The sequence below is a fragment of the Pelophylax lessonae genome, assembly GCF_965119305.1.
Source record: "Pelophylax lessonae genome assembly, chromosome: 2".
Classification (NCBI taxonomy): Eukaryota; Metazoa; Chordata; class Amphibia; order Anura; family Ranidae; genus Pelophylax; species Pelophylax lessonae.
The window spans coordinates 609027568-609099656 of record NC_138769.1 but is presented as its reverse complement, the minus strand read 5'-3'; the positions used below and the strand labels follow the sequence as shown (position 1 = coordinate 609099656).

General features: G+C 41.9%; 2 protein-coding genes across 2 annotated transcripts; both read right to left on the bottom strand.

The window, feature by feature from the left end:
* Nucleotides 1-22030: 22030 nt before the first annotated feature.
* Nucleotides 22031-36068, bottom strand: LOC309545305 (keratin, type II cytoskeletal cochleal-like; the record flags this gene model as incomplete). Its single annotated transcript, XM_082244447.1, has 9 exons — nt 22031-22191; nt 22679-22707; nt 23215-23435; nt 23819-23944; nt 32324-32488; nt 32581-32676; nt 32754-32814; nt 34688-34896; nt 35652-36068. The coding sequence occupies 9 exons, from the start codon at nt 36066-36068 to the stop codon at nt 22031-22033; spliced, it is 1485 nt and encodes a 494-aa protein (XP_082100573.1).
* Nucleotides 36069-42279: 6211 nt separating this feature from the next.
* LOC309545304 (keratin, type II cytoskeletal cochleal-like) lies at nt 42280-56655 on the bottom strand (the record flags this gene model as incomplete). Its single annotated transcript, XM_082244446.1, has 9 exons — nt 42280-42440; nt 42928-42956; nt 43463-43683; nt 44076-44201; nt 52925-53089; nt 53182-53277; nt 53355-53415; nt 55283-55491; nt 56239-56655. The coding sequence occupies 9 exons, from the start codon at nt 56653-56655 to the stop codon at nt 42280-42282; spliced, it is 1485 nt and encodes a 494-aa protein (XP_082100572.1).
* Between the last annotated feature and the right edge of the window lie 15434 nt (nt 56656-72089).

Genomic DNA, 72089 nt, shown 5'->3' with positions numbered 1-72089 from the left:
GGCTGACTTTTGCTCTTGTAGAAAAGACCATTTGGTCTCCAACAAAATCATTTCTTATTCGTATAGAAATGGGAAAACATACAGTAAAATACAAAAAGTCATATTGGATTGGCATAAGCATTTTTTTAGAATCTTTTCTGTTCTTTGACTTGGACAGTGTAATTTAATATACAAATGTATTTTTCCATAAATAACACGGATCACTAGAATGAACTGCATATCACTCATGTGGAAATTGGTTAATTTAGGAGGCTGAAAACCTTATGCTTTCGTACTTTAATTTAAAGTCAATGAGGCTGATTTACTTAAGGAATTTAAAATCGGCACTCAAAATGTGTGTGAATATTTACTTCAATTATTCAATACTGTGTGAATAGCAAATACCTGTTAATAATGAATATACAACCACGTGCAGGTACTTTTCACATGTTTGAATAATTGAGGTGAATATTCACACAACTTATGAATTATAATTCTCTAACCCTTTAGTAAACCAGCCCTATTGTATTCATAGTCACTCTACTAAGGGCAGCATATTTCAGAGACCTCCTGTGTATGACATTTTAAGTAAAGTATATACTGGGAAATAATGTTAAGTCATTTTCAGAAACCTGCAGATCATTATGACGACAGTCATACACAATAACATCAATCTGCACTGGATGTTCATGCAAAATAAATAGTATATTTAGGGACACAACTTTAGTACTTTAACTAAACACAACATAACACATGTGCTTTGATATTGTGTTCCTTTTTTACCTTAAAAATATTGTCGGCCACTTAATCATATGTAGAAGAGGGGTTTTTTTTTTGGAACTTTAAGTGAGGTACATGGATAAACCATGTGCCTCCATCCCTGACTATATGGAAGAAGAAGTTGGGACTTTATATGAGGAGCGCAACTAATAATGGGTAAGATGAAACCTGTGGTCACACAGATTCATAAGCAACAAAAAGGAGTAGTAGAAAAACAGGTATTTATTCAATAGCCTCCACAGCAAGTAGTGTTAATGCATAATGCTTGTATTTGTATAATGTACATGATGAAACAGATACATCACATTTGGTAAAATTGTGTCACATAAACATCAAACTGGATAACAAGAGCTGGTTACATGCAAGATCTGATGACTGTAAATGGTTATTAAAAACAACAATTCATGTACAGACCAATACAGTCAGGTCCATAAATATTGGGACATCAACACAATTCTAATCTTTTTGGCTCTATACACCACCACAATGGATTTGAAAAGAAAGAAACACGATGTGCTTTAACTGCAGACTTTCAGCTTTAATTTGAGGGTATTTACATCCAAATCAGGTGAACAGTGTAGGAATTACAGCAGTTTGTTTATGTGCCTCCCACTTTTTAAGGGACCAAAAGTAATGAGACAGATTAACAATCATAAATCAAACTTTCACTTTTTAACACTTGGTTGCAAATCCTTTGCAGTCAATTACAGCCTGAAGTCTGGAACGCATAGACATCACCAGACGCTGGGTTTCATCCCTGGGGATGCTCTGCCAGGCCTCTAAGGCAACTGTCTTTTCCTGCTTGTTCTTGGGGCATTTTCCCTTCAGTTTTGCAAATATTTTTTAAAAAAATCAAGATATTACATTTTAGGAAATACAACTATATTCATATTAACCACTTAAGCCCCGGGAAGATTTTACCCCCTTCCTGACCAGGGCCTATTTTGCGATTCGGCACTGCATGACTTTAACAGACAATTGCGCGGTCGTGCGACGCTGTATCCAAACGAATTTGACGTCCTTTTTTTTCCCACAAACAGAGCTTTCTTTTGGTGGTATTTGATCACCTGTGCGATTTTTTAATCATGCACTATAAACACAAAAATAGCGTCAATTTTGCAAAAATAACAACATTTCTATACATATGCACTGTTACTGTAAAATTACACTGACAGTGAAGGGGTTAATTTTTTTGAGAGGGAGGGGCTATGTGTGTCCCTCAGGGGCGTGATTCTAACTGTGATTGGCTGTGGCTTGAGATGTATGAACAGTGATCAACGGTTCTACATAGTAGAACCGTATGATCACCATTCATACACCGGGGAGAATGACAGGTGGCTTGTTTACATTAGCCGCCTGTCTTTCTCCCTCTCCACCGACGATCGCGAGTGACCGGCGGACGGTGAGGGGCTGACCGCCGCAGTAAATAGTCTTGCGCCAGTCGGCAAGTGGTTAAGGTTATTTATGCTATTTCTCCCTGCAAAGGACTTGCAGTATTTTACAGCTTTTATGGTATACTCATCTAGTCTATTTTAGAATCATTTACAAAAGCCATTGGAGTTGATTTACTAAAATTGGAGAGTGCAAAATCTGGTGCAGCTCTAAATAGTAACCAAACAGCTTCTAACTTCAGCTTGTCCAATTAAGTTTTGACCAGAAAACCTGGAAGCTGATTGGTTTCTATGCAGAGCTGCACACGATTTTGCACACTCTAGTTTTATTTTAGTAAATTGACCACATTGTGTCTGCAAATTTTTACTGTTGCAGGTCAGCCTATCTTTAAATCAGGAAATGGTTTAAAATAAAAATTGAAAGGGCAACAATGCACAATTTCTAAATTGACAACAGCATAATACAATGTGCACAATCAATAGTTATAATATCAAAAAAACCAAACAGCTTCTAACTTCAGCTTGTTCAATTACCCACTTAAGGACCGCCCGCCACAGATTTGCTGGCTGTCCTGCTCTACGTCGGTCGTGTGCCTGCAGCTAGGGGACTCCGATGCACGGGGCCAGCAGTTCTGATTGACACCGTGGACCCGCAATCGCTGAGAGAGAAGGACGGTCAGCTGTTGTAAACACAGCCGACTGTTCTTCTCTCTGGATTGATCACAGAGTGCCTGTGATCCTTCTATATAGGATCACAGGTCTCTGTGATCATTTCAAAAGCCCAACCCCCATACAGTTAGAAACAATCCCCCTTACCTGCCAATGTCATTATTACAGTAACAGTGCATATTTTTAGCACTGATTATTGTAGTAATGTCACTGGTCCCCCTAAAAGTGTAAAAAATGTCAGTTAGCAGTCTGATCTGTCCGCCGCAATGTCACAATCCCCCTAAAAATCATAGATCGCCGCTATTACTAGTAAAAAAAAAAAACAATAAAAATGACATTAATCTTTCTCGCAGTTAGTAGACGCGGTATCTTTTGCGCAAACCAATCAAAATACGCTTATTGCGATATGTAGCAGAAAACAAATTGGCCTAAAATGTTAAAAAACTTTGATTTTTTTATTTATTTTTTGGGAATGTTATATAGCAGAATGTGAAAAATATTGTTTTTTTTTTTTTTTTCAGAATTGTCGCTCTTTTTTTGTTTATATCGCAAAAAATAAAAATCCCAGAGGTGATCAAAAACCACCAAAAGAAAGCCCTATTTGTGGGAAAAAAAGGACATCAATTTTATTTAGGCACGACCGCACAATTGTTCCTTAACTCCCTTAGCGGTATCCCCGAGCATGACTCGGGTGGATTTTTCATGCTACTATCGGTATCCCCGAGTCACGCTTGGGGTAGATGTGCAGAGCGTGCAGCGGGTTCCTTACCTTCTCCTAACGATCCAGCGATGATCTCCCATTGCTGTGATCGCCGCCGGGATCCCCGACGCTCGTCCGTCGGTATGATGACTTTCTGGTTCCGTTCCCTACTGCAGCAATGCTGCATGGGAGCGGAATTGGGAGGGAAATTCAAAGTTGCACCAAACACAAACACATAAAAAGGAGGTGATACAGTGTAATCTGAGAGGATTACACTGTATCACCTTAGTAAAAGACACAGTGCCCTTTCAGTGCCCCTTGCCATTGTCATTTGTGAGAAATAAAATCATTTGAAAATGGCATCAAAAAAGCGCTGTCCTACATATGCGCTTTTGGATCAGCTGAGCGACAGCGGCAGCGACACGGAGCTGCTCGCAGAACAGAGCGACAGTGAGTCGTGGGGAGATTTGTCATCTGAATCTGACACCAACACTGATCCAGAAAGTGAAAACAGCGATGCGGACCAGGCAGCTCCCCCGAGATTTTGATTCACTGGATCTCCTGGGATGAAGGTTGATGTGGAGAGTGACAACCCTCTGGCGTACCTGAAATGATTTCTTACTGAGGAGGTAATTCTAAAAATCGTCACAGAAACCAACTGCTACCATGAGCAGCAATCCGCTACGCTGCGTGCCAGATTTTCCAGATCCAGAAAATGGGAACCGGTCAGTAAAGAGGACATCTGGAAGTTTCTGAGACTCATCATCCTTCAGGGGGTGGTGGGGAAACCGCTCCAGAAATGGTATTGGACCACCAATAAGATGCTGGCCACTCCATTTTTTGGCACAGTGATGTCCGAATATCGTTTTTCACTGATCATGAAAAATTTACACTTCGCCAACAACGAAGAGTTTGATGAGGCCACGCATCCTGCGCCCAAACTCAAAAAAATCTGGGAGGTGTGCCAAATGATTGTCACCAACTTCCAGCGGACCTATGTGCCAGAAAGGGATGTCAGTGTGGACGAAAGTCTGATGGCCTACAAGGGACGCCTGAGCTGGATACAATTTATTGCATCCAAAAGAGCGCGGTTTGGCATAAAATTTTATATGCTCTGTGAATCATCCACCGGATATATCTGGAATGCTATCATTTACACCGGGAAAGGTACCAAGTTCAATCCCAGGTACAGCGGCTATGGGATGGCCACATCCTCTGTCCTTTCACTGCTGGACCCATTGCTGAACCAGGGATATTGCGTGACAACGGACAATTTTTACACCTCTCCGGAACTTTATGAGGTTTTGCTCCTAAACAACAACTGATGGGTATGGTACTGTTAGGCAAAACCAGCGTGACATGCCATCAATGTTTAGCAGGAAAAAACTAAAAAAAGGAGAGATGGTTGCCTTTCAAAAGGGTAAAATTATGGCAATGCGGTGGCGAGACAAAAAGGACGTGTGTCTCATGAGCACTGTGCACAGCACCTCCACTGCCATTGTCCGCACAAAACACCGAACAGATGTGCTGAAGCCGTAAGTCGTGATTGACTATAATCACACAATGGGAGGTGTCGGCCGAGCCGATCAGGCAATGACATTTTACCTGGCGATGCGGAAGCAACAGAAAAAGTATTACAAAAAGATTTTCAGGCATCTCCTTGAACAATGCCTTTGGAACGCCTATATCCTTTATAAAGCAAACACTACCATACCTCTTGTTCATTCTGACTTTATGATGTGCGTCGTTTGCTGTTCCAAGAAGGATGGAAATGGAAAAAAAGTCAGAAAGGAAACAAGGTACTATTGTCCTGATTGCAACGTCGGACTTTGTCTAGTTCCATGCTTCAAACTGTTTCACACTCAGGATGTGTATTGAATTTCTTTGTTTGACAAATTTCACTATTTTTCATTGCATTATTGAATAAAATTATATTATTGATTAGATTATAATTCATGTGTTTGTGTTTCAAATGTATCACATCTGGGATGTCTACTAGAGTCTTATTTTGGTAAGTTTTAAGTAAGTATTTACTAAGAATTGTAGGCCTTCAATACATAACACCAAATTTCCATGCAAAAAATTGTACCGCTTTTGGTACATAATTCCTGACATAATCATACCGCCTGGGAGGTTAAAGTAACACAGTCCCGAATCGCAAAAAAAGGCCTGGTCATTAAGGGGGCAAATCCTTCTGGTCCAGAAGTGGTTAACCACTTTACCGCTGAGTACCGTAGTACTACTGCGGCAAAGTGGCTCTTGTAGGTCTGACGACGTAGACCTACGTCGCCAGACTCCTCCCCCTGTAGGCGGCGCTCGCGCGCCACCGGAGGCGCACTCCTGCTGTTTTCATTCACAGCGGTAGTCGGGCCAGGGGAGGAGCAGCGGTGATCGCCGCTGCTCTGCCCCAATCGTCGGGGAATCCAGTTTGGAGATCCGCCCGCCTGTGTAAACAGAGCGGGCGGATCTCCTCAGTGACAGGGAGTGACAGATCGGAGTGTTCAGCATAGCTGGACATCCGATCTGTCCCTGTCTCACACAGTCACCTCCCCCCCCACACGTCAGTAAGCACCAGGCATACATTAACCCCTCCCTCTCCAATAAAATGAACCCCTTCCCTGCCAGTGTCATTTTTACAGTAACAGTGCATATTTATAGCACTGATTACTGCAGTAATGTCACTGGTACCCCCAAAAGTGTCAAAAATGTCAGTCAAGGGTCCGATCTGTCCGCCGCAATGTCGCAGTCCCGCAAAAAAAATCGCAGATCGCCGCCATTACTCGTTAAAAAAAAATCACCAAAAATGACATAAATCTTTCCCTTTGTTAGTAAACGCAATAACTTTTGCGCAAACCAATCAAAATACGCTTATTGCGATTTTTTTTACCAAACATGGGTAGCAGAAAACAAATTGGCCAAAAAATTAAAAAAAAATTGGTTTTTACATCTTTTTTGGGGGGAATTTCATATAAAAAATGTTAAAAATATTGTTATTTTTTCAAAATAAACGCTCTCTTTTTGTTTATAGCGAAAAAAGTAAAAATCGCACAGGTGATCAAATGCCACCAAAAGAAAGCTCTGTTTGTGGGGAAAAATTTAGTTTGGGTACGGCATCGCATGACCGCGCAATTGTCAGTTAAATTTGCACAGCGCCGAATCGCAAAAAGTGGCCCAGACGTAAGACAGCAAAATGCTCTAGTGGTAAAGTGGTTAAGCTATGACCAGAAAACCTGGACGCGGATTCGTTTCTATGCAGAGCTGCACAAAATTTTACACACTCAAGTTTTATTTTAGTAAATCGACCCCATTGTGTCCCCAAATTTTTACTATTGCAGGTCAGCTTATCCTTAAATCAGGAAATGGTTAATTAAAGTGTAACTCCACTTTTGTTGAGAAAAAAACATTCCCCTCTGGGTGATCTCTGTATATTGCAGGGATTTTAACAAATTTTGTTGCAGATTCCTACCATTTGTTAATCTGAAGAAATCATTGTTTGTTCCTCTGTGCCTCTGTGCTGAGTGGGTCAAATAGGAGTGGTTTCATAGTCATCTATCAGCTGTGGCAGCTGCAGAGCACAACTGAGGGAAGCTGCTGGGTCTGCATTCCTTTAGACGTTCCTATAGATGTTCCTATTGGGAGTATCTCACCAAAAATGACATTTTTGTTGCAGGGGATGCCAGAAATCTGACTTGTATCTTAGGCAGACTTCTGGGAAAGACGGTGAGCCAATCACACGAGCAGTAAATTATGTTTCTGGGGTGTGGTCAGTACACATTCTGTGCACAGATCACTCCAGGTAGCCATATTGCATTGCATTTTCAGAAAATTACAACAGCTGCAGATTAAAAAGGAAAGGTATCTTCCGGTTCCAGCGCCGCATGGAGTAGTCGCTCTCTACTCTAGCTCCCGCACCCGGCCGAGATAACCCGCTATACGCCCGCACATACCATACCAACGGCACTCCTGCGGACTGCTTGATCCCCCGCCAGCATCATGGATCGTTTTCTGCCCCCGGAGCCATCCCCCGCTCCACCTGGGCCTTCTCCGCAGCCCGCGGCGGAGGCCTCCGAGCCGGCAATGGAGGTGAATGCTCCCCCCTCCTCCCCCCCCTCCACCGCTGGATCCAGGCTTCACCGAGCGGATCGCTCAGGCGGTAGCCACCCTGCTCTCCCCCACTATACAGAGCACAGTTGAGAAGGCTGTTCAGGCAGGAATGCTGCTGATCAGGAGGGATTTGGATGAATACGCCACTAGGCTCAATGAGGCAGAGCAGCCCATATCGAGCCTGGAAGATGAACTATATCATTTACAGGCACAAGAACAACAGCAGGACAAAATCAATGCCTTTCTTTCACAAAAGCTGGAGGACTTGGAAAACCGCGCTCGGCGCAGTAACCTTCGGTTCGTGGGGGCCCCAGAGTCCCTTCCTGCTATGGAGCTCATTGACTTTTGTTCCCACCGAGTCCCAGAGGCCCTTGGCATTCCTGGTGTAAGTGTGGTTGAAAGGGCTCATTGCATAGGGGCTCATTCTAGCGACCACACAACCCTTAGACCCATCATTGCAAATTTTTTAAATTATGCTGACAAGAATCTGATCCTGCAGAAATACAGGCAGACCAAATCTCTCCAGGGGTTAAGGTCCTATTGTTTGCTGACTATTCCATTGATGTATCTAAGAAACGGAAAGCTTTTCAGCAGATCTGCTCGCAGCTATTCCAGTTGCAGATCAAATTCACGTTGGCCTATCCTGCCATCCTCCGCCTGAAATCCACCACAGGTGAATAGCTGTCATTTCAGGACCCCTCTGAGGCAGAAGCGTACCTCCGCTCCATTCATCCTGATGCTCCCCATTAAACTTCAACTTCAAGACAGCCAGCTTTCTCAAGATCCCTGAACCAACGGAGTCCCCGGAAGGATTCACCAAAGCGCCAAAGCCTCATTGGTCCATCTCATCGCAACAGACTCCGCTGAACTTTCTCATCCGTCCTGCCTCACCTCCAGGTTATGGTATAATTTCATGTTCTCACACAAAAAAAAAAAATTTCTTAGGGCACCTGACTTGCTCCTAAAGTTGACTCTCATGCTTTTATTTGTTGGGAGCCCCGCTACCGTAGGCTTTGCCTATCAGACCTAACTGGGACGTTTTTACTTTTATTTTTTCTCTGCCCCAGTACTAGCTTGTGCTATTACATATATTTTCCTGGTGTGCGTTTAGGTTGTTATATTGCTTCCTTACACATGCACTGTTTCCTTTTCTCCCGGGAGTCACGGGTTCCGCCGCTCACTGCATCCTGCCTGGGCGCACGATTCCTCCCACCTGGCGTTGGTCAAGTGTCCACCGATACACCTGGGGCACCCCTGTGCACACCTGCGTAGGCCGTTGTGAGTGGAGGGCCTTATATGACTGGGACCCCATGCGGAAAAAAGAGAAGTTTTTTCTGCACTTGTTTTGTTGATTTTCTGTGCTTCCCTTTACCCCATCACCCCCCTCACCTCCTCTCCCTACCACTCCCTACAATGCTGCAAGACAGTGCTCTTTTGAGGTACATTTTACCTCTCTCTCTCTTGCTCATCCTCTGGCGACCCTTATCTGCATGACGAGCTCCTCCGATATCTTAACTGTCCCACACCTTATCATTACGCCCCGTCCCGCCACACCTATCTATGCAAATAGTCTCATGGAATGTGAAGGGACTTAGATCCCCTCTCAAACGCATGAAAGTCCTGCGTCATCTCCGCTGGCTGAGAACTGACATAGCCCTTTTACAAGAGACGCACCTCTCCTCCTCGGACTTCCACTGTCTCCGGAAGCTTTGGGTAGGAGAGGTCCTAGGCTCGTCTGCCGTAGGCCGCAAAGCAGGGGTTTTAATACTTTTCCGGAAAAATCTCTCTTATCAAGTAATATCCACCTCCACTGATGCTCAAGGCAGGATCTGTTCTGTGCATATCCGTCTGGGCTCCAAAGAGCTAATATTGACCAATATCTATGCCCCTAATTCCCCCACTAAATCCTTTTATGATACTCTCATGTCCCATATCCTACTGGTCCCTCAGCTTCCCCATCTCCTAGGTGGAGATTTCAACAGCGTTATGCACCCAGTAGATGACCGCTCCTCTTCACGCCTAACCACCTCCCCTCCCTTGTACACTATCCGATCTCCATTGGCATCCGCCATTGATTCCTTACATCTCACATTTGGACATTTGGAGGCTCCACCACCCGGTGGACAGAGAATTTACCTTCTTCTCCCCTCCCCATAATGTATTCACGAGAATTGACTACTTATTTTGCTCTGACGACCTTGCCCCCTTTCTGACCTCCCCCACTATACATGATATCGTTATTTCAGACCACGCACCACTGTCAGTCTCCATGGACCTTCCCGACTCTCCTACTGCCCGAACATTTGGAGATTCCTGGCCTTCCTTGCCAATAATAAAGATTTTCATACATTCCTAGTGGAGCCTGGCAGGCCTTGCAGGAATATACTGTGGCCAATTCCCCCTCTACTGACGACCCCCACTTGTTCTGGGAGGCAGGTAAGGCTTTCCTCGGAGGCAAAATTATTTAATATGCCAGCTCCTTAAAGAGGCAATATCAGTGTCGCTTTCGAACAGCTAGTAAGCGTTTGACTGAGGCTCAGAGATCGCTCCTTGCTCAGGCCACTCCATCCGCTAAACAGGAATGGCAGGAAGCCAAACAAGCCTATGATTCATGGGCCACTACCTTAGAATTGATCAAATACAACTAATTTGCAGCCCATCTACACAAATTTGGTAATAAAGCCGGTAAACTCTTATCTCGCCTATGCAAACCCCCATACCGCCCCACCCACATTATTGCCTTACGAAACTCCCAGGGACAGACAGAACACTCCCCACAATGGATTAGTGAAGTGATGCTGGAGTACTATTCCACCCTTTATGCTAAAGACCCCATGGACTTACCCACGGCCCACACCTTTCTGAAAAATAACACGCTACCCAGACTTACCACCCCCAACTTGTAGAGTTAAACGCCCCCATTACAGCGGAGGAACTACGTTCCACTATCACTCACCTAGCCTCTAACAAGGCCCCGGCCCTGATGCTGATGGGTTCTCCTTCCCACTCTCCTTCAGGTCTATACCCATATCTGGGAGGGCGGTGACTACCTCCCGACTGGAAATAAGGCCCTGATCAAGCTTTTAGCAAAAAAAGAGAAAGACCCCCTATACCCTGGGGCCTACCGCCCGATTTCCCTCCTCAATTTGGATGTGAAGATACTATCTAAACTGGTAGCCGTCCGGCTAGCGCGACTCATGCCCTCCCTCATCCACCCTGCCCAATCAGGTTTTTAAAAGGTAGAACAGCCATGCTCAATATTCGCAAAGTTCTTCTCGTGCTAGAACAGGCGCGCCTCCGCCCTGGGGGGGACCTTGCCATCATCACCCTGGACGTGTTGGCTTTCCCTGGTTGTCCATGGTTCTGGCCGAAATGGGCTTCTCTGGAGCCTTCTCCCATTTCATTACCGGCAAGTATAAGTTTCCCTCGGCCAGACTGGTGGTGGCAGGTCTCCTCACGGGGGAGTTCCGCCTTCACAAAGGGACCAGACAGGGGTGTCCGTTGTCTCCCTTATTGTTTAACCTAGCGTTGGAACCCCTGTTGCGCCACTTAGCCGAACATGCTCCCCTACATGGTGTCAAGGTTGGTACTCATGACCTTCGCACGGCGCTATTTGCCGACGACGTCCTTATTTTCACTTTCAACCCCTCATCTGACATGCCCCTTATAAAATCCACGTTTGAGGACTTTAAAAAGTGTTTCGGATTGTGCATTAATTTTCAAAAAAACAAAATACTTCCACTCTCGGCTACCTCCTCTCGTGCATGGCTATCCTCCTCCATCTTTCAAGTGGCTAAATCTCACATCAAATACCTTGGTATAAAAATAGGCAAATCCCTCTCCTCTCTCTACTCCCTAAACTATCCCCCCCTTGATCTCTAAGATAGTACAGGAACTGGGCAGCTGGGTGAATCTGCCTCTCTCTCTCCTTGGGAGGTGCCATCTTGTAAAAATGGTTAGCTTCGCCAAATTGTTGCATCCAATGCAAACTCTCCCTTTATTGTTGAAACACGCTGGTGTTAAATTACTGAATGCCTCTATTTGCAAATTTCTCTGGAGGGGTAAGCGTTCAAGAATCTCCCTTCAAAAGCTGCATCTCCCCAGGAGAGAGGGAGGCATAGGTCTTCCTAATAAAAGATTGTACAACCTAACATGTCTGTTAGGTATTTGCATTGACTGGCTCTCCCAATCCCAACGCTATTCTTCATACCCTCTGGAGGCCTCCATGGTGGCTCCTTTTTCACTACCGGCACCGCTTCACAGCCACTGGAAATCTGTCCCGCAGGCACTACAGCACAACATCTTGTTTCATGACACCGCAATTGCCTGAAGGGAAATCAGGAAACTATTACATCTCCCCACATCCATCTCTTCCCATCTACCTATACGGGGCAACCCTATTTTCCAAATGGGCCTCGACTCAAGCCACTTCACTATATGGACGCAACGTGGCCTTACAAAATTTGCTGACATGTGCGATACGAATACGGGCACCCCTCTGTCCTTCTCATCTATTGCCAACACCTACTCTCTGCCACCGTCTCATTTTTTCAGTTGCGGCAATGTGTGCACTTTATCCGTAAATCCTGCGGAGATAAGATGAGGAGGTTCGCTTCCTCTATGCTGGATACATTTCTTGCTGACGGTATGAACTCCTTTTCGAACATGTACAAACCATTACTACTGAAATCTACCCCCCCCCCGGCTGAATCCTCGGTCGCAAATTGGGGCAAGTTTTTCCCCCACCCGGACCTACTGACAAGACAAAGGGTGGGCCTCAACACTACTCTCCGCTTAACCACCAATGACACAAATGCGCATATTTCATCGTGCATACTTTCTGTTTACCACGGACCCCGACAACTCACAAGGAGCAGTTTGTCCCATATGCAAGCTGGCCCTGGCTCACCGCTTCTGGCAATGTGCTTCTATCTCCTCCTACTGGGATCAGGTTCTCACCTTTATCCATGGTATTACTCAGCTATCTATTCCTAAGGATCCCTTCCTATTTCTCTTCGGATATTGGGACTCCCAGATTCTGTCCAGACCTCCGGAAGCCAAACCTCCTCATAAGGACTGGATTCTGTTGTGCCTATTAACGGTCAGGAGATGTATTCTGAAAAATTGGATTTCCCCCCTATGCCCTAAAATTCCTTAACTTAAACAAGCCTTGCTGTTACTTTTATACAATGAGAGACTTAACGTGGACTCAGGAAATCAAAAAGCTTTTGCTCGTTTTATGTCCCGCTGGAATGTTTTCATCCATTCGGTGATGTCGCCTCAGGAACAATTGGAACTGCATGGCCGCCCTGTCTATCATACCGGATATCTGTCCAAACTTCAGAGGTCGGACCCACCTTTATCTTCTACCACATAAAGTGACCTACCCCTTTCATCCTGCTGCCCAACTATGGTTTTAATCTAGGTCAGCATTGATGTATCTCCTTTTCATCTCCATTCCCCCCCCCCCTCACTTTGCTCATGCTATTTTCGGGCTATACTGATGGTGGTTTCATTGCTTGTCAGTTTTTTTCTGTTTATATTGTTGTAATATGCCATTTGGTAGCCAAGTTTATTTCTATTTTGTACTTTATTGTGAAAATTCTCAATAAAATTTATTAAAAAAAAAAAAGGAAAGGTAATTTTTAATAACATTCAATTACAGTATGATTAGTGTCGCGATTGTATACACTATATTGTTTTTTCTTTATTTGCTAATGTTTTTTCCCCACACAAGTGGAGTTACCCTTTAATGAAAAATTGCAAGAGAAACAAAAAAAGCAATGCACAATTTCTAGAGTGACAACAGCATAATACAGTGTGCATAAGCAATAACAATAATTTCAAAAAAGCTATAAATTGTTAGGCATCCAAACTTTACAGTGTACCTGTAGGAATGATGTGCACACTGAAAGAAGCATATCACACAAAGGAAAGAATAATACATACACACACACACACACACACATATATATATATATATATTTACCTTTCCATCCTGAGCCATCTCTCCCATTTGTTTTATCCAGTCTACGTGATTGGGAAGTTCCGCTAAATTCCAAAGCAGCATTATTAATCTGCCAGCCTGGAACAAATCCCTAGCTTTGACTTTCCTGCACAGACCTTGGCCTGGGAGGTCACTAATGATACAGATTAAGCATTTTTTGAGGTCCTACCTAACAATGGTTTGAAATACCCAATCCAATGTATATGCATTTTAGGACATCTCCACAGCAACTGAATCAGGTCTCCATTTTTCATTTTACATCTATTACATAGTGGTTCAGTCAGTACGTCTATTTTATTTAACTTCAAAGGTGTATAATGGACTTGGAGGAGAATGTACACCTAAGATAATTTTTGTGTTACAATAAGTGAAGAGCTTTGTACTGCCTGCATACCGTCTTCCCACCTGTCTCCTCTAAAGTAACAACATCATTTTTCCAAAGAATCTCCACATTAAAGGGATAATGTGCAAGATTGGAAGGCAGCAGCATTCCATAGCACTAGGAAATAAGCCCTTTTGTTGGGCCCATACATTTGAATAACATAAAAAAGTGGGGCTGGGGAGAGCTGCAGTTTGGCCACCTTCTGTTGTGCTTTAACTGCATGCTTGAGTTGAAGGTAGTAGAAGTTTGAGGTAACTAAAAGCTAGTTTAAAGATCTTAAAAGGTTCGTAAGGGACTGTTTGTAAATGTATGTCTCAAAAGCGTGACAAATCGTGCTGAATCTCCCTCTGCAGCTTATCTTTAGTTAATTTGAGTAAATAAAAATAGAAAATCTAAAGTTGGGAAGAGTTAGAGCTGGTATAAAACTTTTTTATATTTGTCTTTACTGAGGAGATTTTATCTTATTTCCTGGATGTAATTGTAAATTAGGTTGTGATAGTCTATTCATGATGGTCAGCATACCACCATTCGATATACTATTATATGAGAACACACGATATTAAAAAAAAAAATCGAAACTTAATAATTTATATCAATAATTGAAACATGTATTTTCAAAGGTCATTTAAATTTTTTTTTAATGTTTAGCTCTCATTAAAATATTATCCGGTGATCCTGCCACAATGGTCTTTGTTATGATACTTCCTGTTATAGGCTGACAACACTCGGTCTCCCAATTGCTTTTCTGTGTTTCACCCTGCCACATGCGCTTTCAGTGGAGACTATGGTCTCAGGCATTGTCGAGCACTGTCATCATGTAAAAGACAACAAATTTGAAAACAGTATTTACCAAAGAGAAAATGCAGATATTTATGATACGAAATCCTTTACAAAATGAATGAAGTTAAGGTTTACAACTGAACTGCACATTTATACAGTCTTATTTTTTATTTTTTTTTAAATGCATTTATTATTTTAAAATACAAAAAATATACAAATTTTTTATCAAATATAAAACAGTATATCATCCACTTTTTATTTACCCCCCCCCTCCCACCTGTCCCATTTTACCTTTTAAATCTCCCCCAACTACTTCATAGGATCTATTTTCTTAATGCCTATTCTTTATTCCACTTGGTGTATCCCTTTGTTTTCTTAAAATCTAACCAATTCTCCCAGATTTCTTCCCACTCCATAGTCTCGTCTTCCTCCCACTCTTTTAGATACTCCAATATTCTTATCTTTTCTACTCTTTTTACCCAATCACCTAATGTTGGTGCTTCGTTTTTCTGCCAGAATAATGGGATCAGACCTTTGCCGCGTTATACAAGTGGGGGATTAGTGGCACTTTATATTGTTTTATCAAACTTTTTGTACTGTGGAAAAGACAGAGCCAAGGATCTTCTTTTATCTCTATTTTTGTAATTTCTTTAATTTGGGCTAGAACTTCCTTCCAATATTTTTAAATTTTTGGGCAATCCCACCATAGGTGGGCCATTGTGCCAACGTCTGTACAACCCCTCCAACAATGTTTTAATTTCTCTTTTTGATAATTGTGAGTTTTATCTGGGGTATTGTACCATCTTGCGATGCATTTGTAATTCATCTCCGCAGTGTTCACATCTTCTGAAGAACTGTGTATTAGTCTAAGACTTTTTTCTAAATTGTAATCTTTATTCCGATCTCCTCTTTCCTTTTCCCATTTTTCAATGTATGGCGGTACCGTTGGACCCGTCAAGTCCACCAATATTTTGTAAATATTTGAAATACTGTTCTTGTAGTTTTCAGAAGAACATATTTGCTCAAAAGGGAGCAGTTCGTCCTCCGATCTTAGCGGTTTTGGTAGAGTGGACACTAAATGTTTTAGCTGACAGTACCGCCATTCATTTATCTTCCATTTTTTTTCTTTTAAGTTATTTATTGTGTACAGCTTCCCTTATACAGTCTTAAAGGTGACCATTATCTAATATATTTTTGTCTGGTGTCGATGTGACCTTCAACCCCTGCCTATTTATATAAAATATGTAATCGGGTTTTGATTTATGTACCGCTTTTGAACTTTCAGGATTGGTATGGATGTTTATTGTAAATATAACTATCCACCTAGGTTAGTGAAAAACGTAAAGTTATATTCACTTTGAATATCGAATTGTGTGTAAGGGATTGTAAGGAAAATTAATGAAAATAATTTTTACTTGTACAAGATTGTATGACTGAACTGACCACAGCTGCACCTCATTTACCATGTGAAAGTTATTTTCCTGAAATAATCTCTATGTATTTAGAAATTGGGGAGGTGAATATATACTTCCCTGCAGTATTTCAGTTTATATCAAGAGCAGTTGCTCACCACTAGAGATGGGCCGAACGACCCCCTGTTTGGTTCGCAGCAGAACTTTCGAACATCACAAATGTTCAGAACCCGAATAACGAACCCCATTGAAGTCTATAGGATTTGAATTGGAAAAATCGAAAGTGCCCATTTTGAAGGCTTATATGTAAGTAATAAGGCATACAATGGTTATGGAGGTTCTAGTACTGCCCTGGGGGACATGTATCAATGACTTTTTTTTTTTAAACAATAATTTTTAAAGAAGCAATCATTTTATTAATGCTTAAAGTGATGCAATAAAAATGAAAACTTCCTTTAAATATAGTCTGCTTAGTCTGCCTGTAAAGTGACACATCAGTACCATGTAAAGAACCTGCTGCAGCATTAACGACAAATTACATTTTGCAATTAAGCTTTCTTTATTTTTTAAACAACAGCTTGGGGGAGCCAGTCTGTATGATGAGACCACAATTTAGTGCACTAGGAACAAGACTAGAGATTATTTAGATAAATTCTGGTGTCTCTTTCACAGACGTTGGATGAAGTGACAGGTGCAATTGGGCTTTGGGTGTTGGTGGTGGCTTCACACCATAACCCTATAGAGAAACTCCTAATGAAAGCAAGAATTGGGCTTGCTGTCAAAAATTTAAATGATATGCACCTGTCAAACATGTTCAAAAAAAAAATGGTCTTTGGGTGTCAGTGGTGCCTTCACACTGTTACACTATAGAAGTACTCTTGATGAAATCAACAATTGGCCTTGCTGTCAAAAATTGCAATGATGCAGAAAAACTGGTCCTTGGGTGTGATTGTGCCCATGAAACCTACAACAAAAAAATTCTTGCAGATGAAATCAACACCCACAAAGCTAGGCAGCCTAAACAATCTTTCAGAGATTCAAGATCCAGAAAGCACTTAATATGCAACATTGACAACAGGGACTTGATAGCTGCTGCTAATCCAGGATGATTTATTTTGATAAATGTCAGCCTGTCTGCGGAGTTTGTGGACAGACGTGCTCTCTTACCTGTCACAAAATCTCCGGTAGCACTGAATGCCCATTCCGAAAGCACGCTGGATGCAGGGCAGCCCAACAGCTCAATTGCATACTGGGCAAGTTCTAGCCAGTGGTCTATTCTCATGACCCAGTAACCCAATGGATTGTCATCTAGAAAGCTCTTCGTGTCTGTTTTCACCCCTAGATAATCTCCCACCATATGATGCAGATGCTACCGATGGGATGTGGACGTTAACAGCCCTGGGCGCCGAGGACTAAAAATATTTTGAAATGCATCACTGAGACAGCCCCCTTCTCCACCACTCCTCTCTTGACCAACAGAGGCCTCAAAACTGTTTTCCCCCACACTGTAACCAGAGTTGGGAAAGGCATTACATAAACTCCTCTTTAAGGTGTCCTCAAGAGTTTTTATCTTCTGCTTCCTCTATGGGGATGATATGAGTTACAGAACTTGCCCCTTGTTACAGTGGTCAAGGAGGGTTGCCAACCAATATTCATCCTTCTCCTTGATGCTACATATTCTCGGGCTTTAAAGAATGAGGAAGCCAATGCTCTGCAAGTTTTCTGAGGCATAAGAAGCAGACTACTTAGGGTCACTGAGGATTACAGTATCTGGAACTGCCTCCTCCCAGCCATGTACTACTCCCAAGGGTTTCAGGGGGTGGAGAGCCATCTGTTAATAGTTGACGTATCTCTTTCCCTGCTTCAATGCCTCCAAAACTGATAGAATCCTCCTCCTCCTCTTTCTCCTCCTACTCCCTCTCCTCTTGTGTGTACTGTGGCATGGCAAGAATGGTGTCTGCATAAAGCGGGCCTTAAGAGGAAAGGAAGTCCTCCTCTTTCTCCCGCTGCTCTGCCTTGAGTGCCCTGTTCATAATGCCACGCAAATTCAAAGGGATTGTGTCACTGATGCATGCATTGTCACAGCTCACCATCCTTGTTGTCTCCTCAAATGGTGACAGTACAGTTCATGCACCCTTTATCAGCAGACATTGGCGTGGGGAAAAAAAGACGAGGCGGCCTGAGCCTGTCGTTGTGCCAAAGTGACACAGGTACTCGATGCATGTGCATCTGTTGCAGCATTGCCAAAGTTGAGTTCCACCTGGTGGGCGTGTCACAAATTAGGTAGTTTATGGGCAGGTGAAATTCCCACTGAATTTCGGCCAACCAAGCACTGACTGTGTATGACCACCTGAAATGACTACAGCCTCTTCTTACCAGATTCAGCAGCTTTTCCAACCCTTGGTACCTATTTAGGAAATGCTGCACCACCAAATTGAGGACACGTGCCAGGCATGGCACATTTATCAACTTTCCCTGTCTAAGGCAGACAGGAGGTTTGTGCCATTATCGCACACCACCATTCCTAACTCCAGTTAGCGTGGTGTGAACTCAGTTGGTCGCAGGCTGGTCGGTAAGTTGAGCTTGGAAATTTCTTTGTTTTTTTTTTTTTCAGAAGTTTTTTTTTTTTTTAAAGTTGCCATTTTAATGCTCCTTGGTGCAGTGACCAGTTACAAATGGGGGCAGTAAACACTTTTTTGTACTATGAATTATATTGGCCAGGCAACGACTGACACTTTTGCTGCCATAGTGCTATGGGCTTGGTGTTCAGTGTGCCCCTGTGCCTTTAAGGAAGGGTGGGCTCCCTCCAGGTTTATCTGCCCTACAGCTGTCCATCTAAATACATATGCTTCCATTGTTGGAGATTCACAGAAATTAGAGTTTAGGTCTACAGAAAATGGGGTGCCTTGCAGGGGCTCTGCGGCTTATGCATTAATGTGCAAATGTGTGCAACTAAACCCCGATTTTTAATGCATACTGCTGGAAAGGTCGATTTGGTTGGTCGCAGGTTGGTTGGTAAGTTGAGCTTGGAAATGTCTTTAGTTTTTTTTGTTTTTTATATGTGTTGCCTTCCTAATTATCCTTGTTGCAGTGACCAGTTACAGTTGGGGGCAGTAACCACTTGTTTGTACTATGAATTAAATTGGCCAGGCAATGCACTGACACCTTTGCTGCCATAGTGTTATGAGCTGGGTGTTCAGTGTGCCCCTGTGCCTTTTTTGTTTTTTTATTTGTTAACTACCTCTGGGCCTGCTCCTACAGAGATGCAAGAATCTCAGCTCTGGTGTGGCTTCTGTCTCCTAGACAGAACAGCTGAAGCACTGCATGGCACCTTTTAGCCTGCCTCATTGAATAGCGTAGTTCAAAGGACAATTCAGCAAAGGAGGGAATGGAGGAGGAGGAGGGGGTGGAGCTGACTAATCTCACATCATCACCACTAGCTGTATGGAGACGTGGTGCCACAACAAGCTGAAGCACTAAGCCACGTCCTGCATCCTTTCGAGTTTCAAGCAAAGTTACCCAGTGTGCTGTGAATTAAATATATTGTCCCTGACAATGCTTGCTGGACCACTTGTCAGCATTAAGGTGGACCTTGTGGCTGACTGTCTTTCCCAATGATGCCAAAACATTGCCTTCCACGTGATGTTAGAGATCTGGAATGGTCTTATGTGAAAAGAAATAGCGAATGTGAACCTGCCATTGTGGTACAGCAAATTCACGGAATGGGGCAGAATCCACCAGATGGAGAGGCAGGAGGTTTAACAAGCTTGAATTTAGACTCTGGGCATGTGGGTGGCATTAACTGTATTTTTTTTTTCGCTGCAGCAGACGGGGAAGAGCAATTTGCCTGCTATATTCTACAGCTGGTGGTGTGCTACTGGCAGATGTACTGCAAGGACTTGGGACACCCTGCACTATAGTCCAGTCCAGAAAGTTGAGGAGTGAGGAGGAGCAGAATTGCATCCCTTTTGTGTGGCCTTCAGGTGCTCTTGCCAAGGGGTGAGTGGTGGAAGGTTAAATGCCTTGTCAAGCATGTGGTACCCAAATGGCTGGTATTTTTGCCATGCTTTATGTGCTGGAGGCAAAGTTTGCAATTTGCAACAGTGCGATTGGCTGCACATATGCTAAAAAAGGCCCAAACAGCTGAGCTGTGGGAAAAGGGCTGGGAGATAACAGCTCCACAATCTGGAGGTATAGGGCAGCTTACTGTTCCATGATGGCTGCCTCCATGGGGTTGTACCTCACCCTGACTTTCCTCCTCTGCTCTATCCGGCACTCAAGTTGCGCCAGTGACCTCATTCTCCTCATCATCCCCTCCATCCTCGTTATCACTGGAAACAACTTGGCAATACGCAGCGGCTGAGGGAACGTGATTAAAAATTTGTTGTTTACCAGTCTTCTCCCCTCTCTGCCTCTCTGTAGGGTCATGTTCCTACCTTCATCAACCTCAGAACCAAGATCTAAATCAAGTAATGGCTGTGCATTGTCAAGCAGCAAGTGGCTGACGCTGTGTTCAATTAACTCAGCTGACTTTCATGCCTGTTGCTGGGGCTATGGGAGGAATAGCTGTGGACAAAGAGGCAGAATAGGCCACTCTGGCAGCTGCAGTGGACAGTGCACTAGTCTCTGCTTGGGTGACGGAGAATGAGGAGGATTAGGATGGTTTAGTAAGCCAAAAACACACTAAAATATACTGCGTTAAGGGTCCACTAACTTGCTGAACTATACTGCGTAAATGTGCAGTAACGCATTGAAATATACTGCGTTAAACGTGCAGTAATACACTGATATATACTGCCTTAAATGTGCACTAACACACCTAAATATACTGCATTATTTTTGCAGTAATGCACTGAAATATTCTGCGTTAAACGTGCACGAATGCACTGAAATATGCTACCTTAAACGTTCACTAATGCACTAAAGGAAACCTGCCCTGACAAAATAAACTGACACTAAAGTAGGCATGAATGGTCACACTACACTCATGCTGCACTATCACTAGATTCAAACTAAACTGATACTCTAGTCGCAATCTGGTTAAAATGCTGTAGTCGGATACAGCAGCTACAAGATAAAAACCCGGGCGGCTGATACATTGCTGGATCGTAGGACAGGTAAGTGGCTGTTTATTAAAAGTCAGCAGCATTGGTGATCAATGTAAAATTATTATTTTTACAATGGTGGTCAGTGTAAGTGGGAGATCAATTCCCTATTGCTCAAAGCTTTATGAACCCCAAGCAATCTTAGCAGGAATCCTAGGGTGCCACTGAACCCTGGTAGAGAAAGATTGTTCTAGATCTAATCATTAACACATTCTGGTCTGGCTGATACCTTCTACCAGGGCATGCAATAAAGTGCATGTGTGTGTGTGAGTGGGGCATTAAACAGTAGACTTTACTGGGACAGGAAATATGCTTAGCAGACATGCATAATATGTGTTTACTGTATAAATGAGGGTAATATAAACGGAAAATGGTCTGAGATTGTCTCTTCATCCATTGTTATACTCACAGTGGTCACAATTATATTTGCAAATCATCAACTACTGTAAATTTTCAGTGGGAAATGTAATTTGAGCTGGTGTCAGTATTTATAACTACAGCAGATGCCAAAACATGCATTACTGTTTATTGGAGCATTTTACAGCATACAATGTCACAAATATATATGGCAAACATTCTATTTAGACTAATAAGCAAGCCAGCACCCCTAACTAATATACAGTTTAGACATAATATGAAAAGGAGAATTCTACATTTCTATGTAGGCTTTTATGCCATGCATTGACTGAGAAGCTTCATCATATCTCTTGTATATAGGTCTTCAGCAGTGATGTCCATGGCTGGAGTGATGCTTGCTTATGGGAACATGGCTTCTGGAGCTGAATCCTCCCTTATGATGATGGTGGTGCTGGTGCTGGCCACTAGATTCATGGGACTTTCCTGAAGAATGGTGTTGTCCTCCAGTGCTAGAGTGTAGGACAGCTGAAACAAGAGGATATGTTATGTCATTAAGGTTATCTTTGCTATTCCAGGCAATATGTAAATACATGTTCAGGCAATCTCACTCAGAAGATAATGTGCTATTATAAAGCCAGCAAGTCTACTCAAATTTTCTTCAAGGGCAAGTAGACTTTAATTAAATATTCATTAACCCACCCTCCCTAGTCCTCCTATCGCTATATTTTAGAATATACAGAGATCAGTGTAGCTACTTTAAGTTGATCTTTGGTTGGTTAAAATTAGAAACTGTATATCATGATCTTTGTACATTATTATTACCACATAATAGTTTAGAGTATAGTATTTGTGGTAAAAATAATTAATAGAAGTTAATAATTATTCTTTGATAAATAAACTATATTCTAAATATTTCCACACTAAATGTGGGAGGTGTATAATCCATATCAATACTGTATGTGAATTTGCACTGTAGGTTTTTATTATATATGGAACAAATTGTTTTACTTACAAATGTTTACATGTCCCTCTGCCCCTATCCTGAAAAAGAGAAACATTAACAGAATTTTAGCACGAATGTCATTTTGTAAGATTTTTTTTCTTACACCTATGATCATTAACTTGTAAATAGCATTTGAACAGATTATCAGGCAGAAACTAGAGAACTAAAATTTCTTACATATAAAGAAAATGCAGACTCCTCGGTTCTGACCCTTACATACAGTACCTGTCCATTTGAATATCACTGCCCAATTGTGACAGATGAGCAAAAATATTTATGTCTGTAGGAATATACAACTTTTGCAGACCCCCAGTCTAATAATACTCTTGAGGCCCATATTGAAATATACACTCTGGCTCTGCCACACAGCACAGCCATCCTGGTGATCTGACTTTTCTCTGATGCAGCCAAATAACACAGCTAGGCCACCTCCCTACCTCAATCCTGGCAATGGACAGTAAAAGAGCAGGAGCAGACTGATGAGGTAATCTCTTTGTTTTATCTTCCAGTTAGTATGTTCCTTGCCTGACATCTGAAATATATACCTGTGCTCTTCTCCTTCCAGCATTTTCCTATAAGTAGCAATCTCAATATCCAGTGCCAGTTTAACATTCATCAGTTCCTGGTAGTCTCTTAGTTGGCGAGCCATATCCTGCTTGGCCTTCTGTAGCGCAGCCTCCAATTCAGACAATTTATGCTTGGCATCCCTGACAGCAGCTTCACCACTTTCCTCAGCTTCCCTGGTGGCAGCTTCAAGTGCAGCACGCTAGAAATGATGAAATAACATGCAATCTTTTTTTTTTTAAATCTGGTAAATGAAGTATCTCCTCCTTAGTTTTATTTAAGTTCAATAAGCTTGACAAAATATACATGGGCAAAAAGGATACTAATGAAATAAGTGCTGAAAATGTTCTATTAATATCAATATTAAAACAATAAATTACATAATACAAAGAAATTATACTTTAAGCAAGTCTAAAAAAAAAAGAAAGAAAAATGGGAAGCAAAAAACATTTCTGGTCAGTCTAAATCTGGAAAAAGGTAACAACTAAACAAGCACTATGAATCTGTTAAAAAACCCTAAATCAAGGGTTCTAACAATATTGTAAAGTTGGTCATAAAATTATAAAAAAAACACTGGATTTATACCTGGGATTTGGCACATTCAATTTCACCTTTAAGCTTCTGAATTGTTTGATTGAGATCCGCAATCTCATTTTTGCTGTTCTGCAGATCATTTCCATTTCTTCCAGCTGCCATTCGCAGGTCCTCAAACTGTAGATAATTTAAAAAAAAAGAGAATTAGGAATATTTGTGGACACCAAACATTTTATTTTCATTTGTTATTCCATGTACCGTTTTATTTGAAGGCTTGTGTTTCATAGCAAGCTGAATTTATCATCTGAAATTCTATTCCTCTCTGGGATTAAATCAACATCAATTGACCTCCAATGCGTTTATACTTTAGACATAGGATTTCTTTGGAGGTCTTGATATCACATTGGGCATGTATAATGTGTCTGTTGTTATTTAACCATGTATTTAATTATTGATCTTTAGCTGTAATAAACTTGGCGGGACACCTTAAGTTGTTTATGTAAATGAACATCTTTAGAATAAAGTTGGTTGATTTACATCTATAACTTATTTGATAAACTTATCCAATGACAACAATTTTGGACTCCTATGGAGTTTTTTGAAAGGTATTTTGCCATACAGTCCCTAGATGGCGCCGGCAGCGGACCTTGATATTACATTGGACATGTATAATGCATGTTTTGTTATTTTAACCATGTATTTAACTATTCATTTTTATGTTTGTAATATACTTGGGAGGATACCTTAAGTTGTTTATGTAAATGGACATCTTTACAATTGAGTTGGTTAATTTACATCTATAGCTTAGTTGTTTAATTTTTCCAAAGACAACAATTTTGGACTCCTATGGAGTTTATTTGGAATGTATTTTGCTATTCAGTCACTAGATGGTGCTGGCAACAGACCTTCTAGGGTGCTTGACATTTATTATTAAGACACTCAGTTGATTCCTCCCCTTTTGTTAAATTGCTTGTCCAATCACAGGGATCCTCCTGAGTCTCTGTGTATATATATATATATGCGTGGTATTTGCGTGTGTGCGTACCCCTGATGACATCATGTATGACGAAGTGCGTAGAGTCTAGCTACGTAAACACGCTACTGTGCATGCGCGGTCGATGACGGCCATTTTAATTATTGGAAAAACGGATGTATCTATTACATGCTTCTCCCAAGGCTTTCTATATGTGAGTGTTACTCTTTTTCTTTGTACTATATTAAATTTAAAACGAGATTACGCTAAGTGGGTTGTTTTATTTGCATGAAATCCTGGTCATCTGAATGCTCCTTGGCGTACCTTTCATTCACAAGGGACGCAAATGTTGCCATATTGTGTCTGGGGCCTTTATCTGATTGATTCCCAGAAATTTGGGTTCTGCTTCCAATTGTTAAACAAAGTGAATGCAACCTACCTTATTAGGGGGTCATTATATTAGGGAAAGCGTGGTGTTAAACCACAGGCTGGTGGCATCTTTGTAAGTCTTTCATCACTTTTCACAGACTGAGGGATTTCCTTATCTTTCTCAGTGTTTAATGGGACTGTTTGCATGGACTTTCATTACATTGATTTATGTATTCATTACTAATAGTGCTGCACTTTTTTAAATTGAAACTGAATTTGTTATTATATCAAGATATAAAATGAATAAAAAAAATAAATAAATGATTACAGATGTTTAAATGATATATATCCCCCCAAAAAAAGAATATTTCCTGACAGACTTCCATAGCAGCGTGCATTTGGATAGCCCCGCCTTCGCTTCCTACCCCATAGGACCCCACTCCTATAAATTTTCAGGCTGAGCCAGAAACAGCATTCCTTTTTTGTCCTCCTCACTCATAAGGAACATTTTGTATGAAGTTTCCTACCTTTTGGAAGACGTGAGGACTGGAGTCTCATGTGGAATAGCCATGCGGATATTGGGAGCATCCTGTAGTGTCCAGAAGTTCCAGGATGGCTCTAGTAGTTACCAAATGCCGAGCTAACAGCAGGGTGGTGAATGGAACACATGCGCAGAAGATTGACACCTGTAATAATGGAATCTCTGCCAATGGCGAGCAGTTGCCCTAGGTCGGATGCTCTGCTAAAAGCTGGTGACCTCTAAAGTGTGTCCAGCATGACGGTGTGCTCTGCTGTTCCTGGGATCCGAGTCGCCCTGCGGATGTATCAATTGATTTGTGGACGAAGTCCAGGATACGTGAGTATGTTTGGCTTGAGGTCAGCAGAACGGACCAGGCGCCATGCGGGCTGTTAGGGAGTAACCCCACTTGTGTTAGAAAAGAAAAATAAATAAATAATAATCAACATGAAAACTTTTGGAGGTGTCTATGCTCTGATGTGCATTGTAGCATTTTTTATCAAAGTTTGGTGCAGTTGCTTTCTGTCCTGAGCAGATATCTGTTTGTTTAAGCAAGGTTTTTCTTTCTGTGTTGGAGGCTCTGTCTAATAATATCACCTATGCAGAGAAGTCTGCTGTGGTAGCATTCCTTTAGCAGTGGTTAACCCCTTAGGGTTAACCACTGCTAAAGGAATACTGCCACAGCAGTTACTTTTTCTCTCTGGACAGCTGAGGAAACCTCAGCAGCTGCAGTTTGTATTGAGAAGGTTATTTAATAAATTACTGCATGGCTTGAGTAGCAATTGTACATGTTATAATATTTATTTTATTAACAATGTGGAGTTCTCTCTTAAGCTTACTGATATTTGTTTATTTCTGCAACAAGTCCTCTGCAGCCTTATACTGCTATGTATTGTCTGCTCTATGCATGTTATAGCTGGAGGGGGGCAGTGTCTTCCTTACTGATACTGGATTGTCAGCCCTTCTGCGGGTCTCCTAAAGATAGTGTATGGAAAGCTGAATAATGGACACTTGCTATTAAGCGTCTCCAGATCTACATTTATTTTGCACACCATAAACTGGGCCTTTACTGCTCATGCCTTGGCTGGTAAAATCCTGTATAAATTTCCTGCTTTGTTCAGGCATCCAGGGAGCAAGATGACAGCGACCATCAGGTTGGCACGGGTAGTCAAGACACTAAAGGAGTCTGTTACAACTCTCCCTGTGCAAGGATTCTCTACTCTGACACTCTGTCAAGCTTTTCCTTTCAGGACCAGTCAATTGGCCAATTAAAACAATTCTTAAAAGGAATATGCAGCTGAGGAAGATCTTTGAGCAAGGTATCTGCAATGCAAGTATTTAGCACTTCCAAAGGAGTGCATTGCCTTTTGTCCTATGACGTGTAAGCTAGAAGATCATTCTTGAAGAGGGGTGCAAATTGAACTGAAGGACAGAGCAGCAGAATGTCTTAGTGGTCAGCACCGTGCACTACTAGGTTGCTCATGTTCAAACCCCAACCGGGACATTTCTACCTGCACTGCAGGATGTCAGATTAAGGCACTTATGGGGAAGAAGTTTTTCCACATAATAAGTCACCTGTTTGGTTGATGTGGCCTTCATCAGCTTAGCCATATACATGGAGTTGTCATTGGAGGATGCTGTGTCATTCAGGGGTATACTCAATCAGGATGATTGGGTGTGTCCTTGGGGGGGGGGGGGTGTAGGGTATTCTGGTGATAGCCTTGTGTTGGACTTGTCCCTAAGGGGTATATCTGTCTGCATTTGCGGCCTGGGAGCCTGCCTTACCCTTGCCTCTATTGCAAAGCAATGGAAGTTGGGATGAAGAATATTCTATTTAAAATAATGATTCTGACAAGTAGGACAATCTGGTCTGAATTGCAAGGGTTTATTCTGCCCCCTTCAAGGGCTAGCTTTATCTTGATGGCAAATAGCTAGAGATGATTGTACAAGTAAAACATTTTTATCTGCATTGCAAAAGTCTAAACAATACCCTTAAAAGGCTATGTCATGGGTCTGCCACCTAAGGGTTAACTTAGTGCAGACTAATTTCAGTGATAGGCAACAGGCTGCCTTATTTAACCGCTTGCCGACCGCCCACAGTAATATTACTGTGGCAGAGCGGCTCCCCTGCATCCAGTCATGTTAGACACAGCGGGAGGCAGGCCGCGGGAGGAGACATTTATGTTATGTAAACAAAGCAGGCGGATCTTCTGTGAGACAGGCAGGGACAGATCAGCAGTTTCAGCTAAGCTGAAACTGCGATCTGTCTGTGCCTGTCACAGAACCCCCCCCCCACACACACAGTTAGTAAGCATATAGGCATACATGAACCCCTTTGACCACCCCCAGGGTTAACCCCTTCCCTGCCAATGGCATTATTACAGTAACAGTGCATATTTTTAGCACTAATTACTGTAGTAATGTCACTGGGCCCCCCAAAAGTGTACAAAATGTCAGTTAGGGGTCCGATCTGTCCACCACAATGTCGCAGTCCCGCTAAAAATGGCAAATCGCTGCCATTACTAGTAAAAAAAAAAAAAAAACAATAAAAATTACATAAATCTTTCCCATAGTTAGTAGACACGATAACTTTTGCACAAACCTATCAAAATACACGTATTGCAATTTTTTTTTACCAAAAATATGTAGTAGAAAACAAATTGGCCTAAAATGTTAAAAAAAAATTGATTTTTAAATTTTTTTTAGGGGGAATGTGAAAAATATTGTTTTTTTTCACAATTGTTGCTCTTTTTTTGTTTATAGTGCAAAAAATAAAATTCGCACAGGTGAGCAAATACAACCAAAAAAAACCTTTATTTGTGGGAAAAAAGGACAGCGTCACACGGCCGTGCAATTGTCCGTTAAAGTAACGCTGTGCTTAATCGCAAAATAGGGCCTGGTCAAGAAGGGGGTAAAACCTTCCGGGGCTGAAATGGTTAAACACCTCAGCAGCACTGTGTCTTTGCTGTCTGATACGCAGCTTCCTGCGACCCCTGCTCCTGTTTACCTGCTTCTGTGATTGATCTCCTATACGACCCAGTTTGATTTTGGACTTCCCTTGCTTTTTGCCTGCACCTGACCTCAGCTCACCTCTGACCTTGAACCTGCCTGCTCCTTTGGATTCCACGCTGCCCGCCAGTTGTTGACCCGGCCTGTGAACTGACTAATTTGCTTGTGGCCCCCACTCCAGCATCTCCCGCCTGAGCTCTACCAGCCTCCTTACTTCCGCTTGAATCCACACACCTCTGAATTATGTCCCGTCTGCCAGATCTGACTTCTTGGTGTGCGTGAGTGTGGACTCAGATGTTCCAGCCTTCAGCCTGTCTGCTGTTCAGATCCTCCTACCAACTGGTTGTCTTCTCTATAGTATCTTGGACCTTGGAGCTCATCAGTCAGGTACGCGAGAAGTTGACAGGACTGCAGTTCAAGAGTCAGTGTCTAACTCCAAAAAGGTTTGCCCCTGCAGTTTCGGCCTGGAGTCCAGAAAGGATTGAAGAGAGAAAGAGTCCTCAACCAAGTAGTCAGCAAAGAGCTCCACTTCTTGGGGAGAGGTTGCTTACTGACCTTTTTCATATTTGTGCCACCCATACATTGGCACAAATGGATTTTTTCTCTATACAAGATTTCAGAGTTAGATCTGGTAGCATCTCCTTACTGTTACAAGCTAGAAAGCTTTTCAATAGGAACCTGGGCGCTGATGCTGTGTTGGATCAGGAAAGCTCCCACAAGCCATATGCTTTCCAGTTTGATCCATATACAGTTTTTTAGGGGTTTCTCTTGCTAAGACCATGGCAATGTTTGAAATAATTCCCTATTGGCCAAACAGGCCTTGGTTCCTGCCTTTGATACCGGGGTATAGAATTGAAGTCCTTTCTCTTGCATGAGATCTTCTGTCGTAAAGAGCAATATTCCACCTTTGTTCATCTCTTCCACTTTCTGATCCTGGCAGGAAGAGACTAATCAGGCTTGGCTGTTGTTTCTCTAAGCTAATATCTATAAATACTACAAAAGGATTTGAATAGAGCTTGTTCCGTTTGGACTGATTTGTTTCCTTTGCTTCAGTTCTCTGGTCAAGTGCATTCCAGACTTCAACTGATCCTAAAGCTCTTAGAGGGCAGATCTCTGCATATCTCTGTCATATCCAATGTCTCCTGGGTAGACTATCCCTTACTCCTCCAATACTTTGATAGAGGGCTGCATCTGAGCCTCAAAGGAGAACCAGGACTCTCCTTGCCAGCTCCAGATAAGATATTTTTGCAGTTCAACCTGGATAAAAACTGAGCTATGAAGACATGCACTCTAAGGGCTACCTCTTCAGCCAAAATGTTTGCCAAGATCACAGCTTTAGGCTAGGCGGGCTCCTTTGGTGACTTACAGCTCCAGATGGTATCCGCTCCAGTCCAGTTGGAGTAAGGATTGAGCCATGATGTTAATCTCTCTAGGGCTACATCCACAGCAGGAAGCTTGGCCAAAATCACGGCTCTTAAGGCCCCTTGACAGCTGGCTGCTCCAGATGGAATCTCTTTCAGTTCAGTTTTGATTGAGGCAACTTTTCCATGGGTTCTTTTCCTCAATTAGGAGATTTTCCGGGATCTTGGCCTTGTGCCGAGAGGGATCCTTATCGCTTTTTGCCCAGTACGGGTAGTGTTTATATCCAGACTGGTTGGCAATCTGAGGTGGCTTAGACATTCTATGAGAACAAAGTGTTTGTTCCTCCCATATGCAGGACCACTAAGAAAAACTGGTTCCTTACCATGGATTTTGGGATTTTTCAAGCATGCTATCAAGCTACAGCTTTGCTCAGAGTTTTAGAACATATTTTTCATCCTCTCTAGCAGAATCAGTGGGACGGAGATGTCATCCAGAATTCTTGCTGGATGGGTCATTCCAGCTAGTCATTAGGCTTATAAATCTTAAGGTTTGGTTCCTACTGAAGCAGTCACCACACACTCATCCAGGAGTGTGTAGGCTTTGTGGGCTCCCTGTGAAAGGGTGCCAGGAATAGTTGTAGGAGGATGACAGGTCTTCCATTAAAGCTGTTCTGGCTCCTTGTCAGGTGTAGCTAACTTCCTTATGCTGTCAATATCTATCCATGGGGTTTGTTGGTTATGATTGAAACCCTACTTTGCCGACATCTCACCCTTGTTTTTTGGGCTAGTTGGTTCCTAAACGTATGCTGCCATGGAAGGCTGTCAGGAAAATGGAAACTTTACTATCAAATACTTACGGTTATTTTTCTTTCCTGATGGACTTCATGGCAGCTAGTTACGGAACGCTGCCTCTGACTCAGCCTGAAAATTTATGGAAGTGGGGTTCTATGGGGTAGAGTGAGGGGCGGGGCTAACCAAATGAAAGGAAATATACGGTAAGTATTTGATAGTAAATTTTCCGTTATTTTAAATTACCAGTACTTTGATGTGGTGGCTGCATTCATTTTCCTTTTTCATGCTAACATTTTTAGCAAGTAAAGAAAATATGTGTTGATCTTGCCAGAAATGAAGTGTCTTGGTTACTTCCAGTGAGTTGAACTGAGCACACAAACAATGTTTTCTTCCATCTGTATACAACTAATCTCACTTACTAACGTAATAGAGATGAAGAGGAAGACATATTTGAAATGATAGTAAAAACTTTGGCTCCCTCAATAGATACAGTCGAGTGAGGGAAAATAAATGTGTTTTTTGCAGTATTACCAAGTGAAAAAATGGGAAAAAGCCCAAAAAAACTAATGCAGGCACCACATCTAAGAAGCTGTAAAATGCAATATATTATATTTTTTGGGAGGGAAGAGATGCTATTTAATGCATTTTAATTTAGGCTGTACTATACATACATAGCATATTATGTAGTTTTCAAGAAAAAGGGTTGGCTGAAATCAAAATCTAAAATTATGATCCATTCTACAGATAGCCTCAAGCTAGCCGGGAGGCAGTACACTAATGGTGTTTTTACACTGGGACACTGTACTGACAGCATTATTCTAATTAAAGCGTAACTCCACTTTTGTTTAGAAAAACATTCCCCTCTAGGTGATATATGTACATTGCAAGGATTTTTGCCGATTCCTACCCCTTGTTATTCTGAAGAAATCCCTGTTTGTTCCTCTGTGCCCCTGTGAGTGAGTCTAATGGGAGGGGTTTTGTAATTATCAATCCGCTGCAGCAGCTGCAGAACACTAATGAGGAAATCTGTGGTGCCTGCATCCCTTTAGACATTTTCCTATTAGGGGTATCTCACCAAAAAACAATTTTTTTTTCGTTGCAGGGAATGAAATCTGAATTGCATCTTAGCGCAGACTTCTGGGAAAATCAGTGAGCCAATCACACTAGCAGAAATTTTGTTTCTGGGGGGTGTGCTATAGATATTCTGTGTACAGAACACCTCCAGTTAGTCATCTTGCATTGCATTTTCAGAAAATTACAGCGGCTGCAGATTGCAATGGAACAGTAATTTTTTAACAACATTTAATAACAATATGACTTCTGTCTCAGTTGTATACGCTATATTATTTTTTTTTATTTGCTATTTTTCCCCCACAAAAATGGAGTTACCCTTTAAATCAATATATTGTTTTAAAATAAACCTTGGCAGAATATTGGCTGTGGTGGACATATAACAATTCCTCCCAATCACTTATTTAAACTATTCATGCATGATGATGCCTGTGGCCTTGTAGCTCTAATGATAACACACTCACCCTGGATTGGTACATGGCTTCTGCCTCTGCTCTGCTTCTGTTAGCAACCTCTTCATATTGAGCTCTGACATCAGCGATGATACCATTGATGTCTAGGTCTCGGCTGTTGTCCATGGACACAAGAACTGAAGTGTCTGAAATCTGAGCTTGGAGTTGATTGATTTCCTGCAAATGTAGAAAATATATACATCAACTACTGTACAGCATTATAAAATGAATTAAGGAATGTGTTTATGGCCCAAAACGGCATTATTTACCGCATCATACAGGGTCCTAAGGAAGCTGATCTCATCGTTCAGGGAGTCGGCCTTGGCCCGAAGTTCAGCTTTGTTCATGAAAGCAGCATCAACATCCTAAAGTTAGAAATACAGGTATTAGTGTTGCTTTAACAGATAATACAAAAATCTGTGACTAATTTTAAAAATTTTACCCTCTTGAGAGAAACAAATTCATTCTCGGCTCCTGTTCTTCTGTTGACTTCATCTTCATATCTGTAACAAGACACTTTTTTTTCTCATATGTCCTTTTCATGATAAACAATCTATAAACTATTACCTGTTTTTAACCAAAATTTGTATTGCTAATCTTTATGCCTTGAACCTGTGTTTTGTTTTATTAACATTCTAAACCACTTGAGACCCCAGTGCCAATTTAAAGTGGTGTGAGTAGAGTGACTATTCGTCCCAGTGCTGTTTTAAAATGTCACTGGGAATCAGTAGCTCCTGTGCATCCCAGCGGGGATTTGGGCTGAAACTGAAGGCTGTAAATGACAGTTGGCATTCAATCCTGAAACAATCAGCTCCTGGGCTTCCGAAGCTTCTACAGCATATTCCATAGGAGTGCACTGCAGAAGGAATGTAAACACTATGCTCCTGTTTAGTATTTACATTGGAAGTGTGGATCTGGTTGCTACTTAATAGATCCAGACAACCCCCCCCCCCCCCCATGGAGAAAACATTTTATATAATTCGAACCAAAAAAATAATTTTCCCTTACCAAATTCTCACAAAAATGAGGTTGGATGCTAAAAATGTTGCATGATTGGGACGATGTTTGCATCAATTGCTAATGCATATTAATACAATGTCATCTGAATTTTTAATGGTGGCAAATATGAATAAGTCACCATTGTAATCATTTGTGCCCACGTCACGTCAAGATTTAATTTGATTGTAATATTGAGCAAATTAAATCTGCAAACCATTTTTTCCCCCTGCGTGCATTGAAGCATCAAAAAAGGAATTAAGCTCTCCTAAAATGCATATGTTCACTTTGAGTTTTACCATATTGCTATATTAACTAAAAGTTGTACAAGTTGTGATATGATTTTAATCAGCGGACTTTAATTAATATATTTTGTGGTAAATATGTGGGAGTTCTCAAATTTTGTACATGTTGTGTTGGGAAAAATGATAGAAAAATGCATTGTTTTTTCATATTTGTTCTATTTATTTCCAATAAAAACCAAGGAAATAAATACATTATACATATATATTAAAATTTGCTACCAAAATAAAGCCTTACCTGTTCCTAAAAATCTGAATACAGTATCACAGCAAATGTATACCCTTCTATTCTTTTGTAGCTGAAGAAGGTGCAATCTATACCTTTATTTAGATCTGCAGTTGCCATGGTGCTATGCAGCTATAATACCAGCCATTTGAGTGAAAGTTCTGTTAACAGCTAACATAAGCAAACTGGCAACTGTGACAGTTATCACAAGAGGCGTGCCTTAAATGTAGCATACGCTGCATGTGTTTGATTTAAGGATTTTTTTATTAAGGATTTAATATTGTAAATAACATTTCTAACTTGAGCTTTATTTTGAGAAACAGTTTAACTGTGAGCTTAGTTCTGCTTTAAGAACTAGTTGCTAGGATTTAAGTGCTAATGGGCGGCACAGTGGTGTAGTGGTTAGCACTTTCACCTAGCAGCAAGAGGGTCGCTGGTTTGAATCCCAACCATGACACTACCTGCCTGGAGTTTGCATGTTCTCCCTGTGCCTGCATGGGTTTCCTCCGGGTACTCCGGTTTCCTCCCACACTCCAAAGACATGCTGGTATGTTAATTGGATCCTGTATAAAAAATTGTCCATACTGTGTATGTATGTGAGTTAGGGACCTTAGATTGTAAGCTCCTTGAGGGTAGGGACTAATGTGAATGTGCAATGTATATGTAAAGCGCAGTGTATATTGACAGTGCTATATAAGTACCTGAAATAAATAAATAAAAATAAATAAATAATACTCAAACTTCCATATTGCCAGTCTGTGCCTGGCCCCAGAACATGGAGAGGGTAAAGCTTTACTGTTAGATGCATGGTACTCCATACATTAATGCATTAGTGTGGAATAGTATTGGTACCTTCTCCTTATTTCTTCCACAGTGCCCTCCATGCTGTTCCTCTCTGCATCCAGACGAGCTCTCTCACATTCTAGATTCTCCAGCTGTCTTCTCAGGTTGCCAATAAAAGCCTCAAACAGAGGTTCAATCTGACACCTGGCTGTCTTCTGCTCTTGTAGAAAAGACCACTTGGTCTCCAGCATCTTGTTCTGCTGTTCCAAAAATCTTACCTGTGTTGGGAGTAAAGCCAGATTGGATTGGCAAAAGCATTTACTTATAATCTTTTCCATGTTTTTTCACTGGGACAGTGCAATTTAGTATAGAGTATGCACATGTATTTTTCCATGAATACCCTTGTTCACTAGAATGAACTGCAAATTACTCATGTGGAAATCGGTTCCTTTAGGAAGCTGAAGAACTTATGCTTTCATACTTAAGCTTAAAGTCAATGGCTGATTTACTAAAGGAATTAAAAATCTTTACTCAAAAATTTGTGTGAATATTTACTTCAAATTCGTGTTAATTATGAATATACAATCATGTGCAGGTACTTTTCACATGTTTGGATAATTGAGGTAAATATTCAAACAACTTAGGAATTATGATTCTCTAACCCTTTAGTAAACCAGCCCTATTGCATTCATATTCACTATACTAGGAGCACCATATTTTCATAGACATCCTGTGTTTGACATTTTAGGTAAAGTATATACTGGGAAATAATGTTAAGTAATTTTCAGAAACCTGCAAATAATTGTGAGGACAGTAATACACGATAACATCAAACTGAACTTGATGTTCATGCAAAATAAAATGTACATTTAGGGACACAACTTTAGTACTTTAATTAAACACAAAATAACACATGTGCTTTGATGGTGTGTTTTTTTTTTTTTTTTTTTTAACCTTATAAATATTGTCGGCCACTTAATAATATGTACATATGCATTTTCCTTTCATTTAAAATGAACTTGACAATTCTCACCTTGTCAATGAAGGAGGCGAATTTATTATTCAGGCCTTTAATTTGGTTCTTTTCTTCTGTTCTAACTCTTTGGATGTTTGTGTCAATCTCCAGATTGAGAGGAGCCAGAAGACCCTGGTTTACAGTAACTGCTGTGATCCCTCCAGAACCAGACATTCCATGACCATGTCCAACAATACCAAATCCAGATCCATGTCTATGTCCACTTTTTCCTAAATGGAAACTTCCCACTGAAATCTTAGGTCCCTTTGACCCAACAGAATGGTCACTCTTGCTGCTGAAACAATGCTGGGTCTGTTGAACATTTTTAGATGAGTGTGATAAGAAGCTGTGTGAAATGGAAAGTTTGGGTAATGAAACAGAACCAGAACTGAAGTGCTTGTGCCCAGATGAGGCCAGGATGGAGCGGTGAGACATGATGGATCCTCTCTTGGAGTTGATACACAGAGAATCGAAAGTGTTGTCTACTCTCCAGAGCAGTGTTCAATCACTGACACTTGCTAGGCTCTTTTTATACTAAACTGGGTGTAGTTATTAATATTGGCATTGTTATGACTTCCTATGATTTCAGCTTGATGATAATAGTTCATCAGTTTGTCACAAAAATAAAACAGTAACCCACCTATATTTTCAAAGCTGTAACACTTTTATTAGTGGCTAATACTGTAATAATGCTTAGTTAGTATAAGCAACATGAGCTGATGCTATTACAAAAAACAATTACCATGTCTTGTACTGTATATGTCCCAGTAATGCCTTACAAGTTGGTTCTTCTTGGAATGGCTCATTATTTAAAAAAAATAAAGATATTGAATTTCAGGGATTTGAATTATATTCATACTACGGTTATTTATGCTATTTCTCCCTGCAAAATTCTTTCACACTTAGACTATTTTACAGCTTTTATGGTATAATTATGGTCTAGTTTATTTTAGAATAATTTACAAAAGCCATTGGAGATGATTTATCAAAACTGGAGAGTACAAAATCTGGTGTAGCTCTACATAGTATCTTTAAATCAGGAAATTGTTTATTAATAGAGTTGAGCGGACACCTGGATGTTCGGGTTTGACGGGTTCGGCCGAACTTCACAAAAAAGTTTGAGTTAGGGACTCGAACTTCACCCGAACTTGACCCCGTACCCATTGAAGTTAATAGGGACCCGAACTTTTGAGCACTAAAATGGCTCTAAAAAAGTAATGGAAAGGGCTAGAGGGCTGCAAATGGCAGAAAAATGTTGTTAAGAGCATGGTACCATGTAAAGAACCTGCTGCAGCATTAACGACAAATTACATTTTCCAATTAAGCTTTCTTTATTTTTTAAACAACAGCTTGGGGGAGCCAGTCTGTATGATGAGACCACAATTTAGTGCACTAGGAACAAGACTAGAGATTATTTAGATAAATTCTGGTGTCTCTTTCACAGACGTTGGATGAAGTGACAGGTGCAATTGGGCTTTGGGTGTTGGTGGTGGCTTCACACCATAACCCTATAGAGAAACTCCTAATGAAAGCAAGAATTGGGCTTGCTGTCAAAAATTTAAATGATATGCACCTGTCAAACATGTGCAAAAAAAATGGTCTTTGGGTGTCAGTGGTGCCTTCACACCGTTACGCTATAGAAGTACTCTTGATGAAATCAACAATTGGCCTTGCTGTCAAAAATTGCAATGATGCAGAAAAACTGGTCCTTGGGTGTGATTGTGCCCATGAAACCTACATCAAAAAAATCCTTGCAGATGAAATCAACACCCACAAAGCTAGGCAGCCTAAACAATCTTTCAGAGATTCAAGATCCAGAAAGCACTTAATATGCGACATTGACAACAGGGACTTGATAGCTGCTGCTAATCCAGGATGATTTATTTTGATAAATGTCAGCCTGTCTGCGGAGTTTGTGGACAGACATGCTCTCTTACCTGTCACAAAATCTCCGGTAGCACTGAATGCCCATTCCGAAAGCACGCTGGATGCAGGGCAGCCCAACAGCTCAATTGCATACTGGGCAAGTTCTAGCCAGTGGTCTATTCTCATGACCCAGTAACCCAATGGATTGTCATCTAGAAAGCTCTTCGTGTCTGTTTTCACCCCTAGATAATCTCCCACCATATGATGCAGATGCTACCGATGGGATGTGGACATTAACAGCCCTGGGCGCCGAGGACTAAAAATATTTTGAAATGCATCACTGAGACAGCCCCCTTCTCCACCACTCCTCTCTTGACCAACAGAGGCCTCAAAACTGTTTTCCCCCACACTGTAACCAGAGTTGGGAAAGGCATTACATAAACTCCTCTTTAAGGTGTCCTCAAGAGTTTTTATCTTCTGCTTCCTCTATGGGGATGATATGAGTTCCAGAACTTGCCCCTTGTTACAGTGGTCAAGGAGGGTTGCCAACCAATATTCATCCTTCTCCTTGATGCTACATATTCTCGGGCTTTAAAGAATGAGGAAGCCAATGCTCTGCAAGTTTTCTGAGGCATAAGAAGCAGACTACTTAGGGTCACTGAGGATTACAGTATCTGGAACTGCCTCCTCCCAGCCATGTTCTACTCCCAAGGGTTTCAGGGGGTGGAGAGCCATCTGTTAATTGTTGACGTATCTCTTTCCCTGCTTCAATGCCTCCAAAACTGATAGAATCCTCCTCCTCCTCCTCTTTCTCCTCCTACTCCCTCTCCTCTTGTGTGTACTGTGGCATGGCAAGAATGGTGTCTGCATAAAGCAGGCCTTAAGAGGAAAGGAAGTCCTCCTCTTTCTCCCGCTGCTCTGCCTTGAGTGCCCTGTTCATAATGCCACACAAATTCAAAGGGATTGTGTCACTGATGCATGCATTGTCACAGCTCACCATCCTTGCTGTCTCCTCAAATGGTGACAGTACAGTTCATGCACCCTTTATCAGCAGACATTGGCGTGGGGAAAAAAAGACGAGGCGGCCTGAGCCTGTCGTTGTGCCAAAGTGACACAGGTACTCGATGCATGTGCATCTGTTGCAGCATTGCCAAAGTTGAGTTCCACCTGGTGGGCGTGTCACAAATTAGGTAGTTTATGGGCAGGTGAAATTCCCACTGAATTTCGGCCAACCAAGCACTGACTGTGTATGACCACCTGAAATGACTACAGCCTCTTCTTACCAGATTCAGCAGCTTTTCCAACCCTTGGTACCTATTTAGGAAATGCTGCACCACCAAATTGAGGACACGTGCCAGGCATGGCACATTTATCAACTTTCCCTGTCTAAGGCAGACAGGAGGTTTGTGCCATTATCGCACACCACCATTGCTAACTCCAGTTAGCGTGGTGTGAACTCAGTTGGTCGCAGGCTGGTCGGTAAGTTGAGCTTGGAAATTTCTTTGTTTTTTTTTTTTCAGAAGTTTTTTTTTTTTAAAGTTGCCATTTTAATGCTCCTTGGTGCAGTGACCAGTTACAAATGGGGGCAGTAACCACTTTTTTGTACTATGAATTATATTGGCCAGGCAACGACTGACACTTTTGCTGCCATAGTGCTATGGGCTTGGTGTTCAGTGTGCCCCTGTGCCTTTAAGGAAGGGTGGGCTCCCTCCAGGTTTATCTGCCCTACAGCTGTCCATCTAAATACATATGCTTCCATTGTTGGAGATTCACAGAAATTAGAGTTTAGGTCTACAGAAAATGGGGTGCCTTGCAGGGGCTCTGCGGCTTATGCATTAATGTGCAAATGTGTGCAACTAAACCCCGATTTTTAATGCATACTGCTGGAAAGGTCGATTTGGTTGGTCGCAGGTTGGTTGGTAAGTTGAGCTTGGAAATGTCTTTAGTTTTTTTTGTTTTTTATATGTGTTGCCTTCCTAATTCTCCTTGTTGCAGTGACCAGTTACAGTTGGGGGCAGTAAACACTTGTTTGTACTATGAATTAAATTGGCCAGGCAATGCACTGACACCTTTGCTGCCATAGTGTTATGAGCTGGGTGTTCAGTGTGCCCCTGTGCCTTTTTTGTTTTTTTATTTGTTAACTACCTCTGGGCCTGCCCCTACAGAGATGCAAGAATCTAAGCTCTGGTGTGGCTTCTGTCTCCTAGACAGAACAGCTGAAGCACTGCATGGCACCTTTTAGCCTGCCTCATTGAATAGCGTGGTTCAAAGGACAATTCAGCAAAGGAGGGCATGGAGGAGGAGGAGGGGGTGGAGCTGACTAATCTCACATCATCACCACTAGCTGTATGGAGACGTGGTGCCACAACAAGCTGAAGCACTAAGCCACGTCCTGCATCCTTTCGAGTTTCAAGCAAAGTTACCCAGTGTGCTGTGAATTAAATATATTGTCCCTGACAATGCTTGCTGGACCACTTGTCAGCATTAAGGTGGACCTTGTGGCTGACTGTCTTTCCCAATGATGCCAAAACATTGCCTTCCACGTGATGTTAGAGATCTGGAATGGTCTTATGTGAAAAGAAATAGCGACTGGGAACCTGCCATTGTGGTACAGCAAATTCACGGAATGGGGCAGAATCCACCAGATGGAGAGGCAGGAGGTTTAACAAGCTTGAATTTAGACGCTGGGCATGTGGGTGGCATTGACTGTATTTTTTTTTTTCGCTGCAGCAGACGGGGAAGAGCAATTTGCCTGCTATATTCTACAGCTGGTGGTGTGCTACTGGCAGATGTACTGCAAGGACTTGGGACACCCTGCACTATACCATCATCCCTGTAAGTGGAGGCTGCTAAGAGGTCATGAGATATAGTGGGGGTAGACCAGAAAGTTGAGGAGTGAGGAGGAGCAGAATTGCATCCCTTTTGTGTGGCCTTCAGGTGCTCTTGCCAAGGGGTGAGTGGTGGAAGGTTAAATGCCTTGTCAAGCATGTGGTACCCAAATGGCTGGTATTTTTGCCATGCTTTATGTGCTGGAGGCAAAGTTTGCAATTTGCAACAGTGCGATTGGCTGCACATATGCTAAAAAAGGCCCAAACAGCTGAGCTGTGGGAAAAGGGCTGGGAGATAACAGCTCCACAATCTGGAGGTATAGGGCAGCTTACTGTTCCATGATGGCTGCCTCCATGGGGTTGTACCTCACCCTGACTTTCCTCCTCTGCTCTATCCGGCACTCAAGTTGCGCCAGTGACCTCATTCTCCTCATTGTCCCCTCCATCCTCGTTATCACTGGAAACAACTTGGCAATACGCAGCGGCTGAGGGAACGTGATTAAAAATTTGTTGTTTACCAGTCTTCTCCCCTCTCTGCCTCTCTGTAGGGTCATGTTCCTACCTTCATCAACCTCAGAACCAAGATTTAAATCAAGTAATGGCTGTGCATTGTCAAGCAGCAAGTGGCTGACGCTGTGTTCAATTAACTCAGCTGACTTTCATGCCTGTTGCTGGGGCTATGGGAGGAATAGCTGTGGACAAAGAGGCAGAATAGGCCACTCTGGCAGCTGCAGTGGACAGTGCACTAGTCTCTGCTTGGGTGACGGAGAATGAGGAGGATTAGGATGGTTTAGTAAGCCAAAAACACACTAAAATATACTGCGTTAAGGGTCCACTAACTTGCTGAACTATACTGCGTAAATGTGCAGTAACGCATTGAAATATACTGCGTTAAACGTGCAGTAATACACTGATATATACCGCCTTAAATGTGCACTAACACACCTAAATATACTGCATTATTTTTGCAGTAATGCACTGAAATATACTGCGTTAAACGTGCACGAATGCACTGAAATATGCTACCTTAAATGTGCACTAATGCACTGAAGGAAACCTGCCCTGACAAAATAAACTGACACTAAAGTAGGCATGAATGGTCACACTACACTCATGCTGCACTATCACTAGATTCACACTAAACTGATACTCTAGTCGCAATCTGGTTAAAATGCTGTAGTCGGATACAGCAGATACAAGATAAAAACCCGGGCGGCTGATACATTGCTGGATCGTAGGACAGGTAAGTGGCTGTTTATTAAAAGTCAGCAGCATTGGTGATCAATGTAAAATTATTATTTTTACAATGGTGGTCAGTGTAAGTGGGAGATCAATTCCCTATTGCTCAAAGCTTTATGAACCCCAAGCAATCTTAGCAGGAATCCTAGGGTGCCACGGAACCCTGGTAGAGAAAGATTGTTCTAGATCTAATCATTAACACATTCTGGTCTGGCTGATACCTTCTACCAGGGCATGCAATAAAGTGCATGTGTGTGTGTGAGTGGGGCATTAAACAGTAGACTTTACTGGGACAGGAAATATGCTTAGCAGACATGCATAATATGTGTTTACTGTATAAATGAGTGTAATATAAACGGAAAATGGTCTGAGATTGTCTCTTCATCCATTGTTATACTCACAGTGGTCACAATTATATTTGCAAATCATCAACTACTGTAAATTTTCAGTGGGAAATGTAATTTGAGCTGGTGTCAGTATTTATAACTACAGCAGATGCCAAAACATGCATTACTGTTTATTGGAGCATTTTACAGCATACAATGTCACAAATATATATGGCAAACATTCTATTTAGACTAATAAGCAAGCCAGCACCCCTAACTAATATACAGTTTAGACATAATATGAAAAGGAGAATTCTACATTTCTATGTAGGCTTTTATGCCATGCATTGACTGAGAAGCTTCATCATATCTCTTGTATATAGGTCTTCAGCAGTGATGTCCATGGCTGGAGTGATGCTTGCTTATGGGAACATGGCTTCTGGAGCTGAATCCTCCCTTATGATGATGGTGGTGCTGGTGCTGGCCACTAGATTCATGGGACTTTCCTGAAGAATGGTGTTGTCCTCCAGTGCTAGAGTGTAGGACAGCTGAAACAAGAGGATAGGTTATGTCATTATGGTTATCTTTGCTATTCCAGGCAATATGTAAATACATGTTCAGGCAATCTCACTCAGAAGATAATGCGCTATTATGAAGCCAGCAAGTCTACTCAAATTTTCTTCAAGGGCAAGTATACTTTAATTAAATATTCATTAACCCACCCTCCCTAGTCCTCCTATCGCTATATTTTAGAATATACAGAGATCAGTGTAGCTACTTTAAGTTGATCTTTGGTTGGTTAAAATTAGAAACTGTATATCATGATCTTTGTACATTATTATTACCACACAATAGTTTAGAGTATAGTATTTGTGGTAAAAATAATTAATAGAAGTTAATAATTATTCTTTGATAAATAAACTATATTCTAAATATTTCCACACTAAATGTGGGAGGTGTATAATCCATATCAATATTGTATGTGAATTTGCACTGTAGGTTTTTATTATATATGAAACAAATTGTTTTACTTACAAATGTTTACATGTCCCTCTGCACCAATCCTGAAAAAGAGAAACATTAACAGAATTTTAGCATGAATGTCATTTTGTAAGATTTTTTTCTTACACCTATGATCATTAACTTGTAAATAACATTTGAACAGATTATCAGGCAGAAACTAGAGAACTAAAATTGCTTACATATAAAGAAAATGCAGACTCCTCGGTTCTGACCCTTACATACAGTACGTGTCCATTTGAATATCACTGCCCAATTGTGACAGATAAGCAAAAATATTTATGTCTGTAGGAATATACAACTTTTGCAGACCTCCAGTGTAAAAATACTCTTGAGGCCCATATTGAAATGGACACTCTGGCTCTGCCACCCAGCACAGCCATCCTGGTGATCTGACTTTTCTCTGATGCAGCCAAATAACACAGCTAGGCCACCTCCATACCTCAATCCTGGCAATGGACAGTAAAAGAGCAGGAGCAGACTGATGAGGTAATCTCTTTGTTTTATCTTCCAGTTAGTATGTTCCTTGCCTGACATCTGAAATATATACCTGTGCTCTTCTCCTTCCAGCATTTTCCTATAAGTAGCAATCTCAATATCCAGTGCCAGTTTAACATTCATCAGTTCCTGGTAGTCTCTTAGTTGGCGAGCCATATCCTGCTTGGCCTTCTGTAGGGCAGCCTCCAATTCAGACAATTTATGCTTGGCATCCCTGACAGCAGCTTCACCACTTTCCTCAGCTTCCCTGATGGCAGCTTCAAGTGCAGCACGCTAGAAATGATGAAATAACATGCAATTTTTTTTTTTTTTAAATCTGGTAAAAGAAGTATCTTCTCCTTAGTTTTATTTAAGTTCAATAAGCTTGACAAAATATACATGGACAAAAAGGATACCAATGAAATAAGGGCTGAAAATGTTCTATTAATATCAATATTAAAACAATAAATGACATAATACAAAGAAATTATACTTTAAGCAAGTCTAAAAAAAAAAAAAAAAAAGAAAAATGGGAAGCAAAAAACATTTCTGGTCAGTCTAAATCTGGAAAAAAGGTAACATTCAACTAAACAAGCACTATGAAGCTGTTAAAAAACCCTAAATCAGGGGTTCTAACAATATTGTAAAGTTGGTCATAAAATTATAAAAAAACACTGGATTTATACCTGGGATTTGGCACATTCAATTTCACCTTTAAGCTTCTGAATTGTTTGATTGAGATCCGCAATCTCATTTTTGCTGTTCTGCAGATCATTTCCATTTCTTCCAGCTGCCATTCGCAGGTCCTCAAACTGTAGATAATTAAAAAAAAAAAAGAAAATTCTGAATATTTGTGGACACCAAACATTTCATTTTCATTTGTTATTCCATGTACCATTTTATTTGAAGGCTTGTGTTTCATAGCAAGCTGAATTTATCATCTGAAATTCTATTCCTCTCTGGGATTAAATCAACATCAATTGACCTCCAATGCGTTTATACTTTAGACATAGGATTTCTTTGGAGGTCTTGATATCACATTGGGCATGTATAATGTGTCTGTTGTTATTTAACCATGTATTTAATTATTGATCTTTAGCTGTAATAAACTTGGCGGGACACCTTAAGTTGTTTATGTAAATGAACATCTTTAGAATAAAGTTGGTTGATTTACATCTATAACTTATTTGATAAACTTATCCAATGACAACAATTTTGGACTCCTATGGAGTTTTTTGAAAGGTATTTTGCCATACAGTCCCTAGATGGCGCCGGCAGCGGACCTTGATATTACATTGGACATGTATAATGCATGTTTTGTTATTTTAACCATGTATTTAACTATTCATTTTTATGTTTGTAATATACTTGGGAGGATACCTTAAGTTGTTTATGTAAATGGACATCTTTACAATTGAGTTGGTTAATTTACATCTATAGCTTAGTTGTTTAATTTTTCCAAAGACAACAATTTTGGACTCCTATGGAGTTTATTTGGAATGTATTTTGCTATTCAGTCACTAGATGGTGCTGGCAACAGACCTTCTAGGGTGCTTGACATTTATTATTAAGACACTCCGTTGATTCCTCCCCTTTTGTTAAATTGCTTGTCCAATCACAGGGATCCTCCTGAGTCTCTGTGTGTATATATATATATATATATATATATATATATATGCGTGCTATTTGCGTGTGTGCGTACCCCTGATGACATCATGTATGACAAAGTGCGTAGAGTCTAGCTACGCAAACACGCTACTGTGCATGCGCGGTCGATGACGGCCATTTTAATTATTGGAAAGACGGATGTATCTATTACATGCTTCTCCCAAGGCTTTCTATATGTGAGTGTTACTCTTTTTCTTTGTACTATATTAAATTTAAAACGAGATTACGCTAAGTGGGTTGTTTTATTTGCATGAAATCCTGGTCATCTGAATGCTCCTTGGCGTACCTTTCATTCACAAGGGACGCAAATGTTGCCATATTGTGTCTGGGGCCTTTATCTGATTGAGAGAGCTTCTTCCCAGAAATTTGGGTTCTGCTTCCAATTGTTAAACAAAGTGAATGCAACCTACCTTATTAGGGGGTCATTATATTAGGGAAAGCGTGGTGTGAAATCACAGACTGGTGGCATCTTTGCAAGTCTTTCATCACTTTTCACAGATTGAGGGATTTCCTTATCTTTCTCAGTGTTTAATGGAACTGTTTGCATGGACTTTCATTACATTGATTTATTTATTCATTACTAATAGTGCTGCACTTTTTTAAATTGAAACTGAATTTGTTATTATATCAAGATATAAAATGAATAAAAAAAAAAAAATGATTACAGATGTTTAAATGATATATATCCCCCCCAAAAAAAAGAATATTTCCTGACAGACTTCCATAGCAGCGTGCATTTGGATAGCCCCGCCTTCGCTTCCTACCCCATAGGACCCCACTCCTATAAATTTTCAGGCTGAGCCAGAAACAGCATTCCTTTTTTGTCCTCCTAACTCATAAGGACCATTTTGTATGAAGTTTCCTACCTTTTGAAAGACGTGAGGACTGGAGTCTCATGTGGGATAGCCATGCGGATATTGGGAGCATCCTGTAGTGTCCAGAAGTTCCAGGATGGCTCCAGTAGTTACCAAATGCCGAGCTAACAGCAGGGTGGTGAATGGAACACATGCGCAGAAGATTGACACCTGTAATAATGGAATCTCTGCCAATGGCGAGCAGTTGCCCTAGGTCGGATGCTCTGCTAAAAGCTGGTGACCTCTAAAGTATGTCCAGCATGACGGTGTGCTCTGCTGTTCCTGGGATCCGAGTCGCCCTGCGGATGTATCAATTGATTTGTGGACGAAGTCCAGGATACGTGAGTATGTTTGGCTTGAGGTCAGCAGAACGGACCAGGCGCCATGCGGGCTGTTAGGGAGTAACCCCACTTGTGTTAGAAAAGAAAAATAAATAAATAATAATCAACATGAAAACTTTTGGAGGTGTCTATGCTCTGATGTGCATTGTAGCATTTTTTATCAAAGTTTGGTGCAGTTGCTTTCTGTCCTGAGCAGATATCTGTTTGTTTAAGCAAGGTTTTTCTTTCTGTGTTGGAGGCTCTGTCTAATAATATCACCTATGCAGAGAAGTCTGCTGTGGTAGCATTCCTTTAGCAGTGGTTAACCCCTTAGGGTTAACCACTGCAAAAGGAATACTGCCACAGCAGTTACTTTTTCTCTCTGGACAGCTGAGGAAACCTCAGCAGCTGCAGTTTGTATTGAGAAGGTTATTTAATAAATTACTGCATGGCTTGAGTAGCAATTGTACATGTTATAATATTTATTTTATTAACAATGTGGAGTTCTCTCTTAAGCTTACTGATATTTGTTTATTTCTGCAACAAGTCCTCTGCAGCCTTATACTGCTATGTATTATCTGCTCTATGCAGGTCATAGCTGGAGGGGGGCAGTGTCTTCCTTACTGATACTGGATTGTCAGCCCTTCTGCGGGTCTCCTAAAGATAGTGTATGGAAAGCTGAATAATGGACACTTGCTTTTAAGCGTCTCCAGATCTACATTTATTTTGCACACCATAAACTGGGCCTTTACTGCTCATGCCTTGGCTGGTAAAATCCTGTATAAATTTCCTTCTTTGTTCAGGCATCCAGGGAGCAAGATGACAGCGACCATCAGGTTGGCACGGGTAGTCAAGACACTAAAGGAGTCTGTTACAACTCTCCCTGTGCAAGGATTCTCTACTCTGACAATGTCAAGCTTTTCCTTTCAGGACCAGTCAATTGGCCAATTAAAACAATTCTTAAAAGGAATATGCAGCTGAGGAAGATCTTTGAGCAAGGTATCTGCAATGCAAGTATTTAGCACTTCCAAAGGAGTGCATTGCCTTTTGTCCTATGACGTTTAAGCTAGAAGATCATTCTTGAAGAGGGGTGCAAATTGAACTGAAGGACACAGCAGCAGAATGTCTTAGTGGTCAGCACCGTGCACTACTAGGTTGCTCAAGCTCAAACCCCAACTGGGACATTTCTACCTGCACTGCAGGATGTCAGATTAAGGCACTTATGGGGAAGAAGTTTTTCCACATAATAAGTCACCTGTTTGGTTGATGTGGCCTTCATCAGCTTAGCCATATACATGGAGTTGTCATTGGAGGATGCTGTGTCATTCAAGGCTATACTCAATCAGGATGATTGGGTGTGTCCTTGGGGGGGGGGGGGGGGTGTAGGGTATTCTGGTGATAGCCTTGTGTTGGACTTGTCCTTAAGGGGTATATCTGTCTGCATTTGCGGCCTGGCCTCTATTGCAAAGCAATGGAAGTTGGGATGAAGAATATTCTATTAAAAATAATGATTCTGACAAGTAGGACAATCTGGTCTGAATTGCAAGGGTTTATTCTGCCCCCTTCAAGGGCTAGCTTTATCTTGATGGCAAATAGCTGGAGATGATTCTACAAGTAGAACATTTTTATCCGCATTGCAAAAGTCTAAACAATTCCCTTAAAAGGCTATGTCATGGGTCTGCCACCTAAGGGTTAACTTAGTGCAGACTAATTTCAGTGATAGGCAACAGGCTGCCTTATTTAACCGCTTGCCGACCGCCCACAGTAATATTACTGTGGCAGAGCGGCTCCCCTGCATCCAGTCATGTTAGACACAGCGGGAGGCAGGCCGCGGGAGGAGACATTTATGTTATGTAAACAAAGCAGGCGGATCTTCTGTGAGACAGGCAGGGACAGATCAGCAGTTTCAGCTAAGCTGAAACTGCGATCTGTCTGTGCCTGTCACAGAACCCCCCCCCCACACACACACACACACACACACAGTTAGTAAGCATATAGGCATACATGAACCCCTTTGATCACCCCCAGGGTTAACCCCTTCCCTGCCAATGGCATTATTACAGTAACAGTGCATATTTTTAGCACTAATTACTGTAGTAATGTCACTGGGCCCCCCAAAAGTGTACAAAATGTCAGTTAGGGGTCCGATCTGTCCGCCACAATGTCGCAGTCCCGCTAAAAATGGCAAATCGCTGCCATTACTAGTAAAAAAAAAAAAAAACAATAAAAATTACATAAATCTTTACCATAGTTAGTAGACACGATAACTTTTGCACAAACCAATCAAAATACACGTATCGCAATTTTTTTACCAAAAATATGTAGTAGAAAACAAATTGGCCTAAAATGTTAAAAAAAATAGATTTTTAAATTTTTTTTAGGGGGAATGTGAAAAATATTGTTTTTTTTTTCACAATTGTTGCTCTTTTTTTGTTTATAGTGCAAAAAATAAAATTCGCACAGGTGAGCAAATACAACCAAAAAAAAACTTTATTTGTGGGAAAAAAGGACAATTTCTTTTGGGTACAGCGTCACACGGCCGTGCAATTGTCCGTTAAAGTAACGCTGTGCTTAATCGCAAAATAGGGCCTGGTCAAGAAGGGGGTAAAACCTTCCGGGGCTGAAATGGTTAAACACCTCAGCAGCACTGTGTCTTTGCTGTCTGATATGCAGCTTCCTGCGACCCCTGCTCCTGTTTACCTGCTTCTGTGATTGATCTCCTGTACGACCCAGTTTGATTTTGGACTTCCCTTGCTTTTTGCCTGCACCTGACCTCAGCTCACCTCTGACCTTGAACCTGCCTGCTCCTTTGGATTCCACGCTGCCCGCCAGTTGTTGACCCGGCCTGTGAACTGACTAATTTGCTTGTGGCCCCCACTCCAGCATCTCCCGCCTGAGCTCTACCAGCCTCCTTACTTCCGCTTGAATCTACACACCTCTGAATTATGTCCCGTCTGCCAGATCTGACTTCTTGGTGTGCGTGAGTGTGGACTCAGATGTTCCAGCCTTCAGCCTGTCTGCTGTTCAGATCCTCCTACCAACTGGTTGTCTTCTCTATAGTATCTTGGACCTTGGAGCTCATCAGTCAGGTACGCGAGAAGTTGACAGGCTAGCTTCATTTGATAGCAAACAGCAAGGAATAATTCTACAAGTGGGACAATCTTGTCTGCATTGCGAGAGTCTAGCAGTCCCCTTTATGGGCTAGCTTCATTTGATAGCAAATTGCTGGGAATAGTTCTACAAGTGGAACAATCTCGTCCGCATTGTGAGAGTCTAAAGAGTCCATTTTAAGGGTTAGCTTCATTTGACAGCTAAGAGCTGTGTTTAGTCTGGCCTCCTTCTCTCACAGTACATGTCTGCTGAATGAAAAAGGACTGCAGTTCAAGAGTCAGTGTCTAACTCCAAAAAGGTTTGCCCCTGCAGTTTCGGCCTGGAGTCCAGAAAGAATTGAAGAGAGAAAGAGTCCTCAACCAAGTAGTCAGCAAAGAGCTCCACTTCTTGGGGAGAGGTTGCTTACTGACCTTTTTCATATTTGTGCCACCCATACATTGGCACAAATGGATTTTTTCTCTATACAAGATTTCAGAGTTAGATCTGGTAGCATCTCCTTACTGTTACAAGCTAGAAAGCTTTTCAATAGGAACCTGGGCGCTGATGCTGTGTTGGATCAGGAAAGATCCCACAAGCAATATGTTTTCCAGTTTGATCCATATACAGTTTTTTGGGGGTTTCTGTTGCTAAGACCATGGCAATGTTTGAAATAATTCCCTATTGGCCAAACAGGCCTTGGTTCCTGCCTTTGATACCGGGGTATAGAATTGAAGTCCTTTCTCTTGCATGAGATCTTCTGTCGTAAAGAGCAATATTCCACCTTTGTTCATCTCTTCCACTTTCTGATCCTGGCAGGAAGAGACTAATCAGGCTTGGCTGTTGTTTCTCTAAGCTAATATCTATAAATTCTACAAAAGGATTTGAATAGAGCTTGTTCCGTTTGGACTGATTTGTTTCCTTTGCTTCAGTTCTCTGGTCAAGTGCATTCCAGACTTCAACTGATCCTAAAGCTCTTAGAGGGCAGATCTCTGCATATCTCTGTCATATCCAATGTCTCCTGGGTAGACTATCCCTTACTCCTCCAATACTTTGATAGAGGGCTGCATCTGAGCCTCAAAGGAGAACCAGGACTCTCCTTGCCGGCTCCAGATGAGATCTTTTTGCAGTTCAACCTGGATAAAAACTGAGCTATGAAGACATGCACTCTAAGGGCTACCTCTTCAGCCAAAATGTTTGCCAAGATCACAGCTTTAGGCTAGGCGGGCTCCTTTGGTGACTTACAGCTCCAGATGGTATCCGCTCCAGTCCAGTTGGAGTAAGGATTGAGCCATGATGTTAATCTCTCTAGGGCTACATCCACAGCAGGAAGCTTGGCCAAAATCACGGCTCTTAAGGCCCCTTGACAGCTTGCTGCTCCAGATGGAATCTCTTTCAGTTCAGTTTTGATTGAGGCAACCTTTCCATGGGTTCTTTTCCTCAATCAGGAGATTTTCCGGGATCTTGGCCTTGTGCCGAGAGGGATCCTTATCGCTTTTTGCCCAGTACGGGTAGTGTTTATATCCAGATTGGTTGGCAATCTGAGGTGGCTTAGACATTCTATGAGAACAAAGTGTTTGTTCCTCCCATATGCAGGACCACTAAGAAAAACTGGTTCCTTACCATGGATTTTGGGATTTTTCAAGCATGCTATCAAGCTACAGCTTTGCTCAGAGTTTTAGAACATATTTTTCATCCTCTCTAGCAGAATCAGTGGGACGGAGATGTCATCCAGAATTCTTGCTGGATGGGTCATTCCAGCTAGTCATTAGGCTTATAAATCTTAAGGTTTAGTTCCTACGGAAGCAGTCACCACACACTCATCCAGGAGTGTGTAGGCTTTGTGGGCTCCCTGTGAAAGGGTGCCAGGAATAGTTGTAGGAGGATGACAGGTCTTCCATTAAAGCTGTTCTGGCTCCTTGTCAGGTGTAGCTAACTTCCTTATGCTGTCAATATCTATCCATGGGGTTTGTTGGTTATGATTGAAACCATACTTTGCCGACATCTCACCCTTGTTTTTTGGGCTAGTTGGTTCCTAAACGTATGCTGCTATGGAAGGCTGTCAGGAAAATGAAAACTTTACTATCAAATACTTACGGTTATTTTTCTTTCCTGATGGATTTCATGGCAGCTAGTTACGGAACGCTACCTCTGACTCAGCCTGAAAATTTATGGAAGTGGGGTTCTATGGGGTAGAGTGAGGGGCGGGGCTAACCAAACGTATGCTGCCATGGAGTCCATCAGGAAAGGAAATATACGGTAAGTATTTGATAGTAAATTTTCCGTTATTTTAAATTACCAGTACTTTGATGTGGTGGCTGCATTCATTTTCCTTTTTCATGCTAACATTTTTAGCAAGTAAAGAAAATATGTGTTGATCTTGCCAGAAATGAAGTGTCTTGGTTACTTCCAGTGAGTTGAACTGAGCACACAAACAATGTTTTCTTCCTTCTGTATACAACTAATCTCACTTACTAACGTAATAGAGATGAAGAGGAAGACATATTTGAAATGATAGTAAAAACTTTGGCTCCCTCAATAGATACAGTCGAGTGAGGGAAAATAAATGTGTTTTTTGCAGTATTACCAAGTGAAAAAATGGGAAAAAGCCCAAAAAAACTAATGCAGGCACCACATCTAAGAAGCTGTAAAATGCAATATATTATATTTTTTGGGAGGGAAGAGATGCTATTTAATGCATTTTAATTTAGGCTGTACTATACATACATAGCATATTATGTAGTTTTCAAGAAAAAGGGTTGGCTGAAATCAAAATCTAAAATTATGATCCATTCTACAGATAGCCTCAAGCTAGCCGGGAGGCAGTACACTAATGGTGTTTTTACACTGGGACACTGTACTGACAGCATTATTCTAATTAAAGCGTAACTCCACTTTTGTTGAGAAAAAACATTCCCCTCTAGGTGATATATGTACATTGCAAGGATTTTAACAAACTTGGTTTGCCGATTCCTACCCTTTGTTATTCTGAAGAAAACCCTGTTTGTTCCTCTGTGTCCCTGTGAGTGAGTCTAATGGGAGGGGTTTTGTAATTATCAATCCGCTGCAGCAGCTGCAGAACACTAATGAGGAAATCTGTGGTGCCTGCATCCCTTTAGACATTTTCCTATTAGGGGTATCTCACCAAAAAACGATTTTTTTTTCGTTGCAGGGAATGAAATCTGAATTGCATCTTAGCGCAGACTTCTGGGAAAATCAGTGAGCCAATCACACTAGCAGAAATTTTGTTTCTGGGGGGGTGTGCTATAGATATTCTGTGTACAGAACACCTCCAGTTAGTCATCTTGCATTGCATTTTCAGAAAATTACAGCGGCTGCAGATTGCAATGGAACAGTAATTTTTTAACAACATTTAATAACAATATGACTTCTGTCTCAGTTGTATATGCTATATTATTTTTTTTTATTTGCTATTTTTCCCCCACAAAAATGGAGTTACCCTTTAAATCAATATATTGTTTTAAAATAAACCTTGGCAGAATATTGGCTGTGGTGGACATATAACAATTCCTCCCAATCACTTATTTAAACTATTCATGCATGATGATGCCTGTGGCCTTGTAGCTCTAATGATAACACACTCACCCTGGATTGGTACATGGCTTCTGCCTCTGCTCTGCTTCTGTTAGCAACCTCTTCATATTGAGCTCTGACATCAGCGATGATACCATTGATGTCTAGGTCTCGGCTGTTGTCCATGGACACAAGAACTGAAGTGTCTGAAATCTGAGCTTGGAGTTGATTGATTTCCTGAAAATTTAGAAAATATATACATCAACTACTGTACAGCATTATAAAATGAATTAAAGAATGTGTTTATGGCCCAAAACGGCATTATTTACCGCATCATACAGGGTCCTAAGGAAGCTGATCTCATCGTTCAGGGAGTCGGCCTTGGCCCGAAGTTCAGCTTTGTTCATGAAAGCAGCATCAACATCCTAAAGTTAGAAATACAGGTATTAGTGTTGCTTTAACAGATAATACAAAAATCTGTGACTAATTTTAAAATTTTTACCCTCTTGAGAGAAACAAATTCATTCTCGGCTCCTGTTCTTCTGTTGACTTCATCTTCATATCTGTAACAAGACACTTTTTTTTCTCATATGTCCTTTTCATGATAAACAATCTATAAACTATTACCTGTTTTTAACCAAAATTTGTATTGCTAATCTTTATGCCTTGAACCTGTGTTTTGTTTTATGAACATTCTAAACCACTTGAGACCCCAGTGCCAATTTAAAGTGGTGTGAGTAGAGTGACTATTCGTCCCAGTGCTGTTTTAAAATGTCACTGGGAATCAGTAGCTCCTGTGCATCCCAGCGGGGATTTGGGCTGAAACTAAAGGCTGTAAATGACAGTTGGCATTCAACCCTGAAACAATCAGCTCCTGGGCTTCCAAAGCTTCTACAGCATATTCCATAGGAGTGCACTGCAGAAGGAATGTAAACACTATGCTCCTGTTTAGTATTTACATTGGAAGTGTGGATCTGGTTGCTACTTAATAGATCCAGACAACCCCCCCCCCCCCCCCCCCCATGGAGAAAACATTTTATATAATTCGAACCAAAAAATAATTTTCCCTTACCAAATTCTCACAAAAATGAGGTTGGATGCTAAAAATGTTGCATGATTGGGACGATGTTTGCATCAATTGCTAATGCATATTAATACAATGTCATCTGAATTTTTAATGGTGGCAAATATGAATAAGTCACCATTGTAATCATTTGTGCCCACGTCACGTCAAGATTTAATTTGATTGTAATATTGAGCAAATTAAATCTGCAAACCATTTTTTCCCCCTGCGTGCATTGAAGCATCAAAAAAGGAATTAAGCTCTCCTAAAATGCATATGTTCACTTTGAGTTTTACCATATTGCTATATTAACTAAAAGTTGTACAAGTTGTGATATGATTTTAATCAGCGGACTTTAATTAATATATTTTGTGGTAAATATGTGGGAGTTCTCAAATTTTGTACATGTTGTGTTGGGAAAAATGATAGAAAAATGCATTGTTTTTTCATATTTGTTCTATTTATTTCCAATAAAAACCAAGGAAATAAATACATTATACATATATATTAAAATTTGCTACCAAAATAAAGCCTTACCTGTTCCTAAAAATCTGAATACAGTATCACAGCAAATGTATACCCTTCTATTCTTTTGTAGCTGAAGAAGGTGCAATCTATGCCTTTATTTAGATCTGCAGTTGCCATGGTGCTATGCAGCTATAATACCAGCCATTTGAGTGAAAGTTCTGTTAACAGCTAACATAAGCAAACTGGCAACTGTGACAGTTATCACAAGAGGCGTGCCTTAAATGTAGCATACACTGCATGTGTTTGATTTAAGGATTTTTTTATTAAGGATTTAATATTGTAAATAACATTTCTAACTTGAGCTTTATTTTGAGAAACAGTTTAACTGTGAGCTTAGTTCTGCTTTAAGAACTAGTTGCTAGGATTTAAGTGCTAATGGGCGGCACAGTGGTGTAGTGGTTAGCACTTTCACCTAGCAGCAAGAGGGTCGCTGGTTCGAATCCCAACCACGACACTACCTGCCTGGAGTTTGCATGTTCTCCCTGTGCCTGCGTGGGTTTCCTCCGGGTACTCCGGTTTCCTCCCACACTCCAAAGACATGCTGGTATGTTAATTGGATCCTGTATAAAAAATTGTCCATACTGTGTATGTATGTGAGTTAGGGACCTTAGATTGTAAGCTCCTTGAGGGTAGGGACTAATGTGAATGTGCAATGTATATGTAAAGCGCAGTGTATATTGACAGTGCTATATAAGTACCTGAAAAAAATAAATAAATAATACTCAAACTTCCATATTGCCAGTCTGTGCCTGGCCCCAGAACATGGAGAGGGTAAAGCTTTACTGTTAGATGCATGGTACTCCATACATTAATGCATTAGTGTGGAATAGTATTGGTACCTTCTCCTTATTTCTTCCACAGTGCCCTCCATGCTGTTCCTCTCTGCATCCAGACGAGCTCTCTCACATTCTAGATTCTCCAGCTGTCTTCTCAGGTTGCCAATAAAAGCCTCAAACAGAGGTTCAATCTGACACCTGGCTGTCTTCTGCTCTTGTAGAAAAGACCACTTGGTCTCCAGCATCTTGTTCTGCTGTTCCAAAAATCTTACCTGTGTTGGGAGTAAAGCCAGATTGGATTGGCAAAAGCATTTACTTATAATCTTTTCCATGTTTTTTCACTGGGACAGTGCAATTTAGTATAGAGTATGCACATGTATTTTTCCATGAATACGCTTGTTCACTAGAATGAACTGCAAATTACTCATGTGGAAATCGGTTCCTTTAGGAAGCTGAAGAACTTATGCTTTCATACTTAAGCTTAAAGTCAATGGCTGATTTACTAAAGGAATTAAAAATCTTTACTCAAAAATTTGTGTGAATATTTACTTCAAATTCGTGTTAATTATGAATATACAATCATGTGCAGGTACTTTTCACATGTTTGGATAATTGAGGTAAATATTCAAACAACTTAGGAATTATGATTCTCTAACCCTTTAGTAAACCAGCCCTATTGCATTCATATTCACTATACTAGGAGCACCATATTTTCATAGACATCCTGTGTTTGACATTTTAGGTAAAGTATATACTGGGAAATAATGTTAAGTAATTTTCAGAAACCTGCAAATAATTGTGAGGACAGTAATACACGATAACATCAAACTGAACTTGATGTTCATGCAAAATAAAATGTACATTTAGGGACACAACTTTAGTACTTTAATTAAACACAAAATAACACATGTGCTTTGATGGTGTGTTTTTTTTTTTTAACCTTATAAATATTGTCGGCCACTTAATAATATGTACATATGCATTTTCCTTTCATTTAAAATGAACTTGACAATTCTCACCTTGTCAATGAAGGAGGCGAATTTATTATTCAGGCCTTTAATTTGGTTCTTTTCTTCTGTTCTAACTCTTTGGATGTTTGTGTCAATCTCCAGATTGAGAGGAGCCAGAAGACCCTGGTTTACAGTAACTGCTGTGATCCCTCCAGAACCAGACATTCCATGACCATGTCCAACAATACCAAATCCAGATCCATGTCTATGTCCACTTTTTCCTAAATGGAAACTTCCCACTGAAATCTTAGGTCCCTTTGACCCAACAGAATGGTCACTCTTGCTGCTGAAACAATGCTGGGTCTGTTGAACATTTTTAGATGAGTGTGATAAGAAGCTGTGTGAACTGGAAAGTTTGGGTAATGAAACAGAACCAGAACTGAAGTGCTTGTGTCCAGATGAGGCCAGGATGGAGCGGTGAGACATGATGGATCCTCTCTTGGAGTTGATACACAGAGAATCGAAAGTGTTGTCTACTCTCCAGAGCAGTGTTCAATCACTGACACTTGCTAGGCTCTTTTTATACTAAACTGGGTGTAGTTATTAATATTGGCATTGTTATGACTTCCTATGATTTCAGCTTGATGATAATAGTTCATCAGTTTGTCACAAAAATAAAACAGTAACCCACCTATATTTTCAAAGCTGTAACACTTTTATTAGTGGCTAATACTGTAATAATGCTTAGTTATTATAAGCAACATGAGCTGATGCTATTACAAAAAACAATTACCATGTCTTGTACTGTATATGTCCCAGTAATGCCTTACAAGTTGGTTCTTCTTGGAATGGCTCATTATTTAAAAAAAATAAAGATATTGAATTTCAGGGATTTGAATTATATTCATACTACGGTTATTTATGCTATTTCTCCCTGCAAAATTCTTTCACACTTAGACTATTTTACAGCTTTTATGGTATAATTATGGTCTAGTTTATTTTAGAATAATTTACAAAAGCCATTGGAGATGATTTATCAAAACTGGAGAGTACAAAATCTGGTGTAGCTCTACATAGTATCTTTAAATCAGGAAATTGTTTATTAATAGAGTTGAGCGGACACCTGGATGTTCGGGTTTGACGGGTTCGGCCGAACTTCACAAAAAAGTTTGAGTTAGGGACTCGAACTTCACCCGAACTTGACCCCGTACCCATTGAAGTTAATAGGGACCCGAACTTTTGAGCACTAAATGGCTCTAAAAAAGTAATGGAAAGGGCTAGAGGGCTGCAAATGGCAGAAAAATGTTGTTAAGAGCATGGTAAGTGCTCTGCAAACAAATGTGGATAGGGAAATAACTTAAAATAACATAAAATACATAACAATAAAAAATAATAATCTTGATGTAGGAGGAAGAGGTCCATATGGAGTAGTAGGAGTTTGAGGTGGTGGTGGATGTGGCGGTGGATGTGGCGGTGTAGGTGGAAGCGGCGTCGGTGGAGGAGGACGAGGTAGTCAAAACTGGTTTTGGTTTTTAATTTTTTAAATTAGGGTACACCCCAAAAGAGTGAGAAAGATCAAAAATACAACAATGGCTGGGTAAGGCCATAATGCATGTCTATTCTGCACAAGGTACGGACAAGTCCTGTGGGATCCATGCCTGGTCCATTTTAATGAATGTGAGCTTGTCCACATTAGCTCTGGACAGGCGGCTGCGCTTGTCTGTGATAACGCCCCCAGCTGTGCTAAATACACGTTCAGATAATACACTGGCTAAAGGGCAAGCCAGGACCTCCAAGGCATAAAGGGCAAGCTCAGGCCATATGACCAATTTGGAGACCCAGAAGTTGAAGGGGGCAGACCCGTCATTCAGTACGTCTAGGCTTGTGCACACATACTGCTCCATCATGTTGGTGAAATGCTGCCTCCTGCTAAGACGTTCCATATCAGCTGGTGCTGCTGGTTGTTGCGGAATGTTGACAAAGCTTTTCCACATTTCAGCCATGCTAACCCTGCCTTCTGAGGTGCTGGCAGTGCCCCGGCTGCGTTGGCTACCTTTTCCTCCTCCTCTGCCTTCGCCTTGTGCTTTCACTGTGCCCCCGTTGTCAGGTGGGAATGCCACCAGCAGTGTGTCTACCAGCGTGCACTTGTACTCACGCATCTTACAATCACGCTCCAGTGAGGGAATTAAGGATGGTATGTTGTCCTTGTCACGGGGATCCAGCAGCACCCAGTAATCAGCACAAGTTATAATGTGGGAAACTCGGCGGTCATTGCGGAGACACTGCAGCATGTAATCGCTCATGTGTGCCAGGCTGCCCAGAGGCAACGAAAAGCTGTCCTCTGTGGGAGGTGTATTGTCTGTGTCCTCTGTATCCCCCCAGCCACGCACCAGTGATGGCCATGAGCTGCTCTGGGTGCCACCTTGCTGTGAACATGGTTCCTCCTCCTCCATCTCCTCCTCCTCATCCTCCTCCTCGGCATCCTCCAGAACTGTGCCCTTGCTGGACAATTGTGTACCTGGCGTTCGGAGCCACTTGTTAATGACTGCCCTGAAAGCCTTGGATATGATCCCTCTTCCTCCTCCTCCTCCTGTGCCACATCCTCTTCCATCATCACCCTATGTTTTTTCAAGGAGGCATAGAAATGGGATAGTAATGCTGAGAACGGCGTCATCGGCACTGGCCATATTGGTGGAGTACTCAAAACAGCGCAACAAGGCACACAGGTCTCGCATTGGGGCCCAGTTATTGGTAGTGAAGTGGTGCTGTTCCGCAGAGCGACTCACGCATGCGTGCTGCAGCTGGAACTCCACTGCTGCTCCACACCTGCTGCTGCTCGCACAGTCTGGCAAGCATGTGCAAGGTGGAGTTCCAACTTGTGGGCACGTCACATATGAGGCGGTGAGCGGGAAGGCCGAAGTTACGCTGCAGCGCTGACAGGCGAGCAGCAGCAGGGTGAGAACGCCGAAAGTGCGCACAGACGGCCCACACTTTCTGCAGCAGCTCTGACATATCGGGGTAATTTTTAAGGAACCTCTGCACCACCAAATTCAGCACATGCGCCAAGCAAGGGATGTGCATCAAACTGGCTATGCCCAGAGCTGCTATGAGATTTCGCCCATTATCGCACACCACCAGGCCAGGCTTGAGGCTCACTGGCACCAACCACTCATCGGTCTGTTGTTCAATGCCCCTCCACAACTCCTGCGCGGTGTGGGGTTTTACCCCCAAACAGGCAAGTTTTAAAACGGCCTGCTGTCGTTTACCCCAGGCAGTGCTGAAGTTGTTGGTGATGGTGTTACGCTGACTGGATGAGGAAGCGGTAGAGGATGAGGAATAGGAGTAGGAGGAGTTAGGAACAGGAGGCAAACTGAAGCGTCCTGCAATCCTCGGTGGTGGAAGGACATGCGCCAAACTGCTATCCGCCTCAGGCCCAGCCACCACTGCGTTTGCCCAGTGTGCTGTTAGGGAGATATAACGTCCCTGACCGTGCTTACTGGTCCATGTATCCGTAGTTAGGTGGACCTTGCCACAGGTGGCGTTGCGTAGTGCACACCTAGGAAAAGTAGTGGCGGCTGGGCACAACGTACTGTGGGACAGCCACCTCCATAAGGCGTTTAAAACTCTGCATCTCCACCAGACGGAATGACAGCATTTCAAAGGCCAGGAATTTTGAAGTGCTGGCATTCAGGGCCAGGGATCGTGGGTGGGTAGGGGGGTACGTCCTCTTCCGCTCCAGTGTTTGGGAGATAGAGAGCTGAACGCTTCCATTGGACATTGTGGAGATGGTTGGTGACCCAGGTGGTGGTTGCTGGCTGACCCTCTGTTTGCAGGGTGGCAGGTGCCACTGTCACTACAGAGGTGGATGAAGAGGCCGAGACTGCAGCAGAAGAGGAAGCAGGAGGAGCCAGAGACCTTTCTTGGTTTTTGAGGTGTCTACTCCACTGCAGCTCATGCTTTGCACTTAGATGCCTGGTCATGCAGGTTGTGCTCAGGTTGAGAATGTTTATGCCTCGCTTCAGGCTCTGATTGCACAGCATGCAAACCACTCATGTCTTGTCATCAGCACATTGTTTGAAGAACTGCCACGCTGGGGAACTCCTTGGAGCTGGCTTTTGGTGTCCCTTGCTGCATTTGGCAGTAGCAGGCGTACTGTCTAGGGGACAGCCGCTCTGCTTTTGCACCCTGCTCCCTCTTCTGCTGTGCTGGTGGCTCTGTGCGACCACCGCCTCTTCCTCCGAACTACACAGGTCACCTGCATGACATTGATTCCATGTGGGGTCGAGGATCTCATCGTCCTCCACATCTTCCACCGAGACGTGCTGCGATGCTCCTCATGTACTCATCTTCAAACATAAGTGATTGGGCATCGGTGCACTCAATCTCTTCCACTTCTGGGGGCAGGGCTAGGTGGATGGCTCTGGGAAACCATGCTCACAGAGTCATCAAAAAGCAGAAGAGACTGCTGCATGACTTGGGCCTCAGACTGCTTGGCTGATTTGCAATGGGGTGAGGTGAAAGACTGATGGACATTGGCTTCAGGTGCCAACTCTGATCTTTCTGCAGGAGACTGGGTGGGAGACAATGTAACGGCACTGGAGGCACTGTCAGCAACCCAATCTACTATTGTCTGTACTTGTTTTGGCCTCAACATTCGTAGAGCCGCATTAGGCCAGACCAAATACTGCTGTAGGGATTGTGGCCTACTTGCACCTGAGGAAGGTGTTTCAAATGTGCGTGTAGCTGGCACAGATCGACCACGTCCTCTCCTTGCAACAGGAGCTCCACCAGCAGCACCACGACCGGGGCCATGTCCCTTATTTGACGTTGTCCTCATATTTCTCAAATTTAGGATCTTGCCCTAAATGGGTGTTTTTTGAGTAGCAAAATGGAACAACAGTATCTAAAGGGTGTATCTCACAGTAACATATGCAGCAAATGCTGCAAAATTATTATTTTTTGCCCTAAATGGGTGTTTTTTGAATAGCAGAATAGAACAACAGTATGTTGTGTATTTTGCCCAAAAAGGGTGTTTTTTGACTAACACAGTAGGACAGCAGCTTGAATTCTACACGTACAGATGCAGCAAGCAAGGGCTATAAAATTGTGGATTTTAGCCCAAAACGGGTGTTTTTAAAAACCCAGAAAATTATAGCTATATATGGCTTTAAATGTGCACTGAATAATGTGACAGAGCCTCAAGATGGAGGGTGATGCCAAAAATGGGTGTTTTTTCAAACCCTGAAAATTATTGCAGTGTTTCAAGCTTGTTTTTATCACACATGCAGCAAGTAAAGGGCTGTAAAACTGTGTATTTTGCCCACAAAGGGTGTTTTTTGACTAACACAGTAGGACAGCAGCTTGAATTCTATTTCTACACGTACAGATGCAGTAAGCAAGGGCTATAAAATTGTGGATTTTAGCCCAAAAAGGGTGTTTTTAAAAACCCAGAAAATTATAGCTATATATAGCTTTAAATGCACACTGAATATGCTGCCGCCACTCCCACCTAACTAACAGACGGATAAAAGTATTTTTTTTGTCACTGGGATTAGGGCAGGGTAAAAAGATTGTGCACTGCACCCACACAACAAAATCTATGTAGATCGCTGAGTTGAAGTTCTGATTAAAGAATAAAGATTCTGTCCTCCTATATTCTCTTCCTCAAAGCAGCAGCAGTGCCCTAGTACACAACAAAATCTATGTAGAATGATCGCTGAGTTGCAGTTCTGATTAAAGAATAAAGATTCTGTCCTCCTCCTATATTCTCTCCCTCAAAGCAGCAGCAGTGCCCTAGTACACAACAAAATCTATGTAGAATGATCGCTGAGTTGAAGTTCGGATTAAAGATTGTGTCCTACTCCTATTCTCTTCCTCAAACAGCAGCTGCACGCTTTCCTTACACTAGATACAGGAGAGTGACGTGCGGCACTATGTGACTCCAGCTTATAATGAGGCTGGGTCACATGCTGCACTGGCCAATCACAGCCATGCCATTAGTAGGCATGGCTGTGATGGCTTCTAAGGGCACACCAGTTAAACGCTTGTGGATTGGCTGCCCTGCATCTTTTTTTATGCGCCAAATTGCCGGACACCGAACTCGATAATGAACATACAGTGCAGTGTTCGGGTTTGGGTACAGTACTGAAAACCCTAAAGACCGGTACGAACCCAGACTTTACAGGTTCGCTCAACCCTATGTATTAATAAAAAATTGCAAGAGAAGCAAAGACAACTATGCACAATTTCTAAGGTGACCATAGCATAATACAATGTGCATAACCAATGGTTATAATATCAAAAAAGCTATAAATTGTTAAGCATCCAAACAATTACAGTGTACCTGTAGGTGTAAGGTGTAAGGTGCACATCAAAAAAATCACATCACACAAAGGGAAGAAGAATACATAATTGAAAGAGAAATTAATATCATATGGCACATATTGCCTGTCAAAGAATGAGCCTGTTCATCACTAATTCGAGAGGGCTCAGTCCCAGTGTATTTAGCCATGAAGACCAATCCCTCTAAAACCTACCTGCATACCCCCTTGTTGATATATATATATATATATATATATATATACATACAGTCTAGGGGACAGCCGCTCTGCTTTTGCACCCTGCTCCCTCTTCTGCTGTGCTGGTGGCTCTGTGCGACCACCGCCTCTTCCTCCGAACTACACAGGTCACCTGCATGACATTGATTCCATGTGGGGTCGAGGATCTCATCGTCCTCCACATCTTCCACCGAGACGTGCTGCGATGCTCCTCATGTACTCATCTTCAAACATAAGTGATTGGGCATCGGTGCACTCAATCTCTTCCACTTCTGGGGGCAGGGCTAGGTGGATGGCTCTGGGAAACCATGCTCACAGAGTCATCAAAAAGCAGAAGAGACTGCTGCATGACTTGGGCCTCAGACTGCTTGGCTGATTTGCAATGGGGTGAGGTGAAAGACTGATGGACATTGGCTTCAGGTGCCAACTCTGATCTTTCTGCAGGAGACTGGGTGGGAGACAATGTAACGGCACTGGAGGCACTGTCAGCAACCCAATCTACTATTGTCTGTACTTGTTTTGGCCTCAACATTCGTAGAGCCGCATTAGGCCAGACCAAATACTGCTGTAGGGATTGTGGCCTACTTGCACCTGAGGAAGGTGTTTCAAATGTGCGTGTAGCTGGCACAGATCGACCACGTCCTCTCCTTGCAACAGGAGCTCCACCAGCAGCACCACGACCGGGGCCATGTCCCTTATGTGACGTTGTCCTCATATTTCTCAAATTTAGGATCTTGCCCTAAATGGGTGTTTTTTGAGTAGCAAAATGGAACAACAGTATCTAAAGGGTGTATCTCACAGTAACATATGCAGCAAATGCTGCAAAATTATTATTTTTTGCCCTAAATGGGTGTTTTTTGAATAGCAGAATAGAACAACAGTATGTTGTGTATTTTGCCCAAAAAGGGTGTTTTTTGACTAACACAGTAGGACAGCAGCTTGAATTCTACACGTACAGATGCAGCAAGCAAGGGCTATAAAATTGTGGATTTTAGCCCAAAAAGGGTGTTTTTAAAAACCCAGAAAATTATAGCTATATATGGCTTTAAATGTGCACTGAATAATGTGACAGAGCCTCAAGATGGAGGGTGATGCCAAAAATGGGTGTTTTTTCAAACCCTGAAAATTATTGCAGTGTTTCAAGCTTGTTTTTATCACACATGCAGCAAGTAAAGGGCTGTAAAACTGTGTATTTTGCCCACAAAGGGTGTTTTTTGACTAACACAGTAGGACAGCAGCTTGAATTCTATTTCTACACGTACAGATGCAGTAAGCAAGGGCTATAAAATTGTGGATTTTAGCCCAAAAAGGGTGTTTTTAAAAACCCAGAAAATTATAGCTATATATAGCTTTAAATGCACACTGAATATGCTGCCGCCACTCCCACCTAACTAACAGACGGATAAAAGTATTTTTTTTGTCACTGGGATTAGGGCAGGGTAAAAAGATTGTGCACTGCACCCACACAACAAAATCTATGTAGATCGCTGAGTTGAAGTTCTGATTAAAGAATAAAGATTCTGTCCTCCTATATTCTCTTCCTCAAAGCAGCAGCAGTGCCCTAGTACACAACAAAATCTATGTAGAATGATCGCTGAGTTGCAGTTCTGATTAAAGAATAAAGATTCTGTCCTCCTCCTATATTCTCTCCCTCAAAGCAGCAGCAGTGCCCTAGTACACAACAAAATCTATGTAGAATGATCGCTGAGTTGAAGTTCGGATTAAAGATTGTGTCCTACTCCTATTCTCTTCCTCAAACAGCAGCTGCACGCTTTCCTTACACTAGATACAGGAGAGTGACGTGCGGCACTATGTGACTCCAGCTTATAATGAGGCTGGGTCACATGCTGCACTGGCCAATCACAGCCATGCCATTAGTAGGCATGGCTGTGATGGCTTCTAAGGGCACACCAGTTAAACGCTTGTGGATTGGCTGCCCTGCATCTTTTTTTATGCGCCAAATTGCCGGACACCGAACTCGATAATGAACATACAGTGCAGTGTTCGGGTTTGGGTACAGTACTGAAAACCCTAAAGACCGGTACGAACCCAGACTTTACAGGTTCGCTCAACCCTATTTATTAATAAAAAATTGCAAGAGAAGCAAAGACAACTATGCACAATTTCTAAGGTGACCATAGCATAATACAATGTGCATAACCAATGGTTATAATATCAAAAAAGCTATAAATTGTTAAGCATCCAAACAATTACAGTGTACCTGTAGGTGTAAGGTGTAAGGTGCACATCAAAAAAATCACATCACACAAAGGGAAGAAGAATACATAATTGAAAGAGAAATTAATATCATATGGCACATATTGCCTGTCAAAGAATGAGCCTGTTCATCACTAATTCGAGAGGGCTCAGTCCCAGTGTATTTAGCCATGAAGACCAATCCCTCTAAAACCTACCTGCATACCCCCTTGTTGATATATATATATATATATATATATATATACATACAGTCTAGGGGACAGCCGCTCTGCTTTTGCACCCTGCTCCCTCTTCTGCTGTGCTGGTGGCTCTGTGCGACCACCGCCTCTTCCTCCGAACTACACAGGTCACCTGCATGACATTGATTCCATGTGGGGTCGAGGATCTCATCGTCCTCCACATCTTCCACCGAGACGTGCTGCGATGCTCCTCATGTACTCATCTTCAAACATAAGTGATTGGGCATCGGTGCACTCAATCTCTTCCACTTCTGGGGGCAGGGCTAGGTGGATGGCTCTGGGAAACCATGCTCACAGAGTCATCAAAAAGCAGAAGAGACTGCTGCATGACTTGGGCCTCAGACTGCTTGGCTGATTTGCAATGGGGTGAGGTGAAAGACTGATGGACATTGGCTTCAGGTGCCAACTCTGATCTTTCTGCAGGAGACTGGGTGGGAGACAATGTAACGGCACTGGAGGCACTGTCAGCAACCCAATCTACTATTGTCTGTACTTGTTTTGGCCTCAACATTCGTAGAGCCGCATTAGGCCAGACCAAATACTGCTGTAGGGATTGTGGCCTACTTGCACCTGAGGAAGGTGTTTCAAATGTGCGTGTAGCTGGCACAGATCGACCACGTCCTCTCCTTGCAACAGGAGCTCCACCAGCAGCACCACGACCGGGGCCATGTCCCTTATTTGACGTTGTCCTCATATTTCTCAAATTTAGGATCTTGCCCTAAATGGGTGTTTTTTGAGTAGCAAAATGGAACAACAGTATCTAAAGGGTGTATCTCACAGTAACATATGCAGCAAATGCTGCAAAATTATTATTTTTTGCCCTAAATGGGTGTTTTTTGAATAGCAGAATAGAACAACAGTATGTTGTGTATTTTGCCCAAAAAGGGTGTTTTTTGACTAACACAGTAGGACAGCAGCTTGAATTCTACACGTACAGATGCAGCAAGCAAGGGCTATAAAATTGTGGATTTTAGCCCAAAAAGGGTGTTTTTAAAAACCCAGAAAATTATAGCTATATATGGCTTTAAATGTGCACTGAATAATGTGACAGAGCCTCAAGATGGAGGGTGATGCCAAAAATGGGTGTTTTTTCAAACCCTGAAAATTATTGCAGTGTTTCAAGCTTGTTTTTATCACACATGCAGCAAGTAAAGGGCTGTAAAACTGTGTATTTTGCCCACAAAGGGTGTTTTTTGACTAACACAGTAGGACAGCAGCTTGAATTCTATTTCTACACGTACAGATGCAGTAAGCAAGGGCTATAAAATTGTGGATTTTAGCCCAAAAAGGGTGTTTTTAAAAACCCAGAAAATTATAGCTATATATAGCTTTAAATGCACACTGAATATGCTGCCGCCACTCCCACCTAACTAACAGACGGATAAAAGTATTTTTTTTGTCACTGGGATTAGGGCAGGGTAAAAAGATTGTGCACTGCACCCACACAACAAAATCTATGTAGATCGCTGAGTTGAAGTTCTGATTAAAGAATAAAGATTCTGTCCTCCTATATTCTCTTCCTCAAAGCAGCAGCAGTGCCCTAGTACACAACAAAATCTATGTAGAATGATCGCTGAGTTGCAGTTCTGATTAAAGAATAAAGATTCTGTCCTCCTCCTATATTCTCTCCCTCAAAGCAGCAGCAGTGCCCTAGTACACAACAAAATCTATGTAGAATGATCGCTGAGTTGAAGTTCGGATTAAAGATTGTGTCCTACTCCTATTCTCTTCCTCAAACAGCAGCTGCACGCTTTCCTTACACTAGATACAGGAGAGTGACGTGCGGCACTATGTGACTCCAGCTTATAATGAGGCTGGGTCACATGCTGCACTGGCCAATCACAGCCATGCCATTAGTAGGCATGGCTGTGATGGCTTCTAAGGGCACACCAGTTAAACGCTTGTGGATTGGCTGCCCTGCATCTTTTTTTATGCGCCAAATTGCCGGACACCGAACTCGATAATGAACATACAGTGCAGTGTTCGGGTTTGGGTACAGTACTGAAAACCCTAAAGACCGGTACGAACCCAGACTTTACAGGTTCGCTCAACCCTATTTATTAATAAAAAATTGCAAGAGAAGCAAAGACAACTATGCACAATTTCTAAGGTGACCATAGCATAATACAATGTGCATAACCAATGGTTATAATATCAAAAAAGCTATAAATTGTTAAGCATCCAAACAATTACAGTGTACCTGTAGGTGTAAGGTGTAAGGTGCACATCAAAAAAATCACATCACACAAAGGGAAGAAGAATACATAATTGAAAGAGAAATTAATATCATATGGCACATATTGCCTGTCAAAGAATGAGCCTGTTCATCACTAATTCGAGAGGGCTCAGTCCCAGTGTATTTAGCCATGAAGACCAATCCCTCTAAAACCTACCTGCATACCCCCTTGTTGATATATATATATATATATATATATATATATATATATATATATATATATATACATACAGTCTAGGGGACAGCCGCTCTGCTTTTGCACCCTGCTCCCTCTTCTGCTGTGCTGGTGGCTCTGTGCGACCACCGCCTCTTCCTCCGAACTACACAGGTCACCTGCATGACATTGATTCCATGTGGGGTCGAGGATCTCATCGTCCTCCACATCTTCCACCGAGACGTGCTGCGATGCTCCTCATGTACTCATCTTCAAACATAAGTGATTGGGCATCGGTGCACTCAATCTCTTCCACTTCTGGGGGCAGGGCTAGGTGGATGGCTCTGGGAAACCATGCTCACAGAGTCATCAAAAAGCAGAAGAGACTGCTGCATGACTTGGGCCTCAGACTGCTTGGCTGATTTGCAATGGGGTGAGGTGAAAGACTGATGGACATTGGCTTCAGGTGCCAACTCTGATCTTTCTGCAGGAGACTGGGTGGGAGACAATGTAACGGCACTGGAGGCACTGTCAGCAACCCAATCTACTATTGTCTGTACTTGTTTTGGCCTCAACATTCGTAGAGCCGCATTAGGCCAGACCAAATACTGCTGTAGGGATTGTGGCCTACTTGCACCTGAGGAAGGTGTTTCAAATGTGCGTGTAGCTGGCACAGATCGACCACGTCCTCTCCTTGCAACAGGAGCTCCACCAGCAGCACCACGACCGGGGCCATGTCCCTTATTTGACGTTGTCCTCATATTTCTCAAATTTAGGATCTTGCCCTAAATGGGTGTTTTTTGAGTAGCAAAATGGAACAACAGTATCTAAAGGGTGTATCTCACAGTAACATATGCAGCAAATGCTGCAAAATTATTATTTTTTGCCCTAAATGGGTGTTTTTTGAATAGCAGAATAGAACAACAGTATGTTGTGTATTTTGCCCAAAAAGGGTGTTTTTTGACTAACACAGTAGGACAGCAGCTTGAATTCTACACGTACAGATGCAGCAAGCAAGGGCTATAAAATTGTGGATTTTAGCCCAAAAAGGGTGTTTTTAAAAACCCAGAAAATTATAGCTATATATGGCTTTAAATGTGCACTGAATAATGTGACAGAGCCTCAAGATGGAGGGTGATGCCAAAAATGGGTGTTTTTTCAAACCCTGAAAATTATTGCAGTGTTTCAAGCTTGTTTTTATCACACATGCAGCAAGTAAAGGGCTGTAAAACTGTGTATTTTGCCCACAAAGGGTGTTTTTTGACTAACACAGTAGGACAGCAGCTTGAATTCTATTTCTACACGTACAGATGCAGTAAGCAAGGGCTATAAAATTGTGGATTTTAGCCCAAAAAGGGTGTTTTTAAAAACCCAGAAAATTATAGCTATATATAGCTTTAAATGCACACTGAATATGCTGCCGCCACTCCCACCTAACTAACAGACGGATAAAAGTATTTTTTTTGTCACTGGGATTAGGGCAGGGTAAAAAGATTGTGCACTGCACCCACACAACAAAATCTATGTAGATCGCTGAGTTGAAGTTCTGATTAAAGAATAAAGATTCTGTCCTCCTATATTCTCTTCCTCAAAGCAGCAGCAGTGCCCTAGTACACAACAAAATCTATGTAGAATGATCGCTGAGTTGCAGTTCTGATTAAAGAATAAAGATTCTGTCCTCCTCCTATATTCTCTCCCTCAAAGCAGCAGCAGTGCCCTAGTACACAACAAAATCTATGTAGAATGATCGCTGAGTTGAAGTTCGGATTAAAGATTGTGTCCTACTCCTATTCTCTTCCTCAAACAGCAGCTGCACGCTTTCCTTACACTAGATACAGGAGAGTGACGTGCGGCACTATGTGACTCCAGCTTATAATGAGGCTGGGTCACATGCTGCACTGGCCAATCACAGCCATGCCATTAGTAGGCATGGCTGTGATGGCTTCTAAGGGCACACCAGTTAAACGCTTGTGGATTGGCTGCCCTGCATCTTTTTTTATGCGCCAAATTGCCGGACACCGAACTCGATAATGAACATACAGTGCAGTGTTCGGGTTTGGGTACAGTACTGAAAACCCTAAAGACCGGTACGAACCCAGACTTTACAGGTTCGCTCAACCCTATTTATTAATAAAAAATTGCAAGAGAAGCAAAGACAACTATGCACAATTTCTAAGGTGACCATAGCATAATACAATGTGCATAACCAATGGTTATAATATCAAAAAAGCTATAAATTGTTAAGCATCCAAACAATTACAGTGTACCTGTAGGTGTAAGGTGTAAGGTGCACATCAAAAAAATCACATCACACAAAGGGAAGAAGAATACATAATTGAAAGAGAAATTAATATCATATGGCACATATTGCCTGTCAAAGAATGAGCCTGTTCATCACTAATTCGAGAGGGCTCAGTCCCAGTGTATTTAGCCATGAAGACCAATCCCTCTAAAACCTACCTGCATACCCCCTTGTTGATATATATATATATATATATATATATATATATATATATATATATATATATATACATACAGTCTAGGGGACAGCCGCTCTGCTTTTGCACCCTGCTCCCTCTTCTGCTGTGCTGGTGGCTCTGTGCGACCACCGCCTCTTCCTCCGAACTACACAGGTCACCTGCATGACATTGATTCCATGTGGGGTCGAGGATCTCATCATCCTCCACATCTTCCACCGAGACGTGCTGCGATGCTCCTCATGTACTCATCTTCAAACATAAGTGATTGGGCATCGGTGCACTCAATCTCTTCCACTTCTGGGGGCAGGGCTAGGTGGATGGCTCTGGGAAACCATGCTCACAGAGTCATCAAAAAGCAGAAGAGACTGCTGCATGACTTGGGCCTCAGACTGCTTGGCTGATTTGCAATGGGGTGAGGTGAAAGACTGATGGACATTGGCTTCAGGTGCCAACTCTGATCTTTCTGCAGGAGACTGGGTGGGAGACAATGTAACGGCACTGGAGGCACTGTCAGCAACCCAATCTACTATTGTCTGTACTTGTTTTGGCCTCAACATTCGTAGAGCCGCATTAGGCCAGACCAAATACTGCTGTAGGGATTGTGGCCTACTTGCACCTGAGGAAGGTGTTTCAAATGTGCGTGTAGCTGGCACAGATCGACCACGTCCTCTCCTTGCAACAGGAGCTCCACCAGCAGCACCACGACCGGGGCCATGTCCCTTATTTGACGTTGTCCTCATATTTCTCAAATTTAGGATCTTGCCCTAAATGGGTGTTTTTTGAGTAGCAAAATGGAACAACAGTATCTAAAGGGTGTATCTCACTGTAACATATGCAGCAAATGCTGCTAAATTATTATTTTTTGCCCTAAATGGGTGTTTTTTGAATAGCAGAATAGAACAACAGTATGTTGTGTATTTTGCCCAAAAAGGGTGTTTTTTGACTAACACAGTAGGACAGCAGCTTGAATTCTACACGTACAGATGCAGCAAGCAAGGGCTATAAAATTGTGGATTTTAGCCCAAAAAGGGTGTTTTTAAAAACCCAGAAAATTATAGCTATATATGGCTTTAAATGTGCACTGAATAATGTGACAGAGCCTCAAGATGGAGGGTGATGCCAAAAATGGGTGTTTTTTCAAACCCTGAAAATTATTGCAGTATTTCAAGCTTGTTTTTATCACACATGCAGCAAGTAAAGGGCTGTAAAACTGTGTATTTTGCCCACAAAGGGTGTTTTTTGACTAACACAGTAGGACAGCAGCTTGAATTCTATTTCTACACGTACAGATGCAGTAAGCAAGGGCTATAAAATTGTGGATTTTAGCCCAAAAAGGGTGTTTTTAAAAACCCAGAAAATTATAGCTATATATAGCTTTAAATGCACACTGAATATGCTGCCGCCACTCCCACCTAACTAACAGACGGATAAAAGTATTTTTTTTGTCACTGGGATTAGGGCAGGGTAAAAAGATTGTGCACTGCACCCACACAACAAAATCTATGTAGATCGCTGAGTTGAAGTTCTGATTAAAGAATAAAGATTCTGTCCTCCTATATTCTCTTCCTCAAAGCAGCAGCAGTGCCCTAGTACACAACAAAATCTATGTAGAATGATCGCTGAGTTGCAGTTCTGATTAAAGAATAAAGATTCTGTCCTCCTCCTATATTCTCTCCCTCAAAGCAGCAGCAGTGCCCTAGTACACAACAAAATCTATGTAGAATGATCGCTGAGTTGAAGTTCGGATTAAAGATTGTGTCCTACTCCTATTCTCTTCCTCAAACAGCAGCTGCACGCTTTCCTTACACTAGATACAGGAGAGTGACGTGCGGCACTATGTGACTCCAGCTTATAATGAGGCTGGGTCACATGCTGCACTGGCCAATCACAGCCATGCCATTAGTAGGCATGGCTGTGATGGCTTCTAAGGGCACACCAGTTAAACGCTTGTGGATTGGCTGCCCTGCATCTTTTTTTATGCGCCAAATTGCCGGACACCGAACTCGATAATGAACATACAGTGCAGTGTTCGGGTTT